The following is a 72,089-nucleotide window of genomic DNA, read 5'->3' on the forward strand; positions in this document are numbered from 1 at the left end:
CTGGCACACAGGGTTCTAGTCCCGGTTGGGGCGCCGGATTCTGTCCCGGTTGCCCCTCTTCCAGGCCAGCTCTCTGCTGTGGCCAGGGAGTGCAGTGGAGGATGGCCCAGGTGCTTGGGCCCTGTACCCCATGGGAGACCAGGAGAAGCACCTGGCTCCTGGCTCCTGCCATCGGATCAGTGCGGTGCGCCGGCCGCAGCGTGCCGGCCGCGGCGGCCATTGGAGGGTGAACCAACAGCAAAGGAAGACCTTTCTCTCTGTCTCTCTCTCTCTCACTGTCCACTCTGCCTGTCAAAAAATAATAAAAAAAAAAGAAAGAAATACATTGCAAAGATGTTAAATGAAGTATTGTTTATAATAGGAAAAGGTAGCTATCAATGAATTTGATTAAGGATTAGATTTCCCTAGAATTTTGTAGCAATTTATAAGAATGAGGTAGATTTGTATGTAGTGATATATAAAAGATGACAAAAATATAATATGGGTGAAAATCATGCTGAAAAACTGTATCAAGGTTGATAGTGTGGCATAGCAAGTAAAGCCACGGCCAGAAATGCCAACATCCCATATGGGCGCTGGTTTGTGTCCTAGCTGCTCCACTTCTGATCCAGTGCCCTGCTAATGACATGGGAAAAGCAGTGGAGGATGGCTCAAATCCTTGGGCTCCTGCACCCATGTGAGAGATCTAGAAGAAGCTTCTGGCTCCTGGCTTCAGCCTGGCCCAGCCCTGTTTCAGCCATTTGTAGAGTAAACTAGCGAATGGAAGATCTGTCTCTCCCTCCCTCTGCATAGCTCTCACTTTCAAATAAAGAAATAAATCTTTAAAAAAAAGAAAAAGAAAACCTGTAGCAATAATAAACCTATACTTTATGTGCCTTTGTATGCAAAACTGTGTAGAAGGAAATATAAGACATTGTTTAAAACCATTCACATGAAATGAGCAGATTAAGGAAGAGGAAAAATTTGCTTTTCATTCCATATCTTTGCAGATATCTGAAAGGTATTTTTATAATTCGTTTAAATCAAAAACAAATAAAAAGTTGAAGTTTTAAAATTTAAGCATTTTAATATTTATCAATACTCTTTTAAAGATCCAGAGAGGTAATTATAATGTAGTATTAAAAGGAAAACACAGATTATATAGACAGATCATGCTCTAAATTATTTTAATATTTATAAAATGGGAAAAGTAATTGGCCTAGTGGTTAAGACACAGGTTAGGAATCCACATCAGAGTAACGGATTTGATACCCGATTCCAGCTCCAGGCTCCATCCAGCTTTCTGTTACTGTATGCCCTGGAAGGCAGCAGTGATGTCTCAAATGATTGGGTTCCTGTACCCATATGGGTGATCTGGATAGAGTTCCCAGGTCCTGGCTTAAGGCTCTAGCCTAGCTCAGAGCTTTTGTGGGTATATCTGAACAATGCACTACCAAACAGGAAAGCTACCTCGCTCACTCACTCTCTTTCTCTCTGCCCCAAATTAAAAAATTTAATAAGGGGTCAGCTCCATGGCACAGTAGGTTAATCCTCCACCTGCAGCACCGGCATCCCATATGAGCACCAGTTCTAGTCCTGGCTGCCCCTCTTCCTATCCAGCTCTCTGCAATGGCCTGGGAAAGCAGTGGAAGATGGCTCAAGTTCTTGGGCCCCTGTACCCACAAGGGAGACTGGGAGGAAGCACCTGGCTTTGGATTGGCGCAGCTCCGGCCATTGCAGCCATCTGGGGAGTGAACCAAAGGAAGGAAGACATTTCTCTCTGTCTCTACCTCTGTCTGTAACTCTACCTCTCAAATTTTTAAAAATTTTAATGAAATTAAGTTTAAATCTAAATACACACATAAAAATGCTGGCAAGGGGGCCAGCACTGTGGCTCACCGGGTTAATGTCCTGGCCTGAAGCGCCAGCATCCCATATGGGCACCGGTTCGAAACCCAGCTGCTCCACTTCCCATCCAGCTCTCTGCTATGGCCTGGGAAAGCAGTGGAAGATGGCCCAAGTCTTTGGGCCCTTGCACCCACGTGGGAGACCCAGAAGAAGCTCCTGGCCCCTGGTTTCGGATTGGCGCAGCTCTGGCTGTTGTGGCCAATGGGGGAGTGAACCATCAGATGGAGGACTTCTCTCTCTCTCTCTGCCTCTCCTCTCTCTGTGTAACTCTGACTTTCAAATAAAAAAAAATGCTGACAGAAATAAAGCCAAAATGATAATGATAATTACCTCTAGTATTAATGTGATAACATTTCATTTTTTAATATTTTTGCAAATTTTCCAAAATTAGTATTCTATGTAACCAGAAAAATAATGTAGTATCAATTCAGAATTTGTTTAGCAAATATTTTATGTCCTGCTCTATATTAGAAATGGAGGGAAGATAAAATATGGGACTAATTCCTTCCCTCAACTTACCATTGTACAGATGACTCTGTACATATTGCTAAAACACTTGTATCAATAGAGATCTATACATATAGAAACTAGGAAAGAACAGTAAGGAGCCAAGTGCTATACTGAGTCTTATCCAACATCAAAATATATTGAAGAGACAACATAACAAATGAGACCACAGAAAGGGAAGAGACACTGGTCCCAATTCTTAGCTCCTCCCTAACCAAAAAAAAACAGCCCTGAAAAATAACAGGATAATATTTTTCCACGGACGGTCGGAACTATACACATGCTTGATTCTGGGCATCCAGAGATTTACTTTCTTAAAAAAAATGCAGTCTCCACACACTAATATTCAAAATCTTAAAGATGTACTTCCTTATTTCATATGCTCTATTCCTTTAGAAAAAAAAAGATCTAGGAATGTCAATACTTTACACCCTTCCAGTCTCCTTGTGCCCATAACAGACATTGCTAAATGATCTCAGGACACTTTCCTTGAGAGATAATCTCAGAATCCTTCTCAGCACAACACTGCAAGCAGCCACTATCCACTGAGTGAAGCTGAGATACAAGCAGAAAACTACTCGCCATCCCTTATTAATGTGATGCTGATAATAAACTCACATTTGAACAGGAGTCAAGAAGCTTACTAAGTTCTGTCACACTCATTCTCTCTTTGGAGCAGGCGTTATTATATTTTTCTTTACTCCAAAAAAGAAAATTTTAAGAGTTTCCACGAAGTGTTCACCGGCCACTCTTCGGAGGCAGGCCCAGGACTGTAACGTGGAACCCAGTCCTCGCTCCAGGCTCTTGCTCAGAAGACTCTTCCCTTACACATCAGTATGAACAGGCTGAGCCTTTCCTATCTTTAGTCAGGTTGGGTAGGGCAGTAGATGAGGATCCTAGGACGCACTGAGGAATAGAAAAGGGTGTCCCATAAAAGCTGCAGAGGAACACAGAAACCAAAGACTGCAGACATAAGGAGCAAGTGACCCTGGAAGAACCACTAGAAGCCCTCAGGTTCCCACCCACCACTGCCCTCTGACTGGAAATCCAGCAAGAATCCCATTAAGAGCAAGAAGGCCCCACTAGCTGACAGCCTGACAGGCGCTGACAAAGGCTGAGGGCTGCTCTGCCCTCTGTGTGCCTGTGCCCACACAGCTTCCCACCCGCCCTCTGCACTGGGAAGGACCAGAGCCAGCCCGGCGACCCTCCCAAGGTCTCCCCAACATGCAAACAACCTGCCAAGTCATTTTCTCTTTCACTCCTTCGAACCCTCAGACCACCCTCCTCCTGCCCCGACCTCAGGCTGCCCCAGGACGTGAACTTCCTCTTATCTAGCTCCTCCTGGAGTCATGTTAAGGTTAAATTCTACAAATGAGAGGAATCCCTGATAGACACCCTGAGTGTGTGATGTCCAATCTACACCCATCAACTCACCCTCCAACCTAATCCAATCCAGTATTCTAAGTGCAAGAGTCCTAAAAGCGTTTTAAAACGCCAGAATTAGATAGCATGTTAAATTTGAGGTTAACATACGGATTTTTGACTTTAAAAGGCTAGATTTTCACAACAAACATGCGTTGCTATGGAGATGGCATAAGCCTATGTAAACTTCAGGCATTCATATTCATAGAAACTCCCGAAGCAAGACCAAATGTTGGCCTTCACGTTCTTGTTCTTGCCAACTTTCAAATAGTGCGCAATTTATGCCAAAAATAAATGGGTGCGACTAATACAAGCTTAGAACATTTTTTTTCTTAATTTTACCTTGAGGGCAACATTTGTTGATATAGGAGTTGGGTGTGTAAAGTATACTTCCCCCCTCAACAAATCCATCTGCTTTATTTACACTTCCTGAAAGACCTGTGTGCACATTTTTTCCATAAATTGTACAACTGCTAGTAATCACGGATCATTTCAATCTGTGCGGCAGTTCTATTTTAACACTACGCGTCTTCCTTTTTCGTTTGTGTTCCATTAAACACATACTAGAAGCAAAGCAGTCGGAACTTAACTCTTCCATTCCCAAAAACAAACTGCAAGGCTGCAGGCCAGAGAACAAGCTTTTGCATAGGTGATGCCTCCAAGGTCTGTGAGCCCAGGGTAAATCCTATTACAAGCTCAGAGATGTCAAATTGGTTTCTACTACTGACCTTCTTTCTCTTGACCCCTGCTCCAATCCTCTGGGCCCCAATCTCCCAAATCCCTCATTTCTTCTGCGCCAAGGTCAACCCATGTGACGACTGTGCTCAGCCCTGCATCTACTCTACCCCATGCTGGATATTTGCTGCTAATTACTGTAGTCACACTTCTTAATTCAACAAGCGCCAGGCGGCTGCCAGCCGTCTCCCCAGTGGGATGGGTCACCAGCTATCTCATGCAGGTCACCAAGTCGGCATTTATTTCCTGATAGGAGATGGCGTTACAAGGTGGCTGTTCCAACATGAACGGTAATCAACAATAATTAAAAGTGATACACCCATTCTGACTCATATGATAGTGTGAAAAAAAATCCAAGAAAGGTGGTAGAGAGAGCAAAGTGAGAGCGAAGAAGCTCTTTAGCCACAGCAGATCTGTTCTTCAAATCTGAATTTCGGGGAGGGGAGGGGAAGGATGTGTGTTTTTATTTTCTTTTCACTCACACAGAAGGAGGACATGTACACGGCAACCACAGTGAAAGTGGTAAATTTGGATTTTCCACAAGGCCTTTTCCAAGGCTCAACCCTCTCCAGTGCCATCAGAGAGAGGGCAGATCAGAAATTAGACCACACATTGAGTCTCTGTCCAGAGGCCGTTATGACCAATTCATGTGTGATCCCAACGATGACCGACCTCTTTATCCACAAGCAGTTCAGCCTGCGCCACATAAACTCATTGCTTCCCTCCACGTCTCCAGCCCCATCTAGAATGCACTTTCCTAGATTGCTGGCGGCCTCAGCCACTGGCCAGCAAACCAATTAGGTCAACAGGAGTGCTTCACGTCCACGGTCCAAAGCTTTGCACAGCTTTACTTTAACCATGATTGGGGTTGTCCACGATCTACATCCTCAAACCATCACCACCAGCAGCCCCACAGTGCCACCCCTGCCTTAAGACAAGTTGCCCAGAATCAGACCTTGAGACTGCAGCTCACTTGCCAGCAACACACCAATGAAGTGCTCTCAGGAGAAACTGGCAGGGAGTGGGAGAAGCGGAGCAGGAGCAGGGCAAACATCAAGCACAAGTGGATGCCGGGCTATGTTTCGGCCTCGCCTAATTCCAAGGGGAGTTCCAGAGCATAAATTGGCCCACCTCCATGTAAAGGGGCTGGCCTTCCTTCCATGGTCATTTGCTATTAGCTCCCCAACATCCTTGGAAAATACTTTCCAAGACCCCTAACAGATGCTTAAAACCACAGACAGCACCAAATTCTATGTATACTATATTTTCCCATACATATATATCTATTGTAAGGTTTAATTTATGAATTAGACACAGTAAGAAATTAACAACAGTGATGAGTAATAAAATAGAACAATCAAAACAAAAGTTGGCCTGCGCCACGGCTAAATAGGCTAATCCTCCACCTGCGGCGCTGGCACACCAGGTTCTAGTCCCGGTCGGGGTGCTGGATTCTGTCCCGGTTGCCCCTCTTCCAGGCCAGCTCTCTGCTGTGGCCCGGGAGTGCAGTGGAGGATGGCCCAAGTGCTTGGGCCCTGCACCCCATGGGAGACCAGGAGAAGCACCTGGCTCCTGCCATCGGATCAGCGCAGTGCGCCGGCCACAGCGCACCAGCCACAGTGGCCATTGGAGGGTGAACCAACAGCAAAGGAAGACCTTTCTCTCTCTCTCTGTCCACTCTGCCTGTTAAAAAAAAAATTTAAAAAAAATTTATGGGAGTGTGGCCTCTCTCCCTTTCTCTCTAGGTCTCGGATGGGACTGTTCTCACCCTTCCTCTTCCATGACGATGGACATGAGATGAAGTGAGGCAATCTAGCACTAGGCTACCACATAGGAGCTGCTCACACACAAGCAGTGCAGTCTCATAAGAGGGGACCCGATAACCAAGATGGCTGCTAAGTAACTACCAGATAGGCAGTGTATACATGTGGCTATGCTAAATAAAGGGATGATCCATGTCCTGGGCTGCATAGAGTGGGATGGTCCCAGATTTCATCATGCTACTCAGAATAGTGTGCTATTTAAAATTTGGAAGTTGTTTCTGGAATTTTAAATATTTTTGGACTTTATTGGACCTCAGATAACTATAGAAGGTAAAACTGTGGCTGGGGGAGACAAGTGCACTGTAACCCACACAGTAGTAGTGGCCCCAGGGCACCCTCTGAAGAAGGCCATTGTTGTCAGCCTGGAAATGAAGTGAAGGGAAGCCATGTGCTGAGCACACAGAAATGGAAAAAGTACGTGGGGACAACGACAGCATCTATTAACCCTCAGGGAAGTGAACCCTGGTAGTATCATAACGTTTATTTCTTAGGACAAATTTTTTTTTTTGACAGGCAGAGTGGACAGTGAGAGACAGAGAGAGAGAGACAGAGAGAAACGTCTTCCTTTTGCAGTTGGTTCACCCTCCAATGGCCACCGCGACTGGCGCGCTGTGGCCGGCACATCGCACTGATCCGAAGCCAGGAGCCAGTTGTTTCTCCTGGTCTCCCATGAGGGTGCAGGGCCCAAGCACTTGGGCCATCCTCCACTGCACTCCCTGGCCACAGCAGAGAGCTGGCCTGGAAGAGGGGCAACCAGGACAGAATCCGGTGCCCCGACCGGGACTAGAACCCGGTGTGCCGGCACCGCAGGTGGAGGATTAGCCTATTGAGCCGCGGCGCCAGGACAATTCTTAACATGAAAATCTTAGAGAAGCAGGTATCCATCAGGAGAGGAGACACAATCACACCTCTGATTCTGCCTACTCATCAAAATGGAGCGTCCACCTATGTGATGTCACACCTACCTATGTGATGTCACACCTGGATCAGCGTGTACTTTATAGTGCCATGCCCTGAAGCACCTATGGAAAACCTTAAAGTGCTGTTTAAGTCATCTGTTCTTCTTTTGTTATGACCACCATCCAAGCATGATCCCCCAAAAGCCTCCGTGTGGCCAGATTTCAAGCGACTGGTCCCATGGCCACGTCATCCTCCTGCCTTCTAACTCATCTGCAAACCACATCTTTCTTCCTATGGCCATTTCAGAGAAGAGAGAGAAATGGGGGAAGGAAACCGCAAAGCAGTGCACCCCATGCATGCTTCAAAGCAGGAGCCAACAATGATCAATTTAGAGAGTCAGTGCTGAACAGCGCAGTCGGAAGGAGAAGGCGTGATGGTCTATTACTGATGCCTAATGCAGGTGCAGGGTGAGGAAGTCAAGGCAATTCCCTACAGAACAGATGTCAGTGGACCCTCGTCCGCCCTTGAGAACCCATCTTTCCTTCTAATGTCTGTCCTCCCCACTGCACATAAACTGTACTCACAAAAGGAAAAGTCACAGGTTTTTAAATGTTTACAGTGTTCAGCACAAAGTTTGAAGTTGAACATGTATAAAAGAAGTAGGGGTTTTTTGATCCTAAAAATGCTAACAATCTCAAGAAGAATATGAGACCACTTTTAAAAATTCATGGAAAGTAGAACTGAAAGGTAAGTTTATTTTGGTGTAAAAAATTCTTTTATTCTTTAACTGATTGCTTTGAGCACTACTTTTTAATTTTTATTTTATTTGTGAGAAAGCCAGAGACAGGTAGACAAAAAGAGTTCCCATTTGTTGTTTCAGTCCTCACATGTCCACAACAGAGAAGCCAGAAGCCATAAACTCACTTTAAGGCTCCCACATGGATGGCAGGGACCAGACTACTTCAACCATCACCTGTTGCCTGCTAGAGTGTGCACCAGCAAGAAGCTAGAAACATGAGTGGAGCCAGGATTCAAACCCAGGCACTCCATATGGGATGTGGGCATCCCAAGCAGTGTCTTAACCATTTAACCAAGCCAAATGCCCACCCCCATGGAAAAAATTTTTAAATCCATGCCTATTTTTTCATGATACACATTTTGTGCAAACATTTTTTGACATATCCATGTATATGACACGCACACAGTGTATTTCTCAAGACATACATGACAAACTGACAAGATAAAAATAAATTCCCAGGGCAGGCGTTTGGCACAGCAGTTAAGACAGCATTTGCAACCACACATCCTATAGCAGAATGCCTTATTTGACCCAGCTCTGTTGCTTCCATCCAGCTTCCTGGTTGTGCACACCCTGGGAAGGCAGCAGATGGTGGCTTAAGTCTTTGAGTTCCTGCCACCCATATGGGAGATCCAGATGGAATTCCCAGCTCCTGGCTTCAGCCTGGCCCAGGCCAGCTACTGAGAGCAATTGGGCATTGAACGATCAATGTAAGTATATACTTGTGACTTTCAAATAAAATGAAAATAAATTTTTAAATTTTTAAAAATAAATCCCCAAGTGTCAACACACATAAGCATGGAGCTTCATGTAAGCAGGTGTCAGCTCATGTGATGGGTATAAACAGGGTTCCAAGTGTTCATGAAAACAGTCCTGTAAGTATAGGAAGAGGCGGGATTTGAGCAAAGCCTGGGGGTGCATTGAGTTGGAAGGGAGGAAGAGCTTTTTATTCAGTGGAAAGAACAGGAGAAAGATGACCACACTCTGGGAATGCTCAGTGGAGGCCTTAAAGGTTCCAGGACACAGAAAATCCTATTCCTGTGCCCCACACAGGAATAAGGGTGGGCTCCCAGCCTCCCAAATCCCTCAAGCTGTGCCAGCAACGAGCCTCCATGCGGAGCTGCTCCCTAGGAATGGCAGAGCTCCGTGCGCCAGTGGCCAGTGAAAGCAGAGGGTGGGATTTCAACTCCCCAGTTCCCTGGTCTTCCTGTGCTGTCCAGGCCAGTCTTGGGAACCCTGGTCAATACCTGGCCTCAAGGTCATACCTAAGGTCATACATGTGAGCTTCTGCAAAGAGAAGGATGAAACCAGTCAGCAAGGACACAAGGGCGGCAGTGACCTCCCCCTTGCACCTCAAAAGAGTGGAGGAAATGGCACCTCCCTGAAGGACGCAAGTCACCCCAGAAACACCGCCAGCCCCTCTCGTCCCCTTTATGAGCTGTTTTCCAGCAACTGGCTCGGATTTAATGAATTGTGACCAGCAGGAAGAACACTGAGGAGTTGATGGAGTCAAATCCTCCCTCCAGCCTCCACACCCACCCATCCCAGGACTCCGCTGACGCTGCAGTGAGCGGACAAAGCAGCAGGACCAGAGGAGAGGCTCAGACCTGACCCGCGGCCTCCTGTCTCCTCCTGGCTTCCTGATTTCCCCCAGCATGCACTACTCCCTCCCCAACTTCTTGCAGAAGCAAGTCCTCCCCCCTTCACACAGCTAGGCCAATATACACGAAACCAACTCAGTTTCCAGAAGCTGAAATTCAGCTCCAAGCCAAGACTTGTTCTAAAATAATGGGGGGTGGGGGAAAGAGATGTGAAAACAAAGACAAGAATTAAGGCCACTGGCTCTCTGTCACTTGGCAGTGAACCTGCCACAACAAAGTTTCCAGTTTTTAAGGCTTCAGAGTGGAACTTTGGTAGGGGGACAGCCCCGAATTCATTCTGAGTTTAAGAACAACTTTTCATCCTATGCACACAGTGTACACAGGACGGGGTGGGGGGTGGGGTCCTGCTTTAAAGCAAGAACCCCATAAACCACAGCTCTTTCCAAATCTCCCCCAGTCTCCTCAGAGTTGGGATTCATTTCAGGAGTGTCTGACAGCTGCGGATTAACAACAATAACAATTTGCATTTGCGAGGAGCTTTTAACTTTTCAAAGTCCCCCTCCATCCATCATCCGTCTTTATCCTGCTGACAGCCTGGTGATGCAGGTGGAGCAGGGATTACCAGGGCCAACCCTTAGTGTAAGCAAAGCAGATTATGTACTCAGTGGCTTTGGGAGCCCAGGAAGGGCCAACTGCCTCAGAGAATCCCTCCCAACAAACTGCACCTGAACATTCCCTTAACACAAACAGCCTTTGCATTTCACAACACAGATAAGGCTTAGGAGGCAAATACCCTTTGGAAAACTATCCCAACAACCAGTGTTGTAGCATAGGCAAAGCCACCAGCAAACCTTTCTTGACAGCACGTTCTCATGGGGGAAAGAAACAGGACACCCAAATGGAATGTAAGGGTAAAAGAGGAAAACATAGTGTGGGTCACAGTTTAGCCCATGGTTACCCTTAATAATAATTCACACTGTTTTATAAGTAGGAAAACACGAAAGTGTCAAGTCACCCACTTACTCATTCATTCCTTGGCTCATTTTTTCAGTTACTCCTGTTGTGCCAGCCAAGCTCTGGTGGTACAAGATGAAGACAGACCCTGCCTTCCAGGAGCTCACTGTGGAATGGAGGAGGCATTGAGGGGCAGGTACCATTTTAGATCCCACCCTCTCTAGCTTCCCTGTTCCCCAGGTCCCTAGATCTCACTTTGGGCAGCAGCAATGGGTTCTAGACACAGCTCAGGGCAAAAAAATGTAATTGGTTTCAGAATGCATGTTTTATCAGACACATAGCAGAGATTTCTTGAAGATTTATTCATTCATTTGGAAGGCAGAGCGAGAGAAAGAGGGAGAGAGAGAGAGCGTGGACAAGCAAGCAAGCTATCTTCCATCCACTGGTTCACTTCCCAAATGCCTAGAACTACCAGAGCTGAGCCAGCTGAAGCCGGGAGCCAAGAACTCCAGCTGGGTCTCCCACATGGGTGGCAGACACCTAAGTACTTGGGCAGTCATCTATTGCTTTTCCAGAAGCATTAGTAGAAAGCTGAACCAGATGTGAGAGAGTCAGCATTCAAAACTCATGATATGGGATGACGGCACTCCAAGCAGTGCCCTACCCCACTGCACCACAATGGCTGTCTCAGCATTATGGGGTCAAGAGATTTGGGAATTCTAAAATTTCAGTTTTCATATCAAACGGCAACTTCTGAAGTCTATGCAAAGAGTATCAGAAATGACAGAATGGGGAAGAATGCACAACAATGAGAAGATTCCTTACTGTGGGAGAAGGGTGCCCACCCCACCAACTGTTCAAAGCAGGGGAGTCCTTGCTAATCTGATCAGATGAGAATACTGGGCCCTGATTAGCCTGGGGGACAGAAATGGTGCTATGCAAGGCTTATCATTCAGGTCATCTGCTACTCAGGTGCAAGACTGGCGTTTTAGAGACCTCTCTCCTGAAATGCAGAGAAAACTGTTTTGGGTCTTTTGATACATTTTTAAAGATTTATTAATTTATTTGAAAGGTAGAGTAGTGGGAGGGGGAAGAGAGAAATCTTCCATTTGCTGGTTCACTCCCCAAGTTTATGCAATTACTGGGACTAGGCCAGGCTGAAGCCAGGAGCATGGAACTCCATCTTGTTCCCCCAACAGGGGTGGCAGGGACCCAAGTACATAAACCATCCTCTGCTGCTTTCTAAAACCCCAAGCAGTTGGGTTCCTGCCACTCAGGCAGAGATGTGGATTGAGTTCCCAGATCCCAGCTTCAACCATAATGCTGCAGGTATTTGGGTAATGAACCAGTACACAGTAATGAGCCCACCTGCTCTTTTAAAAAAAGATTTATTTATTTGAAAGGCAGAGTTATAGACCAAGAGAGAGAGATCAATCTTTCATCCACTGGTCCACTCCCCATATGGCCACAAGGGCCAGAGCTAGGTAAATCAGAAGCCAGGAGTTTCTTCAGATTCTCCCACATGGGTGCAGGAGCCCAAGAACTTGGGCCATCTTACACTGCTTTCCCAAACCCATTAGCAGGGAGTTGGATCAGAAGCAGAGCAGCTGGGACTGGAACTGGTGCCTATATGGGATGTCATCACCGCAGGCAGCAGCTTTACCTGCTACACCACAGTGCTGGCCCCCTTTGTCTGCCTCTCCCTCTCCTCTCTTCTGTCTCTGCCTCTCAAATAATATTTTAAAAATAAATAAGCAAAGAGATCCAAGACGGCTGAACAGAGTACAAACACACCAACTTCAGTTGCCTTGTAGTATGAAAAGAATAAGGAATGGGAAAAAAAATAAAAAGAATAAAGGAAGGACCAATAAAGGAAGTTTCCAATGGTCTAATGGAAATTTTTGGCAGAGAAGTGGAAACAACAACTAAGACTCCATGGGACAAGAGGAGAGGAGACAGAAACACCACTGCAGCCAGGCATGCTGCTCAGTCAGCCAGGAAGCAAAGCCAGCTGCCAGCTGTGAGCTGCCATCTTACCAAGTCAAGGTAGCAAGAAATTGCCACGCACACCGCCACTCGCAGTTTTAGTTAAAAGATAATTCCACAATCACCCACTGATGTTGGCTTCAACCTGGGGTGTTACTGGGGTTAGAGCAACTACTGGGCTTGGAGAAAGGAAGCCACACTGCTTCCCTCCCCCACCAAGTACTGGAAGCTACAGCAAAAAGTTACCCAGTGGGTCTCTATTCTGCTTCTACCATAATCCATCAGAGTCAGGGCAACTTGTCTGAATTCATGCAACTGTGGGAATTTTGGGGCATTAGCCCCAAAAATAAACTCACACACTCTGCATGAGCCAGGGGGATTTCCCTTAGCTTCTAGGATCTAGCACCAGCAGCAACCCATAAAAATTACACCCCTATCCTGGGAGATCTGGTTAATGACCCCACTGTACCCTGCAACACTAGGACTGTAACAATTAGTTCTAAATTTCTCAATCCCACTGCAATCTCCCTGGTGGATCTCGGGAAGAAACTAATTGCATTCCCCATGTCTGAACTCATCCCCTGCACACGTTTGTAGTCACCCTGTGGGATGGGAGCAGGGTTAATCCACATGCCCTAGTGCCAGGACAAGGGCTGTTGGTGTTAGAACCAACACCAGCTGGACTCTCCTAGCAGGACCTGTAGAAGGGCCCATCCACATCACACAGTCCTGGAGCCACAGCAATTTGTGCCATAAGTCCCAACAACACCCATGCTTGCCAGTGGGACAAGCAGACAGCCACCTCTGTCTCCCTCAGCACCAAAACAAGGCTCTGGTGAGCACAAACTCCCTGTGGGCCAAAGATACACACCCTAGGAAACCCATACTCATCTCAAAGCCACACTTCCATCCCCATGAACTACAGCAGACTAGTTTACTGTGACACTTATAGACTTAACTGACACTGATTAAGACAAAAGAAAGCATTCAGAGACTATACTCCCGATCTCATTTGGAACCAAAGCTGAAGCAACAGATCAACTAACAATCTAAACCATAAACTCTTCTACAATAAGACCTACTCCATAAAGGTGAGACAAGTGCACCAGATGCACAAATGTCAACATAGAAACACAGAAGACATGAATAAGCAAGGTAGCATGACACTTCCAAAAGAACAAAATAATCCTCCAGAGGTAGATCTTGAACTGAAGGAAATCTATGAAATTACACAGAATTCAAAATAATGATTGTAAGGAAACTCAATGACATGCAAGAGAATACAGGTAGATTAAAGACAGGAGGAGATCAACTATTTACATGAATGAAAATATTACCAAGGAAATAGAAATCATTAAGAACAACAAAATAGAGGGGCCAGCACTGTGGCACAGGTTAAAACCCCAGTCTGCAACTCCAGCATCCCTTATGGGTGCTGGTTCGAGTCCCAGCTGTTCCACTTCCAATCCAGCTCTCTGCTGTGGCCTGAGAAAGAAGTAGAAGATGGCCCAAGTCCTTGGGCCCCTGAACCCACATGGGAGACCCAGAAGAAGCTCCTGATTACTGGCTTTGGACAGGCACAGCTCTGGCTGTTGCAGCCATTTGGGGAGTGAATTTGTGGATGGAAGACCCCTCTCTCTCTGCCTCTGACACTCTAACTCTACTTTTCAAATAAATAAATAAATCTTGAAAAAAGTGAGGACAGTGCAAACTCAAAGAGTTAGGGAGAAAACTACAGAGGAAACTCCATGCAAATTACAGGAACATTGTGGATCTACGTGAAGGACGTGGACTCGTGCAACTCAGCACCACAGCAGCTGACAGCCTCAGTACCAGCTTTGCAGAGTAAGGTGAAACCAGACTGCACAGCCCAAGTCACTGGCAATAAGGCTGCAGACAAGCCTGGCGAGAGTTTGGCTTGGATCCCAGTGGGGGAGACTATACCTGCCAACATAAAGGGAAAAAGCAAGGAGGGGGCCAAATTCTCTTTCCCTGCCACTCAGCACCAGCATCCTGTACTAGCTTAGAGAGGATAGGTACCATTTTGGACATAAGGAACAGCTGCAGCAGGTTGTATCTCCAAGCCCAGCAACCAGTTGAGGGGAGATCCCCGAGTCTGGCTTGGAGAAATGACAGGGGGCTGGGCACTCGTGACTGTGGGAGCTTTGTCTGCTGGGTCAGACTGTGAAAACACTGTGGCTGCATGGGAGGGGGAGAGTGTGGCTGGGTCTATGAGCAGTCACTGTAGGCAGCTCCACATGCTCAGAGCTCCCTAGCTGCCTGGTCAGAGTCACTACTATGGGATTCTTGCTCACAATGAGGACTGCACAGATCTGTTCTATGGTTCTTGGCACCCACTGGAGCTACAGATCAGGCATTGTTCTCCTTGGAGGAGAGAAGCTGAGCATGAGACTAAGCAAACAGAGTGCATCATACCCTCCCCTCTGATTAAAAAAATATACATATTTACCAAGCCTAACTTAGGTTCCTCCTTGGATAGTCCTCTCACCCTAGAGCCCTGAAAAGGGCTCCCAGGTCACAACCAGCACACACCTCTGAATATTAACTGAAAGAGCAGACACTTCCACTCCACTAAACCAGAGGCATAGTCAAAGAAAAAAGCTGTAATATGGGGGGGAAATCAAGTATCTCCATAAATGCCCAAAAATAAATGCACAAATTCAAGAAACAGTAAGGAAATAAACATGACATCCCAAAAGGAAAACAACACTTCAATACTATGATGTAAGGATGAAGAGATTGAAGAAATGCCAGAAACAGAATTCAAAAAGTTGATTGTAGGGTTACTTAGAAGTAATCAGAAGCAAATCCATGAACTAAAGAAATCTATACATGTCATGATGGAAAATTTTTCCCATGAAATTGAGATTTTAAAAAGAAATCAAAATGGGCCGGCGCCGTGGCTCAATAGGCTAATCCTCCACCTTGCGGCGCCGGTACACCGGGTTCTAGTCCCGGTCGGGGCGCCGGATTCTGTCCCAGTTGCCCCTCTTCCAGGCCAGCTCTCTGCTATGGCCAGGGAGTGCAGTGGAGGATGGCCCAGGTACTTGGGCCCTGCACCCCATGGGAGACCAGGAAAAGCACCTGGATCCTGGCTCCTGCCATCGGATCAGCGCGGTGCGCCGGCTGCAGCGGCGGCCATTGGAGGGTGAACCAACGGCAAAGGAAGACCTTTCTCTCTGTCTCTCTCTCTCACTGTCCACTCTGCCTGTCAAAAAAAAAAAATCAAAATGAAATATTAGAAATGAAGAATGTAATACATCAAATAAAAACGTAGTAGAAAACCTTAACAACAGACTTGGTGAGGCAGAAGAATGAATATCTAAGTAGAAGATAAATCTCAGGAAATTTTACAGTCAGACCCAAAAAAAAAAAAAAAAAACAAAGAAGAAATTAGAAAACTTAAACAATGTTGGAGTTTTATGGGATACTATGAAATGACCCAACATACAGATCCTAGGAGTTCCTGAAGGCATGGAAAGAGAATGGATTAGAAGGCTGTGGGGAGCAGCCTGGACTGGACTGAGTTACTGGAATTAAGACTTATTCTATGCATCTGCTCTCCCACAATATGGCGCTGGGAGAGAAGAAAACAGCTTCTACCCAGCTGCCTCCAGTTCAGCCAATAAACTGTAGGACTTGCTCCTGATTGGAGGAGAGCAGCGTACTCGGTGTGTGGGCAGCCGAGTTAGGATTGGCGGAGGAGGACTATAAAGGAGGAGAGAGATGGCATGCACTAGGAACATCTATGGGGAACATCTAAGGGGAACATCTAGCTGAAGGAACACCCGTGCAGCCCCCAAGAAAGCCGGCCGGCGGTGTGCCGCTCCCCTGCGGAAGTGGGGAATGTGGCCAGGGGGAACTGCCCTTCCACGGAGGTGGAAGGGATAGTAGCCAACCCGGGAAGAACCAGCAGCAAACCCGGGGAGGGCCGAGCAGACGAAAGAACAGCGCAGGGTCCTGTGTCGTTCCCCCACGAAGACGGGGAGCGACATAATGGTGCCGTGACTCGGATATGAAGCCTAGGCAGGGTTCAGTGTTGCTCCTCCACGAAGAGGGGGAGCGACATAATGGTGCCGTGACTCGGATTAGGAAACCTAGCTCGGATAGGAAACCTAGGACGGATAGCAAACTTAGGAGGGAAGAAACGGGAAGAACTGGGAAAATATCGGAGAGAGAGACTAGCAAACAGCCTAGGGAAATTACTGGAGAGAGAGACTAGCAAACAGCCTAGGGAAAAGCCAGACGAAAAAGGTGCCGGAAGAAGCTATTGAAAGCCTAGGCATAGACTCGGATACGGACTACGGGGGGAAGCTGGGAGAAATCTCTAAGGTCGAAAGCGAAAGTGAAAGCTAGAACAAACAGACTCGGATACGGACTGTGGGGAGAGGCCAGGAGAAATGAGGGAGGAGTATTGTTGGAGGAAAGCTTGGGGAAACATACCGGGTAGAGAAAAATGTTAGGGAAATTGAAGCCGCGGGGGGCAGGCCAAGGCGGAAACGAAAGCCACTTTGGGATTCTCAAGTTAGCCCGGGAATAGGGGGCGAAAAGTTGAAACCAGAAGCGGAAACGTAAGCCAGATTGGGATCCGTCTGATTAGCCCGGGGAGCAAAGGACGGGAAGCCAAATCGTGGGGTGGAGACGTGAGCTGGGTTGAATTCGCCAGGCTAGCCCGGGGAACTTGGATTGAATGCTAGTGGCGGAGACGTGAGCTACGCTGTGTGACTCGCGGAGGCTGCCGCACGCAGACAGAGCGTGCGGGGCTCAAGTAGATAGGGAACGCTGGGCTAAAGCGAAGCCGCGCAGATGAGAGAGGCGCGGGCTGAAGCGGCTCAGAGCCGGAAAGCCGCCGAGAAGCAGCCTCGGGGCGCCGGGAGGCCGCGGGGATAAGAGAAACAGAAGTTTAGAAGTAAAATGAGAGAAATAGGAATGCTGGAAGATAGAAGTAAAATGGGAGAAATAGGAATGCCCGGAGATAGAGAAATAGAGAAATAGAAAGGCCTCCCCTCAACATGGCAATGAGAAAGCTTGGATTCGGTCTGCCTGATTAAGGCGGTAAGCGCCAGCAGGCGGCTCGACCAGAGTGTGAGCCGCAGGTCACCGAACACAGGCACGCATCAGCGCCTAAAAACCTCCTCATAACATGGCAAAGAGAGGACCCGGATTCGGTTTGCCTGATTGATAGGACTTGCAAAGAACCTGTGGCAACTCTAGCAAGTAGAGCAGAGTGTGTGCCGCGGGACACCGAAGACAGGCGCGTATCAACGCCAAAAAATAAAAAGAAAGGGGGATCTGTGGGGAGCAGCCCGGACTGGACTGAGTTACTGGAATTAAGACTTATTCTATGCATCTGCTCTCCCACAATATGGCGCTGGGAGAGAAGAAAACAGCTTCTACCCAGCTGCCTCCAGTTCAGCCAATAAACTGTAGGACTTGCTCCTGATTGGAGGAGAGCAGCGTACTCGGCGTGTGGGCAGCCGAGTTAGGATTGGCGGAGGAGGACTATAAAGGAGGAGAGAGACGGCATGCACTAGGAACATCTATGGGGAACATCTAAGGGGAACATCTAGCTGAAGGAACACCCGTGCAGCCCCCGAGAAAGCCGGCCGGCGGTGTGCCGCTCCCCTGCGGAAGTGGGGAATGTGGCCAGGGGGAACTGCCCTTCCACGGAGGTGGAAGGGATAGTAGCCAACCCGGGAAGAACCAGCAGCAAACCCGGGGAGGGCCGAGCAGACGAAAGAACAGCGCAGGGTCCTGTGTCATTCCCCCACGAAGACGGGGAGCGACAGAAGGCCTTTATAGTGAAATAATTATAAAAAAAAAAAAACTTCCCCAATTTGGAGAAAGAAAGGGATGTCCAAGTACAGGAAGCACATAGAACTCCTAATAGACATGACCAGAAAAGATATTCACCACGACACATTGTAGTCAAACTCCGCACAGTAAAGCAAAGAAGATTCTAAAATGTGCAGGAGAGAAATGCCTGGTAACTTTCAGAGGATCTCCAATTAGACTCACAGCTGACTTCTCTTCAGAAACCTTACAGGCTAGGAGATAATGGTGAGATATACTCCAAGTCTTAAAGAAAAAAAACCTGTCAACCCAGAATATGATACCTGCAAAGCTCTCATTTATGCGTGAAGGTAAAATAAAGACCTTCCCTAACAAACAGAAATTGAAACAATTTGTCACTTGTCCAGTCTTACAAAAGATGCTTAAGGATGTGCTACACACAGAAACAGAAACATGGTCATCATTATAAAACAAGGTGAAGGCAGAAAATCTCCCAGTAAAAGTACAAAGGAAATCCAAAGTAAACAATAGGGGAGGGGATTAAGGTGGAAGAGCAGGGAGGGAGCTTACTGCTCTAGTCTAGAAGATAGTTTTTAAAAAGCAGAGAGTGCAGTCTCAGGGAAGAGTTCGGGATAAAATAGCAGAAAAAATTTTATGCAAACTAGAGGGACACAGTGGACCTACATGGAGGGCATGGACACTGACAACTCAGGACCCCAACAGCTGAGAGCCTATGCACCAGCTTTGGAGAGTGAGGTGAGATGAGACCGCCGCAGCCCAAGTCATGGCAATAAAGCTGCAGGAAGAGCCTAGAGGGAATCTGGCTTGGAGCCCCATGGGGGATAGTGTAACTGCCAAACTAAAGACAAAAAAAGAAAAGAAGGGGCACATTTCTCTCTCCCTCAACCACCCTGCAATGGCATCCTGTAACAAGCCGATGGAGCAGGCACCATTTTGGACATTCGTAACAGCTGTGCCAGTTCATGTCCATACCCAGCAACCAACTGAGTGGAGATTCCTGAGACTTGTGGGGAAAACTGACAGGGGGCTGGGTGCTCATGACTGTGAAGGCTTGTGTGCCAGAACTGTGAAAAAAAAAAATGAGACTACATGGGAGGACTCAGGGGGTGGCTGTGACTTTGGGCAGTCACTGTGGGAGCTCCACACACTCAGAGCACCCTGGTTACCTGGTGAGGGACATTGCTGGGGAATCTGAGCTCACACTGAGGACTGCATGGATCCTTTGTGTGGTCCTTAGGGCAGAGTGGACAAATACTACACCCACTGGGGATAGGGCTCAGGTACTGGTCTCTTTTGAGGAGAGAAGCTCAGCTGAGCAGAATAAACTTCTCTGCTGATGAGAGAGAGAGACAGAGAGACAGAGACAGAGAGACAGACAGAGAGAGATATTTACCATGCCAAACCTGGATGTGTCACCTTAGACATGCCCTTCATCCTGCTGAACTGAACAGAGCTCCCTGGCCACACCAACACACACCTCTAGGTATTCACTGAAAGCAGAAACTCCAATAATCTACAGAGTGACAGTACAAAGATAAAAGTCACCACAGCAAAAAAAGAAAAAAGAAAGAAAGAAAGAAAGAAAGAAAGAAAGAAAGAAAGAAAGAAAGAAACCAATGAGTATTTCTACAAATGCCAAATAATAAACCCACCAATTCAAGAATAAGAAAGACAACATGATGCCCCAAAAAGAACACAACATTTCAATATGAGATTGTGATTATAAGATTTAAGAAATGCCAGAAATGGAATTCAAAAAATTGACCATAAGATTACATAGATGTAATCAAAAGCAAATGCACAAACTAATGAAGTCCATACATGAAAGAAAATTTCGACCACAAAATTGAGATCTTAAATAAAAATGAAATCTTGGATATGAATAATTCAGTAAAATAAAAAATGCAGCAGAAAGCCTTAACACAGAACCAGTGAAGCAGAAGGAAGAATATCCAACTTACTAAACAAATTGCAAGAAATTATACAGTCAGAAAAAAAAAATTAAAAACTAAAAATCACTGTTGGTAATCTACAAAATACTATCATACAATACAATATATGGGTTCTAAGAGTTCCCAAAAGTGTTAAAAGAGAGAAAGGGCTGGCGCTGTGGCTCAAAAGCTAATCCTCCACCTGCGGCGCCGGTACACCAGTTCTAGTCCCAGTCGGGGCGCTGGATTCTGTCCCGGTTGCCCCTCTTCCAGCCCAGCTCTCTGCTGTGGCCCAGGAGTGCAGTGGAGGATGGCCCAAGTCCTTGGGCCCTGCACCCCATGGGAGACCAGGAGAAGCACCTGGCTCCTGGCTTCATATCTGCGCGGTGCGCCGGCTGCAGCGTGCCGGCTGCAGCACGCCAGCCGCAGCAGCCATTGGAGGGTAAACCAACGGTAAAGGAAGACCTTTCTCTCTGTCTCTCTCTCTCTCTCACTATCCACTCTGCCTGTCAAAAAATAAATAAAAGAGAGAGAGAGAGAGAGAGAGAGAGGATTAGAGGGCCTTTTTAGTGAAATAATTATAGAAAACTACTCCAATTTGGAGAAAGACAGGGGCATCCAAGTGCATGAAGCACATAGAATTCCTAATAGACATGACCAAAAAAGATCTTCACCACAACACATTGTAATCAAACTCACCACAGTGAAACATAAAGATTCTAAAATATATATGACAGAAATGACAGATTACTTTCAGGGGATCTCCAATTAGACTCACAGCAGACTTCTCATCAGAAACCCTGCAGGCTAGGAGAGAATGGCAAGATACATCCCAAGTCCTAAGAGAAAAAAAGACCAGCCGGCGCCGCAGCTCACTAGGCTAATCCTCCGCCTTGAGGCGCCGGCACACCAGGTTCTAGTCCCAGTCGGGGCGCCGGATTCTGTCCTGGTTGCCCCTCTTCCAGGCCAGCTCTCTGCTGTGGCCAGGGAGTGCAGTGGAGGATGGCCCAGGTGCTTGGGCCCTGCACCCCATGGGAGACCAGGAGAAGTACCTGGCTCCTGCCATCGGATCAGAGCAGCGCACCGGCCGCAGCGCGCCGGCCGTGGCGACCACTGGAGGGTGAACCAATGGCAAAAGGAAGACCTTTCTCTCTCTCTCTCTCACTGTCCACTCTGCCTGTCAAAATTAAAAAAAAAAAAATCAACCCAGGAAACTGGACCCTGCAAAGCTCTGATTCATGAATGAAGGTGAAATAAAGACCTTCCATATAAAAAAATTCAATCAATGTCACAACACATGCAACCCTGCAGAGGATGCATAAGGATGTGCTGCATGCAGAAACACAGAAACCTGGTGTTTCTGGTTCACTATGAAAGAAGGTAAAGGAAGAAAATCTCCAAGTAAAAGTACAAAGGAAACCCAAAGTAAATAATAGGAATACTTCTGGGAAAATGGCAGGGGAAAGTCGTTACTTATCAATAGTTACTGTGAATGTAAATCGCTTCAACTCTGCAGTTAAAAGACACAGACTGGGCTGGCACCACGGCTCACTAGGCTAATCCTCCACCTGCAGCACCGGCACCCCAGGTTCTAGTCCCGGTCAGGGTGCCAGATTCTGTCCCGGTCGCTCCTCTTCCAGTCCAGCTCTCTGCTGTGGCCCAGGAAGGCAGTGGAGGATAGCCCAGGTGCTTGGGCCCTGCACCCGCATGGGAGACCAGGAGGAAGCACCTGGCTCCTGGCTTCGGATTGGTGCAGCGCACCTTCCGTAGAGGCCCTCTGGGGGGTGAACCAATGGAAGGAAGACCTTTCTCTCTGTCTCTCTCTGTCTCACTGTCTAACTCTGCCTAGCAAAAAAAAAAAAAAAAAAAGACACAGACTGACTGATTGAATTAGAAAACAAAACCCATCTATTTGCTGCCTACCAGATGGTTAAATGTTTACATCTCAGCAAAAGATGCATGCAGACTGAAAGTGAAAGGATGGAAAAAGATATTCCATGCTAACAGAAACCAAAAAAGAGCTGGTGTAACTATCATAATATCAGACAAAATAGACTTTAACACAAAAGCTATTAAAAGAGACAAAAAAGGGCACTATGTAATCACTAAGGGATCAATTCAACAGAAGATGTAACTATTATAAATGTAAATGCACCTAACTAGGGGATACCTGCCTATTTAAAAAAAATGTTAAGGCATCTAAAGGGAGACACAGACTCAAATACAATAGTAATGGGAAATTCAATACCCCACTTTCAGCAACGGACAGATCAACCAGAAATAAAATCAAGAAGGAAACAGCAGAGTTATCAACAGTATAGACCAAATGGACCTAACAGATATCTACAGAACTTTTCATCCTACTGTTGCAGAATACATATTCTTCTAACAGGTGAACGGAACTTTCTCTATAATTGACATATGCTAGGCCATAAAGCAAGTCTCAGCAATTCAAATAAATCTAAATCATACCATGTATATTCACAGAACACAATGGAATGAAGCTGGAAATCAGCAACTCAGGAACCTCTAGAATATATGCAAACACATGGAGACTTAAAAACATGCTCCTCAATGAACAGTGGGTCAAAGAAGAAATCCAAAGAGAAATAAAAAAAATTTCTGGAAACAAATGAAAATGACAATGCAACATATCAAAACCTATGGGATACACCAACAGCAGTGTCAAGAGGAAAGTTTATAGCAATCAGTGCCTACATCAAGAAATTGGAAAGGCACCAAATAAACGAACTATCAATGCATCTCAAAGATCTAGAAAAACAAGAGCAAACCAAACCCAAAACTAGGAGAAAAGAAATTAATATTAGAGAAGTCAATAAAATTTAAACAAAAAAATACAAAAGATCAGCAAAAATGAAGAGCTGATTTATTGAAAAAAACAAAATTGATACAACATTGGCCCAACTAACCAAAAAAGAGGAGAAAGAAGACCCAAATCAATAAAATTAGAGATGAAAAAGGAAATGTAACAACAGACACCACAGAAACAAAAAGAATCAACAGAAATTACTACAAAGGGCTGTATGAGAACAAACTGAGATACTTAAAAAGAACACATACAACCAAAAAACTGAGTCATGAAGACACAGAAAACCTAAACATACCCATAACCAAGATGGAAATTGAATCAGTAAATAAGCACCCTCCCAACAAAGCAAAGCCCAGGACTAGATGGCTTCACTGCTGAATTCTATCAGATATTTATAGAACTACCTCCACATGATCTTCTCAAGTTATTCAAAACAATTCAAAGGGAGGGAATCCTCCCGAATTCTTTCTATGAAGCCAGCAACACCTGAATTCCTACACCTGAAAAGATGCAACAGAGAAAGAACTACAGACTAATTTCCCTGATGAACACGGATGCAAAAATCCTCAACAAAATTCTGGCCAATCGAATCCAACAACACATCAGAAAGATCATTCACCCAGACCAAGTGGGATTTATCCCTGGTATGCAAGGATGGTTCACCATTTGCAAGATCAATGTGATACATCACATTAACAAACTGAAGAACAAAAACCATATTATTATCTCAATAGATGCAGAGAAAGCATTTGATAAAATACAACATCTTTTCAGGATAAAATACTAAGCAAACTGGGTATCGAAGGAACATTCCTCAACACAATCAAGGCAATTTATGACAAACACATGGCCAGGATCCTATGGAATGGGGAAAAGTTGGAAGCATCCCCACTGAGATCCGGAACCAGATAAGGATGCTCACTCTCACCATTGCTATTCAATATGGTCCTGGCAGTTTTTTTTTTTTTTTTTTTTGGACAGGCAGAGTGGACAGTGAGAGAGAGAGAGAGAAAGGTCTTCCTTTTGCCATTGGTTCACCCCCCAATGGCTGCTGCAGCCGGCGTGCTGCAACCAGCACACTGTGCTTATCAGAAGCCAGGAGCCAGGTGCTTCCTCCTGGTCTCCCATGCAGGTGCAGGGCCCAAGGACTTGGGCCATCCTCCACTGCACTCCCTGGCCACAGCAGAGAGCTAAACTGGAAGAGGGGCAACCGGAACAGAATCCAGTGCCCCGACCGGGACTAGAACCCGGTGTGCCGGTGCCACAAGGTGGAGGATTAGCCTAGTGAGCCACGGCGCCGGCTAGTCCTAGAAGTTTTAGCCAGAGCCATTAGAAAAGAACAAAAGAAATCAAATGGATACAAATTAGGAGAAAATCAAACTATCCCTATCTGCAGATGACATGATTCTATAAATAAAGGATCCAAAAGACTCCAACAAGAGACTACTGGAACTCATAGAAGAGTTTGGTAAAGTAGCAGGATATAAAATCAATATACAAAAATCAAAAGCCTTTGTAATTCAGACATTTCCAAGGCTGAGAGTGAACTTCTAAGGCCAATTCCATTCACAAGAGCTTAAAAAAATCAAATACCTTGGAATAAATTTAACCAAGGATGCCAAAGATCTCCACGATGAAAATTTTAAAACATTAAAGAAATAGAATGTACAAAAAAAGAAAAATCTTCCATGTTCATGGATTGGAAGAATCTATCAAAATGTCCATTCTTCCAAAACCAATTTACAGATTCAATGTGATACCAATTAAAACACCAAAGACATTCTTCTCAGCTATAGAAAAATGATGCTGAAATTCATATGGAAACACAGGAGACCTCGAATAGCTAAAGCAATCTTAAACAACAAAAACAAAGCTGTAGTCATCACAATACCAGATTTCAAGACATACTACAAGGCAGTTATAATTAAAGCAGCCTGGTACTGGTATAAAAACAGATGGATAGACCAATGGAACAGAACAGAAATGCCAGAAATCAATCCAAGCATCTATAACCAGCTTATATTCAACCAAGAAACTAAAACCAATCCCTGGAGCAAGGACAGTCTCTTCAACAAATGGTGCTGGGAAAACTGAATTTCCACATGCAGAAGTATTAAGCAAGACCCCTACCTTACACATTACACAAAAATCCCTTCTAAATGGTTTAAAGACTTAAATCTATAACCCAGCATCATCAAATTATTACAGAACTTTGGGAAAACCCTGCAAGACCTTGGCAGAGGCAGAGTTCTTGGAAAAGACACCAGAGGCACAGGCAATCAAAGCCAAAAATCAACAAATGAGATTACATCAAATTAAGAAGTGTCTGTACTACAAAAGAAACACTCAGAAAAGTGAAGAGTCATAGGGCCAGCACTGTGGCATAGCAGGTAAAGCTTCAGTGCTGGCATCCTATATGGGTGCCAGTTAGGGTCCAGGCTGCTCCACTTCCAATCCAGCTCTCTGCTGTGGCCTGGGAAAGCAGAGAAGATGGTCCAAGGGCCACTGCATCCACATGGGAGACCCGGAAGAAGCTCCTGGCTTCAGACTGGCGCAGCTCTGGTCGTTGTGGCCATCTGGGGAGTGAACCATCAGATGAAAAACTTCTTTCTCTCTTTGCCTCTGTCTCTCTGTAACTCTGCTTTTCAAATAAATAAATAAAAATTTGGGGAAAAAAAGAGAGGCAACCAACAGAATGTGAGAAATTATTTGCAAACTATGCAACTGATAAAGGATTAGTAACCAGATATATAAAGAGATCAAGAAACTCCACAACAACATGACAACCAACCCAGTTAAGAAAAGCACAGGGCCAGCGCCTTGGCTCACTTGGCTAATCCTCCACCTGCAGAGCCAGCATCCCATAAGGGTGCCAGGTTCTAGTCCTGGTTGCTCCTCTTCCAGTCCACCTCTCTGCTGTGGCCCAGGAGAACAGTGGAGGATGGCCCAAGTGCTTGGGCCCCTGCACCAGCATGGGAGACCAGGAGGAAGCACCTGGCTCCTGGCTTCGGATAGGCACAGCACCTGCCATAGCGGCCATTTGGGGAGTGAACCAGCGGAAAGAAGACCTTTCTGTCTGTCTGTCTATAACTCTACCTGTCAAATAGAAAGAAAAAAAGAAAAGGGCAAGGGACTTAAAACAGGCATTTTTCAAAAGAGGAAATCCAAATGGCCAATAGACACATGAAAAATGCTCAGGATCACTAATCATCAGGGAAATGCAAACCAAAACCACAATGAGGTTTCACCTCACCCCAGTCAGAATGGCTTTCATACAGAAACAAATAATCAACAAATTCTGGTGAGGATGCAGAGGGAAAATGTGCCCTGATCCACTGTTGGTGGGAATGTAAACTGGTAAAACCGCTATGCAAATCAGTTTACAGATACCTCAGAAATCTGAATAAAGACCTACAAAATGACCTAGCCATCCCACTCCAGAATTTACTGAAGGAAAATGAAATCAGCATATGAAAGAGTGATCTGTACCCACATGTTTACTGTAGCTCAATTCACAATAGCTAAGATATGGAATCAACTCAGATGTCAGGCAACTGAAGACTAGATAAAGAAATTATGAGATTTGTACACCATGGAACACTACACAGTGGTAAAAAAAAAATGAAATCCTGTCGTTTGCATCAAAATGGATGCAAGTGGAAAACATTATACTAGTGAAATAAGCCAGTCCCAGGAAGAGAAATACCATATGTTATCCCTGATCTGTGGCAACTAATACAGTATCTAAAAAGGTAACCTACAGAAGTGAAATTGACACTTTGAGCTGTGATTATTTTTAACAGCCCTTGTCTCTATTGCTCAGGAACAATTTTTTGTTGCTGTGGTTTCATACTATCTTTTGGAATCTTTACTCAGTGTAGGGTTAATCTTATGTATGTACAGTTAATTGAAAATAGATATTGGTAAAAACTACAAATGGGAATAGGGAAGGGAAGAGGAAAAAGGGTGAGTGCAGGTGGGAGGGAGGGCAAGATGGGAAGAATCACTGTGTAAACATGAAATGCGTGAAGTTTGTATGCCTTAAATAAAAAGTCTCTAAGTTAAAAAAAAAAATGCTAAAACTCATGAGGATACACAAGAGACCCCAAACAGCTAAAGCAATCTTATACAATAAGAGCAAAGCCAGAGGCATCACAATACAAATTTCAAGACACTTAATAATAATCAAAACAGTCTGGTACTGGTACAAAAACATATGGATAGACCAATGGAACAGAATAGAAACACCAGAAATCAATCCACACATCTACAACCAACATATCTTTGACAAAGGAGCTAAAGGTCAATCTGTAGGGCAAGGACCGTCTCTTCAACAAACAGTGCTGGGGAAACTGGATCTTCACATGCAGAAATATGAAGCAAGATCTCTATACCTTATACCTTACACAAAAACCCTCTCAAAATGGATCAAAGAATTGAATCTACCAGCTAATACCATTAAATAACTAGAGAACATTAGGGAAACCCTGAAAGATTTGGCATAGGCAAAGACTTCTTGGCAAAAATCCCAGAAGCACAGGCATTCAAAGCCAAATTTGACAATGGAATTACATCAAACTGAGAAGCCTCTGCAGTGCAAAACAAACACTAAGCAAAGTGAAGAAGCAGCTGACAGAATGGGAGAAAATATTTGCAAACTATAGAACTGACAAAGGGTTAATATCTAGAATCTATAAAGCATTCAAGAAATTCAGTAACAACAAAACAATCCAGTTAAGGAATGGGCAAAGGACTTGAACAGTCGTTTTTCTTTTTTTTTTAACTTTTTTTAGTAAATATAAATTTCCAAAGTACAGCTTATGGATTACAATGGCTTTTCCCCCACCAAAACTTCCCTCCAACCACCAACCCTCCCAACTCCCGCTCCCTCTCCCATTCCATTCACATCAAGATTCATTTTCAATTATCTTTATATACAGAAGATCAATACAGTATATATTAAGTAAAGATTTCAACAGTTTCCACCCACACAGAAACACAAAGTGTAAAATACTGTTTCAGTACTAGTTATAGCATTAATTCACATTGAACAACACATTAAGGACAAAGATCCCACATGAGGAGTAAGTGCACAGTGACTCCTGTTGTTGATTTAACAATTTCACACTCTTATTTATGGCATGAGTAATCTCCTTAGGCTCTTGTCATGAGTTGCCAAGACTATGGAAGCCTTTTGAGTTTGCAGACATTGATCTTATTTAGATAAGGTCATAGTCAAAGTGGAAGTTCTTTCCTCCCTTCAGAGAAAGGTACCTCCTTCTTTGGTGACCCGTTCTTTCTACTGGGATCTCACTCGCAGAGATCTTTCATTTAGGTCCTCTTTTTTTCCCAGAGTGTCTTGGCTTTCCATGCCTAAAATACTCTCATGGGCTCTTCAGCCAGATCCGAATGCCTTAAGAGCCGATTCTGAGGCCAGAGTGCTGTTTAGGATATCTGCCATTCTATGAGTCTGCTGTGTATCCCGCTTCCCATATTGGATTGTTGTCTCCCCTTTTTATTAAATCAGTTAGTATTAGCAGACACTAGTCTTGTTTGTGTGATCCCTTTGACTATTAGACCTATCAGTGTGATCAATTGTGACCTGAAATTGATCACTTGGACTAGTGAGATGGCATTGGTACATGGCACCTTGATGGGATTGAATTGGAATCCCCTGGCACATTTCTAACTCTACCATTTGAGGCCAGTCAGCTTGATCATGTCCCAAATTGTACATCTCCTCCCTCTCTTATTCCCACTCTTATATTTAACAGAGATCACTTTTCAGTTAAATTTCAACACCTAAGAATAACTGTGTATTTTTTTTTTTTTTGACAGGCAGAGTGGACAGTGAGAGAGACAGAGAGAAAGGTCTTCCTTTGCCGTTGGTTCACCCTCCAATGGCCGCCGCGACTGGCGCGCTGCGGCCGGCGTACCACGCTGATCCCAAGACAAGAGCCAGGTGCTTCTCCTGGTCTCCCATGGGGTGCAGGGCCCAAGCACTTGGGCCATCCTCCACTGCACTCCCGGGCCACAGTAGAGAGCCGGCCTGGAAGAGGGGCAACCAGGACAGAATCTGGCGCCCCAACAGGCACTAGAACCTGGTGTGCCAGTGCCACTAGGCAGAGGATTAGCCTAGTGAGCCGCGGCGCCGGCCCCAATTGTGTGTTAATTACAGAGTTCAACCAATAGTATTAAGTAGAACAAAAAAAATACTAAAAGGGATAAAGTATTAAGTTGTTCATCAACAGGACAAGGGCCGATCAAGTCAACGTTTCTCACAATGTCCATTTCACTTCACCAGGTTTCCTTTTTTGGTGCTCGGTTAGTTGTCACCAATCAGGGAGAATATATGATATTTGTTCCTCTGGGACTGGCTTATTTCACTCAGTATGATGTGTTCCAGATTCCTCCATTTTGTTGCAAATGACCGGATTTCATTGCTTTTGACTGCTGTATAGTATTCTATAGAGTACATGTCCCATAATTTCTTTATCCAGTTTACTGTTGATGGGCATTTGGGTTGATTCCAGGTCTTAGCTATTGTGAATTGAGCTGCAATAAACATTAAGGTGCAGACAGCTTTTTTGTTTGCCAATTTAATTTCCTTTGGGTAAATTCCAAGGAGTGGGATGGCTGGGTTGAATGGTAGGGTTATATTCAGGTTTCTGAGGAATCTCCAGACTGACTTCCATAGTGGCTTTACCAGTTTGCATTCCCACCAACAGTGGGTTAGTGTCCCTTTTTCCCCACATCGTCATCAGCATCTGTTGTTGGTAGATTTCTGTATGTGAGCCATTCTAACCGGGGTGAGGTGAAACCTCATTGTGGTTTTGATTTGCATTTCCCTGACTGCTAGTGATCCTAAACATTTTATCATGTGTCTGTTGGCCATTTGGATTTCCTCTTATGAAAAATGTCTATTGAGATTGTTGGCCCATCTCTTGAGTAGATTGTTTTGTTGTTTTGGAGTTTCTTGATCTCTTTGTAGATTCTGGTTATTAACCCTTTATCTGTTGCATAGTTTGCAAATATTTTCTCCCATTCTGTCGGTTGCTTCTTCACTTTCCTGACTGTTTTCTTTGCAGTATAGAAACTTCTCAATTTGATGTAATCCCAGATGTTAATTTTGGCTTTGACTGCCTGTGCTTCCAGGATCTTTTCCAAGAAGTCTTTGCCGGTACCTATATCTTGCAGGGTTTCTCCAATGTTCTCTAATAATTTGATGGTGTCAGGTCATAGATTTAGGTCTTTAATCCACATTGAGTGGATTTTTGTCTAAGGTGAAAGGTAGGGGTCTTGTTTCATGCTTCTGCATGTGGAAATCCAGTTTTCCCAGCACCATTTATTGAACAGACTGTCGTTACTCCAGGGATTGGTTTTGGATCCTTGATCAAATATGAGTTGGCTGTAGATGTTTGGATTGATTTCTGGTGTTTCTATTCTGTTCCATTGGTCTATCCATCTGTTTCTGTACCAGTACCATGCTGTTTTGATTATAACCGCCCTGTAGTATGTCCTGAAATCTGATATTGTGATGCCTCCGGCTTTGTTTCTGTTGTATAAGATTGCTTAAGCTATTCGAAGTCTCTGAACAGGCATTTTTCAAGAAAAGAAATTCAAATGGCCAACAGACTCTTCAAAAATTCTCAGGATCACTAGCCATCAGAGAAATGAAAATCAGAACTACAATGAGGTTTCACTCCACTTTAGTTAGAATGTCTCTCATTCAGAAATGTTGGTTGGAATGTAAACTGGTATAGCCACTGTGGAGATATTGAGTATGGAGCTACCTCAGAAATCTAAATACAGATGTACCATATGACCTAGCCATCCCACTCCCAGGAATTTACCCATACCAAAAGAACTTGGCATATGGAAGAGTTACCTGTACCCCCATGTTCACTGCAGCATGATTCTTAATAGTTAAGATAGAAATCAACCCAGATGTCCATCAACTGTTGACTGGAAAAAGAAATTATGGTGTGTGTGTGTGTGTGTGTATGTATATATTACTACGGAGTACTAAGCTGTAAAAAAAAATGAAATCCTGTTATTTGCAACAAAATGGACAGAACTATAAATCATACTTAGTGAAAGAAGCCAGTCCCAGAAAGACAGATACCATATGTTTTCCCTCATCCAAGGTAACAAATAGAGTACCAAAAATGTAATGTATTAGAGTGAAATGGACATTTTGAGATTCAATGATTGCTTACAGCCCTTGTCTCTTCTGTTAAGGAACAGTGTTTTCTTCCTTCATACTATCTGTTGAACTCTTAGTGTAGGGTTAACTTTATAATCATTAAGTAAACTGAAAGCAGACATTTATAAAAATTAAGAGTGGGAATGGGAGAGGGAGCAGGAAGAAGTGTTGGAGCACGGGCAAGAGGGAGGGAAGTGTGGGACATATCACTGTGTTCCTAAATATGTATATATAAAATACATGAAACTTATATAACTTAAATTTAAAAAGAATTTTAAAAAACCATGATACAAACTCTGAATCTCCAGAATAATTAAGCTGGGACTAGATAAACAATATGGCTCAGTGATCTGAAGAGACTGTGGAATCCCTATAAATAAATTCATGTTTTTCACATTTATGCAGTTACCCACACTGGGCTGTGATAGACCCTGGCCGGTGTGGTACACACAAGGTACACAACCCAGGTCCCAAAGCTGGGCAGGACCTCTGGCCAGACCTTCCAGGTCTTCCTCAGTGGAGAGCTGCCTTGAGCAGCAGCCCACATATGATGTATGATCTCTTGAATATAAAAGGCCTGGCCATGTCAACCCCATGCAGGATCCAGACAAGCAATACTTGATTCAGAACTCTCCAGCAATTGGTCAAGGCTTCATCAGGCTTGCATTGCCGCTCCACTTCTTCCTCTGCCCAAAGCTACTTCTTCCACCTTCCGGAAACTGAACCCCAATAACAAGATGTGCATCAAACTTAGTCTTGGCATGTGCTTCTGGGCAGCACTCACTTCAGCAGTTGGCTATTAGTAGATAGCCAGGCACATACATACAGGTATATGTTTGAAATTTTGATCAGAGATCCACTTCTTCACAAATTGACCCAGGAACAGATTCTGATTAACCTGTTGGCAGTCAATTTGGGCCCATTTCCCTTATTAGTTAATTTAGAGAGGGACTGTGACCCAGTCCTAACCATTGAGATGTGACAGGAAATCTACAGATGAGTTTCCAGAAAATGTTTTTTCAATAAAAACCAATTCATAGGGAGAATTTTCTTCCTTTGGACACAGTCATATTTGTTTTGATGTCTGAACTCTTGACTCAGAAAGAAGGCATTAAGTTCATGGAGAACAGCAAAATAGCCAGAATAGAAGACCCTGATGATATTTTTTCTAAAGATTTATTTTTATTTATTTGAAAGTCAGAGTTACACACAGAGAGAAGGAGAGGCAGAGAGAGGTCTTCCATCCACTGGTTCACTCCCCAGATAGCCACAATGGCCGGAGCTGCGCCAATCCGAAGCCAGGAGCTTCTTCCTGGTCTTCCACACGGGTGCAGGGGCCCAAGGACTTGGGCCATCTTCTATTGCTTTCCCAGGCCATAAGAGAGAGCTGGATTAGAAGTGGAGCAGCTGGGACACAAATCAATGCCCATATGGGATGCCAGCGCTGCAGATAGCAGCTTTACCTGCTACACCACAGTGCCAGCCCTTAGTGATGTTTTGAGTTACAGATTTTAGAGGCAATCCTAAAGTTTGCTTTCGCTACCTCTTCACATTAGACATGATGACAATCATCTCTATCATTTAAACCATTCTGAACTGGGCCTTCTATATCTTGTAGTTAAAAGTGTCCTACTCCATTACAGACAAATCAAGCATAGCCTAATGAGAGTTTCTTGTAGGATCTCTTTAAAAACCATAAATACCATGCCAACTTTTATATGTGAAGCAATTAAAATGTCATCGAGAGAAATGTAAGCATGCCTTTGAAGTCCCATTTCATTTGCAATATCTTGGAAGAAGTTGCCAAGCAGAAACAAATCTCATCCTAATTCCCACTAATTATTGTTGACTATCAAAATATTTCAAGTTCAAGGTAACAGCCTTGGAATTAAAGTTTCGTAATACAATCCACTCAATATGGCTGCCCCACCCTTGGTATTCAAGTTGTGCCCTGGAAGTCCACAGGACTTTGTGATAGCTCTTCTCTCCAGGGAACCATATCCATGTACAAAGTCAAAACTCATCGAATCATTCCTTATTACGTTGAAATGGCCTCTTCCACAAACCACAAAGAGCTCACCTGAGAGACTCCGTTTCTGTTATGTTTTCTAAAGATGTAACTTGTTACTGACAAGCCATTAAACTTCTCATGGGCTAACAGAGAAAAAAAACTCTAAATGGAAGGAAATGCAAATTTCTGCAAACAAGGCCATGTGTGCGGGTCAGGAGGGCAGTGCACTGTGAGCTGGCTGGGCCAGCAGGGCTCTAGCTCCCCAGCTGGACGTGGGCAATCTGTCTTCTGTCTCCACCAGCTTGTGGTTTCCAGGATTTGGGCCCAGAAACCGTTCCCTATGCCAACTCCCTTTGGCAGGAAAGACACCTTCTGGCACCATCACTGCTATTCCCAGTGCTTTACCCCTGCCAACCTCCTCATGTTTTATCTATTTTTATTTGAATTGGTGATCAAGGGATTAACCCAGCTTATACAAATTCCATCTTCCAAAAGCCATTATGGTGTAGTTGCCGTTGTGATATTTCACTCTCCAAATGAATCGAATTGGATTTTAATGACAGTAGACTCCATTAAGCAACACCTGATTGGGTTATTTCCTGGAAATTTCATCTTCATTGTTTTTCACCATCCCTGGTATCCAAAAAACACAGCATGAGAGCTATCAAAGCTGCTGCCAAGCTATATTGGATTATCCTTGAAATCATGGTCACATTTTCTTCTGTTTCAAGCAAGTCAAATGCCTCCATTTTATTCATTCATTCCCAACAGAGTGTCAACTTCCATTGAAAAAGGAAAAAAAAAAAACTTTGTTTTTTCTAAGTAACATAGTAGTTGTAAGGGACTATAGTTCTTCATAGGAAATCTTACATGGGGTATATAATTCACATAATTATAATTAATTGTAGATAAGGAGAAAAGTCAATTTATTTTATATTAATTTAAAGAAGCCAACTTAACTCCATGTAAGTTAAGTGAACAGCAAAAAAGTGTCTGTGGAATCAGTCTGAAGATGTTCAACACTTCTTCTGGCACCAGACTTTAAGCAGTTCATAATCAACTCTACAAAGAGGCATCCAGAGTCTAACCATAGAAGTCCCTGGGGGTCAGGCTGTTTGTCTTGTCCCCACTGTAAATCTAGGGCTGCATGATGCCTGCCATATAATAGGTGATCAATACATATATATTGGGGGGCAGGCATTTGGTAATTGTTAGATGCCACCTGGAACACCTATATTCCCCATCAGAGTGCCTGGGTTTGAGTCCAAGCACCACTTCCAATTTCAGTTTCCTGCTAATATGCACCTTGAGAGGTGGCAGATGTTAGCTCAAGTTCTTGGGTCCCTGCCACCCACTTGAGAGATTCTGATAAGAGTTCCTGGCTCCTGGCTTCATCTGGCTCAGTCCTGACTGTTGTAGGAATTTGGTAAGTGAACCAGCAATTGAGAGATCTTTCTATGTCTGATCTTTCTCTCTTCTCTCACTCCTTTCAAATAAGTAAAAAAATAAAAATTGGGGAGAATGTGGTGGCACAAAGCTTAATCCACTGCTGGGGACTTCCACAGCACAATGCATATCTGAGTGCTCGGTTCAAGTCCCAGCAGTTCCATTTCTGAACCAGGTTCTAGATAGTACACATCCTGGGATGTACCAAGTGATGGTTCAAGTACTTGGGTTCCTGTCTCCCACAGGGGAGGCCTGGATGGAGTTTCTTGGCTCCCAGCTTTGTCCTGGCTCACCCCTGAGTGGCTCAGGCATTAGAGTAAACCAACAGATGGTACAGCCTGTTTCTCTCTGCTTTTCAAATAAATCAGTTCTTTACTTCTTGAAATGAACTACTTACTTCTTGAATGAACAAATAGATGAATGTCTGAGAATCACTAAGTGGTATGTTATACATAAATTACTTAACAGTGTTTCCAACCAATCTCCTATCATTTTGCCTTCATAATTTGTGCCCACCAGAAGAGGGGAACGCGGGCCAGCACTGTGGCATAGAAGGCTAAGCCTCTGGCTGTGGCACTGGCATCTAGTACAGCGCCAATTTATGTTCCAGCAGCTCCTCTTCTGATCTACCTCTCTGCTGTGGCCTGGGAAAGCAATGGAAGATGGTCCAAGTGCTTGCACCCCTGCATCTGCACGACAGACCTGGAAGAAGCTCCTGGCTCTGGATCAGCCCAGCTCCAGCCATTGCACCCATTTGGGGAGTGAACCAGCAGATGGAAGACCCTTCTGTCTCTCCTTCTCTTTGTCTGTAACTGTATCTCTCAAACAAATAAATAATAAAAAAGAGGGGAACATGGTAAAACCATGCTGCATAAATAAGTATGTGGGGAGGCCGGCGCCGCGGCTCACTAGGCTAATCCTCCGCCTAGCGGCGCCGGCACACCGGGTTCTAGTCCCGGTCGGGGCGCCGGATTCTGTCCCGGTTGCCCCTCTTCCAGGCCAGCCCTCTGCTGTGGCCAGGGAGTGCAGTGGAGGATGGCCCAGGTGCTTGGGCCCTGCACCCCATGGGAGACCAGGAAAAGCACCTGGCTCCTGGCTCCTGCCATCGGATCAGCGCGGTGCGCCGGCCGCAGCGCGCCGACCGCGGCGGCCATTGGAGGGTGAACCAACGGCAAAGGAAGACCTTTCTCTCTGTCTCTCTCTCTCACTGTCCACTCTGCCTGTCAAAAAAAAAAAAAAAAAAAAAAAAAGTATGTGGGGAGGGCGGCTATAAGAAAGGTACAAAAGACATAGCAACTTGGCTTTTCATCTCATTCAAATCTAAATACTGATTTAGTTTCCCTTTCTCCAAATAAGTCTTTATAAAATGAAACCCAACCAATTAGTTTCAACTAAATGTTTTTATTCTTTCTTAAGAAACAGTCAAATAATGAGTGAACCAGAAGATAGCAAAGATTTGTAAAACCACCATTATTCCCAGTAGCAACATGTGGACTATGTCCCTGTGTAACAGATCTGAACTAACCCAGTGCTAATTTGCACTTATTTTTAAAGATTTGCTTGTATTCATTTGAAAGGCAGAGTGACAGAGCAAGGGAGGGGAGGAGGGGGGAGTATGGGAGGGATAAAGAGAGAGATCTTCCATACACTGGTTCATTCCCCAAATGTCCAGGGCTGGGCTAGGCCAAAGCCAAGAGTCAGAAACTCCACCCTGGTCTTCCATATGGATGGCAGTGGCCCAAGTACTTGGGTCATCTTCCACCACTTACCCAGATGCATTATCAGGGAGCTCAATCAGAAGTCAAGCAGCCAAGACTTGAACTGGTGCTTACCTGAGATGTCAGCATTGCACTGCAGGCTTAACCCACTGCACCACAACACCAACTATACTAATCTGTACTTCTAATAAAGAAAAATATTTATTGAGCACATACTGTATACAACATACTTTAAGTGATATAGGTCACAAAAATTTAGGATACAGACTTACATTACTCAAGGAGCTTATAATTTATCTGGGTAAGTAAGAAACTGGTAAATAACCTAAGATACCACCATAATTGATTCAACAAGCAATGCACAGAAACAGACAAGGTAGTGGGCAAAAAATGAGAACTACGTTTTAGAGATTGCATAATGAATCTCTCTTACTAAGGACAGCAAAGCAAAATGCAGACTATTTAAAAGAGAATTCTAAGTAACAAATTACATATTTTAATGGGTAGGTATCATACAAAATGCTAAACTGAGAGTACTCAGGACTGGTACTGTGGTGTAGTGGGCCAAGCTTCTACCTGTGGCACCAGCATTCCATATGGGTGCCAGTTCACATCCCAGCTCTCCTCTTTCTAAAGAACAGAGACTTCTAGCCCTATGCTATTAAGTAATAAGAAGCTATGGCTAGCTTTTCTTACATTAAGTAACTGTTCCTGTGTTACTTTTCTAACTTAAGCATTTTTTAAATATTTAGACACAGAATCTAATTTAGTTTTCTAATGGTCTCCTGAAGTCTATCCGGTATTCTTTCTCACCGTTCTTCACTTTAATGGGGCATATTAGGCTGAATTTTGACAAACGTTCAAAATGGAATATCTGAATAACCTTCTTATGCTTTGATAAGTGTTAATTCACATACTGAAGACAAAGCACAACGGGTTGGAAAACAAATGAATTCTGACACATCAAAAGCATTTTCTCTCCTCTGATATTTTATCTGTTGTAGTCTGGATTTTGAAATACTGGAGAATGTTATCATGAATTCCAAATATAATTATGTGTTTCTAGAAAAGAGCCATCATTATTTGATAGCATGAATGACTCTGGTATGATATCCAATGCCATTTCCCCCACTTTGTTCTCGTAACTTATCCTAATTGAACACTTGGAGAAGACTCAGGCCCTGGCCACATAGGCAAAATAGCATTAAGGTTATGAAAGAACATCCTACTAAGAGATTACTTCCAGGAGATAATTAAATCAAAAGCCAGACTTAAAGGAGGGGGACAAGCAGTAATCTCATTCTTCTCCCGTAACGAAAACGACATCACCCCACAACACAAGGGGTTTGTCTTTCATAGCATACAGAACAGAAAAAGGATCAGGCTCACATCCTAATCTTATTGATTTTGCTCCAAATGAGAAACTGGCCCAGCAAACTCTGCCTATGGCATCATATCAGGTTAATACCAATTCACTCTTTAATAGCAAGATTAATTCATACACCCTGGGAAAAATATGACATACATATAATATTCTTAGGCACCGATTTTTATTGAAGCCAGTACTCTACTTGGCCACTTACTAGCCTCCTAAACAGAGTTTGAGGAATGTCTGTAGTTACTCACTTCTACTCCAGCCTCTGCTGGGAGCAAGGACACTGATAGGTGCCCCAGGAAGTTCCCACGTGCCTGCAGCTGTGACCAGCATATGAATGCTCCTCTCCTTGAGCTGAAGAATCAGATATGACTCAAAAGAGGGTTCCTCTATACCTGTTTCCTCCTTGGAGAATGGCCAATGGCAGACATACCAGCAAAGGCCAATCCAAGAGGGAGCAGAATGGCTCCTGAGATTGTAACAATCTTCATTCCTATCTCTTCATCACAAGCCATGAGGATTCCTGGACTGAAGAAAAATGCTAATGGGCCGGCGCCGCAGCTCACTAGGCTAATCCTCCGCCTAGCGGCGCCGGCACACCGGGTTCTAGTCCCGGTCGGGGCACCGGATTCTGTCCCGGTTGCCCCCCTTCCAGGCCAGCCCTCTGCTGTGGCCAGGGAGTGCAGTGGAGGATGGCCCAGGTGCTTGGACCCTGCACCACATGGGAGACCAGGAAAAGCACCTGGCTCCTGGCTCCTGCCACCGGATCGGCGCGGTGCGCCGGCCGCAGCGCGCCGGCCGCGGCGGCCATTGGAGGGTGAACCAACGGCAAAGGAAGACCTTTCTCTCTGTCTCTCTCTCTCACTGTCCACTCTGCCTGTAAAAAAAAAAAAAAAAAAAATGCTAATGGAGAGCCACTCACTTTCCAATTCACATGGTCACCCCCACAGTGGGTTATACTCAGAGCACCCCCTTCCAACCTGGATTCTACAGCAGCGTAATAAGAAGTACACATCTTCTAGGAATATTGGGATCCACACACAGAGGTAAGCAAATCAGGAGTTTTGTATTGTAAAAAGGATCTTGTACAAGCCATGACAATGCTACAATGGTTGATAAAACTCTGAAAGATACAATTTCTGGGGCTAGCGCTGTGGCATAGGCGGTAAAGCTGCCACCTTGCAATGCCAGCACCCATATGGGCACCGGTTCAAGTCCCAGCTGCTCCACCTCTCTGATATAGCCTGAGAAAGCAGTAGAAGGTGGCCCAAGTTCTTGTGCCCCCGCATGGGATACCCATAGGAAGCTGTTGGCTCCTGGCTTCAGATCAACATAGCTCTGGCCATTGCAGCCATCTGGGGGGTGAACCAGCAGATGGAAGACTTTCTCTCTCTCCTTCTCTCGCCTCTCTGTAACTCTGCCTTTCAAATAAATAAATAAATCTTAAAGAAAAAGATGCAATTTCTATCATATTGTATCAGAAAGTCAGACTCAGACTACTCCCACATGCCCACCTTGGAAACTAGAGTGGTTTCAGAAAAGATCTCTAGTGCCCTGTTTAGCAAAAGGTCTTTGAGTCCCTTTAAACCCAGATTTTTTTTGCAGGGAAGGGTGTTCTTGTTAGAGAGTTAAACATTGAAATCAAGACCACACATTGATAACGGCTGTCTTAGAAAATCCTATGGGGGCCGGCACCGCAGCTCACTAGGCTAATCCTCCGCCTTGCGGCGCCGGCACACTGGGTTCTAGTCCCGGTTGGGGCACCGGATTCTGTCCCAGTTGCCCCTCTTCCAGGCCAGCTCTCTGCTGTGGCCAGGGAGTGCAGTGGAGGATGGCCCAGGTGCTTGGGCCCTGCACCCCATGGGAGACCAGGAGAAGTACCTGGCTCCTGCCATCGGATCGGCGCGGTGCACTGGTAGCAGCGCACCGGCCGTGGCGGCCATTGGAGGGTGAATCAACAGCAAAGGAAGAACTTTCTCTCTGTCTCTCTCTCTCACTGTCCACTCTGCCTGTCAAAATAAAATAAAATAAAATAAGAAAATCCTATGGGAAGATAATCTAGGGGCCTATTCCAGATTCTGTCACAGAGAATTGGGCATAGCACAAAGTGCACTACCCAAAAGGAGGCAAACAAAGCATTCTCAATAGAGGGAAGATGTAGAGAGAGGAGCAGAGAGGGCAACACTGGAAGAGCCCAACTATCTAAAGTAAATCAAAATAGTCATCACCTTGGAAGAGAAAGCCCCTTTCAACTTGGATTAAAAAGAAAAAAACAGACTAAGCAGACATTGGATCAAAAAACTATTGTAGCCTAGCAGCTAAGATATCTGCATTTCTTATTCAGAAGGCAGAATTACAGAGAGTAGAGGCAGAGAGGCAGAGTCTTCCATCCACTGGTTCACTCCCTAAATGGCCATAACAACCAGAGCTGGACTAATCCAAAGCCAGGAGCTCCTTCCAGATCTCTCACCTGGGTACAGGGGCCCAAGGACTTGGGCCATTTCTACTGCCTTTCCAGGACATAGCAGAGAGCTGGATCAGAAGTGGAGCCACCGGGTCTCAAACTAGCGCCCATGTGAGATGCCATCACTGCAAACAGCAGTTTTACCCACTAAGCCACAGCCCCGGCCTCACCTCAAATAATTTTTAAAACTAAAATATGAGGGTCAGCAAGTGGTATAGTAGGCTAAGTCTCCTCTAGTGATGCCAGCATCCCATATGGGCACCAGTTCTAGTCTCAGCTGCTCTTCTTCTGATCCAGGTCTCCGCTATGGCCTAAAAAAGCAGTAAAAGATGGCCCAAGTGCTTGGGCCCCTGTAGCCGCATGCAAGACCTGGAAGAAGTTCCTGGTTCCTGGCTTTGGAATGGCCCATCTCTGGCTGTTGCAGCCATTTGAAGAGCAAACCAGAAGATCGAAGAGCTTTCTCTTTGTCTTGCCCTCTCTCTGTCTATAACCATTCAAAACTATAACTATAACCATTCAAATAAAATCTTTAAACATGAATAAATAAAAAAACAGTGACTTACACTACCACTCAAGAGAGAATAAATTGCATTATAACTCATCTTCCCCCCCACCCCATTAAAATTTAAAATTCTCTTAGAACAAAAAAAAATTTTAAAAAGCAACTGCCTGAGGGGTCTGAAAAGTAAGCAATAGCAGGCAGTTCAAAGTCAAACCTTGAATAACATTCAGTAGTACATCAGCGAGTTTCCTGGGTTTTTTCTTCTTACATCCAACTTTGGCCAAAAGGATGGCCCAGATGCTTGCGCTCCTGCACCCACATGGGAGACCCAAAAGAAGCTCCTGGCTTCATATCGGTGCAGTTTGGCTGTTGCGGCCATTTGGGGAGTGAAATAGTGGTTGGAAGACCTCTCTCTCTCTCTCTCTCTCTCTGTGCCTCTGTCTCTCTGTAACTCTGCTTTTCAAATAAATAAATATTTTTTAAAATTTTACTGAATGAGTTCAACAGCATAAAGGAGAAGACATAGGAAAGAGTGAACTTTATAATTTAATAGAAATTATTCAGTCTGAAGAATAGAAAACAAGGTTGAAAAAAAATGAACCAAGTCTCAGGAATATCGTTAAGTCTCAGTTAATATCGTAAGTCTAACATTCACTACATTCTGGTCACCAAAATAGGAAAAAAAAGGATTGATTGAGAAAAAACAACTTGAGTAAATAATGGCTGAATTTTTGGGGGGTTTGGTGAAAGCTATGTTTACAATTCAAGAAGCTCAGATGAACACCGAATAGAATTAACCCAAAGCATCCTGATCAAACTGCTAAAAATATATAATAACATCAATGTCTCTTAAAAAAAACTATTTATTTACTTATTTATTGGAAAGTCAGAGTTACAAAGAGAGAAGGAGCGGCAGAGAGAGAGAGAGAGAGAGAGAGATCTTCCATCCACTGATTCACTCCCCAGTTGGCTGCAACAGCCAGAGCTGCGCCAATCCGAAGGCAGGAGCCAGGAGCAGGAGCTTCTTCCAGGTCTCCCACAAGGGTGAAGGGGCCCAAAGACCTGGGCCACCCTCCACTGCTTTCCCAGGTCACAGCAGAGAGCTGGATAGGAAGTGGAGCAGCCAGGTCTTGAACCAGCACCCATAGGGATGCCAGCACTACAGGCAGCGGCTTCACCAGCTACGCCACAGCACCGGCCCCAACATCAATGTCTTGAAAGCAGCCAGAGAAAATGGATTACATTTAAGGAATAAATAACTGCAGATTTTTCCCCAGAAACAATGGAAGCCAAACACAAAGAAACAACATGTTGGAAGTACTCAAAGAATGGTCAACACAGAATTCCATAGTCAGCAGAAATATTTTTCTAGAATAGAGGAAATAAACTTACTATAGTTTGATGAGCTCCTCCAAAACACTTAGAGTTGAATGCCAGTGCAATAGTATGAAAAGGTGGGACAACTCCAAGATGATGGAACAGAGAGTGAGCAGCCCAAGATGGCACAAGGGCTTGGGCTCCAACACCCAAGTAGGAGATCCGGAAGAAGTTCCTGACTCCTGGCTTCAGTCCAGCACAGCCCCTGCCATCGCCACTCCTGGGGAGTGAACTAGCAGATGAAAGATCTGTCTTGTCCTTTCTTCGTAACTCTGCCTTTCAAATAAGTAAATCTTTTTAAGAAAAAAAAATCTGACAATGCCAAGCACTGACAAGGATACAGAGCAACTGGAACTCTCGTATATTGCTAGCAGGCTGCAAAATGGCACAGCCACTCTGGAAAACAGTTTGGCATTTACTTATAAAATGAAACTTACACTTACTATATGACTGGACAATCTCATTGCTACTTATGTATTCTAGAGAAACTAAGGCTGATTGTCACACAAAACTCTTTATGTGAATAGATACAGCTTTATTCATAAATACCAAAAACTATAAACCACCGAAATATCCTTTATATTCAAACTGTGGCACATCCATCCATAGAATACTACTCAACAATCAAAAGAAAGAAACTACTGATGAATCACATATGCATTATGCTAATGGGCAACAAACCTATGATCACATTTAGATCTACACATCCTGAAAGAGGAAAAACTGCAGGATCAAAGACCAGAGCAGTGGTTGCCAGGCTGAAGGGTGGGAAAGGAATGGACTTCAAAGACACATGAGGGAACTGGCAGATGATCGGGTTATGGAACCATAACTTGATGGCAATGGTAATTATAGAACTCTATATGTTTGTCAAAACTGTAATGATACCAAAAAGAATTTTATCATACATAAATTTTAGAATAAATTTTGTTTTAAAAATAGTGTGGTCAGAACTTATCACAGTCTAAAGCAGTGGTTTTAGTCTGGAAAACCCAGACCAATTAAACCACAATCTCTGGGGCCTCTGCAGTGGGTTAACGCCCTGGCCTGCAGCACCAGCATTCCATATGGGTGCCGGTTCGAGATCTGGCTGCTCCACTTCCGATCCAGCTCTCTGCTGTGGCTTGGGATAGCAGTAGACGATGGCCCAAGTCCTTGGGCCCCTTCACCCTTGTGGGAGACCTGGAAGAATCTCCTAGCTCCTGGCTTCGAATCAGATCAGCTCCGGCGGTTGCGGCCAACTGGGGAGTGAACCATCTGATGGAAGACCTCTCTCTCTGCCTCTCCTCTGTGTAACTCTGACTTTCAAATAAATAATTAAATCTTAAAAAAACACACACACACACACACACACACACAATCTCTGAAGGTAGGGCTTGGGTGTCAGTTCTTTTAAGACCTATTTATTTTTATTTGAAGAGCAGAGTTACAGAGAGGGAGGGAGATGGAGAGAGAGAAAGGGGGCAGAGGGTGAGGGGAGAAGATGGAGATGAGGAACGGCCCACAAAAGCCGGGGCTGTGCCAGGCCAAAGCCAGGATCCAGGGACTCCAGAAGAGTCTCCCACATGGGTGCAGGGGCCCAAGCACTTTGGACCATCTTCCATTGCCTTCTCAGGTGCATTAGCAGGGAGCTGGATTAAAGTGGAGTAGCCAGGACTCAAACCAGCACTCATATGGGATACCAGCATCAAAGACAGGAGCTTAAGCTGCTGTGCCACAACACCAGCCCTTGCAGTTTCAGTAGCTGTAAAGATTCCTCAAATTTACATAGTACATAGGGAGAACACCGTACTCTTGAGCCAGGAAGATCAGCATCTGGGGACATGTTAGAAATGCAAATTCTTGGACCCCAGCTCAGCCCTACTGAACTGAAAACTGAGGGTGAAACCCTGCAATTTGTTTCAACAAGCCTTCCAGGTGGCTCTGATTTTGTTTAAGATCTACATTTATGTGGCCGGCACCGTGGCTCACTTGGTTAATCCTCCACCTGCAGCACCAGCATCCCATATGGGCACCGGGTTCTAGTCCCGGTTGCTCCTCTTCCAGTCCAGCTCTCTGCTGTGGCCCGGGAGGGCAGTAGAGGATGGCCCAGGTGCTTGGGCCCTGCACCCGTATGGGAGACCAGGAGAAGGCACCTGGCTCCTGGCTCCTGGCTTCGGATTGGCGTAGCCCTGGCCATAGCAGCCATTTAGGAGGTGAACCAACGGAAGGAAGACCTTTCTCTATGTCTATTTAACTCTATATGTCAAATAAAAAAATCTACATTTATGTTATAAGGATTCACCAACAAGGTAACCTGGTTCCCAGACTCACCCTCCACATTGGAGCCCTTGTCCTCCCACCTCGAGAGCCATCAGCACCCCCACTATAAGCTCAACAGTAGACTCAAGAAACACAAGTGGACATTCACTAGCACTCCCACTGCAGCTGCGATTCTGCACCTCGGCTCCTGGCCTTGTCTTACTTTCTCCTGAACCCTACATCAATAATGTGACTCCTCTCTACAACGAAGTCCTTGCCTTTCTTTTCCCCACCCAAGGGCTAGAACCCTGTTTTTAAACCCAGTCCAAAAAAAAATAATAAAAAAAGTAATAAACCCAGTCCAGTAGCTAATGGTAGACCTTCCCCATTTGGGAAAAAGCCTGGTATATGAAAACCAGTCACCAAAGGCAGATGGGGCCAAGAGACAAACGAAAAAGGTCAAATCCAAGACAGATTTCTTATACAGTAAAATTTATTGGGAAGACTTGTGGATAGCAATGTGGTCCTTGGACAGCCATGAGACATGTGGATCTCCACACCATAAATCAAAAAAGGAATTTTATGGATAAAGACATCCTGTAGCTAATCAGACTGCACCTGGACTTTTTTCAAGAAATATTAATATTCCTGATGTCAGGTGAGAGACATTGCAGGCTCAGAAGAGAGCTTCAGGTAAAAGTGGCATGTCAGCTTAACACTTCATTTATCCCATCATCTGAAGGGTTTCAGATGACCATGGGACTACCTAAAGGACAGGATGAGGAGTACATCCAAAATGCCTGAGTCATGTCCAGCTGAATCCCCAAGTGCTTGGACCGACAGCTCCGTTCTGCTGCCACATTCTACCCTCCTAAGACCCCCAAGTCATCCTAAGTTCTAGAGCCTCTCCTACCAGTTTGGCTGGATTTCCCTCTAGCAATGAGGCCACTCCCTTACTCCCATGCAAACCTGCTTTGATCCTGCCTGATGACACATTTCAGAAATAGATACATTCAAGGTCAAACGTTCTCAAATCAAATTAGTGGCCAGAGTGACTGTCTTCTAACCCCACACGTCCTCCACCTCTGTAAAGATTCAGCGGGACTTGCCTGCTGCCATCTCGGTCATAACCTCCATCTTGCCTTTTAGGTCACCCTGCCACTCACCCTAAATCCTAAGAGATAAACAGAGTCCTTAAAATAATAATTCCATGGCTGGCATTGATGTCTGAATGTCTCTTATAATGCCTGGAATGTCGGTATTTCCTGAGAAAGCCCAGGTGCATACCGGCTAACTTTCGTCTATAAAACCCTTTTCCCCTGTCTCAGGGCAAGGGGCTCCTCTGTCTTATAGCTGCTGAAGACACACTTCTATCAATGAGTCCCTGCTTAAAATTATATCCTGGCTAATCCTGGATTTGTCTGTCTTGAGTCTCACAGCAATTTCTACCTCTGACATTCAGTTCTCATACACCAAGCTTTCCCAAAACAACCCTTCCTGTTCTTTTGTTTCAATGAGCCATCAGGAACTTCAGATATTACAATAAATTCAAAAAATGCAAATTGACATAATTCACCTTTTGTGAATGTTTGTCTATCAAAGAATGGAAGAATCACATCTTGACCATTCCTCTTCCTAACATAAATTATATTGAATTCCTAAGCCCAAGAGGAAAGAAAGAGAAGAAAAGAGGAATGAGTTGTAGACTAGAACTATCCGATCAATCCACACAGGGATCAGGTCAGTTATATGCAAAACGAACAACATTCTTCACTATGGCCACTTAAGAACAGCTTGGTAAACATGTCCTGGCCCACTGACCATCAAAACTGATTTAACACATTCCAGTGGTTCCAGAGAGGAGAGAAATTTGTTGTGGAGGGATGCATAACTGTACATGGATATTCCATTCTCGTTGCCACTAACTAGCCTGGTCCATGCGCCTTAACACAAGCTACCTAAGAAATGCTACAGCAGCCCCTTGTTGGTGCCCCATGCACTCCCATTCTAACTGCCCCTCCCTATCCCAAGATGGCCCCTCTACCAGGCAGCTGGGATTGAGATACTCTTCCATCAGGCATCCTCTGATGAGGTTCCCTGCTCAAGGCACGCCACACAACACCGCAGCTCAGTTCACCCAATACTTACCTCTTCCAGCAAGACTGACTCCAGCCACCCTGGTGCTCTCCTCCACACGTCAGACCTGCAGCCCAGTCCAAGGTTCTCTATCCCTCACAAATATTTTCCCCAATAGATCTCATGCATGTCAAATCTCATCTTGGTGTCTGCTTCTCAGATTATCTGAACTAACACAAATAGAAAGTGCAAAAGAAAACAAAGTTTCTGGACAAGTTTGTAAATTCACCCCAAACTGCGAAGACTTTAGAAACAATTTGCCAAAGGAAATTCTCACACAAAACATTCCAAGATTTTCAATTTAACCTAATCTAGCTAATTCTATCTAGCTAGCTCATAGTATTCCACCAAACTAGTGAAATTATCTGAAGATCATACTCCTACTGCATGACCAAATCAAGATCTCAGGATGAGCGCTCATGGACCACATTTTAGTGAGCTTGAAAAAAATCCTAAGTGTTCTATAAATGGTACATCACCATTTAATACGAGCTATTATAAACCCTTATCATCACCCTCACATCTCCCTGAAGATCTCCGCAGTACTGAACATGGAAGACAGAATAATGGTCCACAAGGACGCCCACATCCTAATTGCCAAAACTAATGATTATGTACCTTTACACCACAAAGGGTTCATTTGCACATCTGCAAATGTGATTAAGATCTTGAGTTGGAGAAGTTATCCTGGATTATTGTGGTGCATACAGTGTGGTCACAAGGGTCCTTACGAAGGGGAAGCCAGAGTGGCAGAGTCAGAGAAGATGTGAGAACAGAAGCAGACATCAGAGAGAGTTGTGAAGATGGAAAGGGGCTACAAGCCAAGAAATGCAGGTGACTTCTAGAAGCTGGGAAAGGCTAGGAAACAGACTCCCCCTAGAGCCTACAGAACAAACATAGTCCTACTGACATTTTGATTTTACAATTTTTATCTCTAGAATTCTAGGAGAATAAATCTATGTTGTTGGGGCCGGCGCTGTGTTCTAGTCCCTGCTGTTCCACATCTGATCCAGCTGTCTACTATGGCCTGGACAAGCAGTCCTTGGGCTCCTGCACCCACATGGAAGACCCAGAAGTAGTTCCTGGCTCCTTCAGCTCCAGCCATTGCAGCCATCTGGGGAGTGAACCATCAGATGGAAGACCTCTCTGCCTTTCAAATAAATCTTTAAAAATATATATATGTTTTTAGCCACTAAGGTTTTTTTTAAATTTTTATTTATTTATTTTTATTTTTTGACAGGCAGAGTGGACAGTGAGAGAGAGAGAGAGACAGAGAGAAAGGTCTTCCTTTGCCGTTGGTTCACCCTCCAACGGATGCCGCTGCCAGCGCGCTGCGGCCGGCGCACCGCGCTGATCCAATGGCAGGAGCCAGGTGCTTCTCCTGGTCTCCCATGGGGTGCAGGGCCCAAGCACTTGGGCCATCCTCCACTGCACTCCCTGGCCACAGCAGAGAGCTGGCCTGGAAGAGGGGCAACCAGGACAGAATCTGGCGCCCTGACCGGGACTAGAACCCGGTGTGCCGGCGCCACAAGGTGGAGGATTAGCCTAGTGAGCCGCGGAGCCGGCAGCAGCCACTAAGTTTGTAGTCACTAGTTACAGCAGCAATAGGAATCAAACACACTGAATACCATAGATGCCTGTCATTCATCCCAAAAGACACACACACATACACACCATGATAGAGTGTGTACCTCATCAGCTCCGCAAACCCCAAGTCTTATTTTAGCCTATACCCAAACATCAAGCCTATTACAAGTGTCTACCCATCCACCCATCGCCCTCCCCTCCAGGGTTTCCCAAGATACTCTTTTTTTTTTTTTTTTTTTTTTTTGACAGGCAGAGTGGACAGTGAGAGAGAGAGACAGAGAGAAAGGTCTTCCTTTGCCGTTGGTTCACCCTCCAATGGCCGCCGCGGCCGGCGCGCTGCGGCCGGCGCACCGCGCCGATCCGGTGGCAGGAGCCAGGAGCCAGGTGCTTTTCCTGGTCTCCCATGGGGTGCAGGGCCCAAGCACCTGGGCCATCCTCCACTGCACTCCCGGGCCACAGCAGAGGGCTGGCCTGGAAGAGGGGCAACCGGGACAGAATCCGGCGCCCCGACCGGGACTAGAACCCGGTGTGCCGGCGCCGCTAGGCGGAGGATTAGCCTAGTGAGCCGCGGCGCCGGCTCCAAGATACTCTTTAAGATCCCCTCCCAGTCCTCAATTTCAGTAGAGCTGTGCTTTTCACCAAGTAATTAAAACCAAAAGCCCAGGACAAGCATTTGGCCTAGCATTTAAGACACCCACATCCTGTATCAAAGTATTTGGGTTCACGTTCCAGCTCAGTTCCCAATTCCAGCTTCCTGCTAATGCACACCTCAGTAGGCAGCAGGTGATAGTTCAAGTAAGGAGGCCCCTGGCACCCATGTAATGTAGGGGACCTGGGCTGAGTTCCAGGCTCCCAGGTTTGGCCTAGCCCAGCCCCAGGAGTTTTGGGAGTTTGGGAAATAAACCAGCAGATGTAGGCACTCTCCCACTCTTGTCATTGCTCACTCTACCTCTTAAATATTTTGAAAAAAAAGAAAACCAAAATCCTAGATTTTCCTAAGACACACCTGGGAATGGCTATCCCACAGAAGGAGACTTTATGTAAGACAGGGATGGAGAACATCTGGCCCACAGGCCATAAAAGGCCACAGAATTACTTGGTCTGGTCCTGCCAAGGTAACTGCAGGCAGCTTTCAAAATTCAATAGACTTTCAGCGGCTAATTTTTAAGTTAAGTCTGCAAATGATGTTATAAATATTCAAATGGCCCCCTGGCAGAAAAAGGCTCCCCTGGAAAAGGAAAACTACAGAACTGTCAAGACCTGGAAGGAAAACCCGGTAAATAAATCAGTGAATGAGGCAGACCTCCTCCAAGGAAGTTTGATATAAAAGTAGAGCACCTGCCTACTTTCCCTCTCATTCTCTTTCTCTCCCCTATAGCCTGCCTTTCAAATAAATAAATCTAAAAAAAAAAAAAATAGAAAAGGGGTCAGCATAGTGCACAGCAGGCTAAGCTGCCACCTGCAACACCAGCATCCCAAATCAGAGCGCCATTTCGAATCCCGGCCACTCCATTTCTGACCCGGCTAGCTGCCGACGCATCCGGGAAGGCAACGGAGAATGGGCCTCCTGCACCCATGTGGGAGACCCAGATGGAACTCCAGGCTCTTGGTTTCTGCTGGGACCACCCCTAGTTGCGGCCATCTGAGGAATGAACCAGTGGATAAATAATTTCTCCACCTCCCCCCACCCACCCACTCCAATCACAAAGCCTTTCAAATAAATCTTTAAAACAAAACAAAAAAGGGGCCAGCACTGTGGCGTAGTGGGTAAAGCCACCATCTGCAGTGCTGGCATCCTATATGGGTGCTAGTTCTAGTCCCAGCTGCTCCACTTCTGATACAGCTCTCTGCTGTGACCTGGGAAAGCAGTGGAAGATGGCCCAAGTCCTTGGGCCCCTGCACCCACATGGGAGACCTGGAAGAAGCTCCTGGCTGCTGGCTTCGGATGGGTACAGCTCCAGCCATTGCAGCCAACTGGGGAGTGAACCAGTGGATTGAAGACTCTCTCTCTCTCTCTATCTCTCTCTCTCTCTCTCTCTCTCTCTGCCTCTCCTCCTGTGTGGCTCTTTCAAATAAATGAATCTTTAAAAAAAAAAAAAAAAAGGCAGAGTACCCACAGACTATTTGGAAACCCCTTGAAAGAAAAAACTCCCCCAGGCCTCTCTTCAGGAACCACACAGGTCTTTGGGAAACTTCTGGACTGCATGTACACCAGGAATAGGCCTGGGAGCTTCTCTTGGACTCAGAACACAGGCAGTGAGACAGGATATTCCGGACGCAACAACCATCTCTGGACCATGTAGACATAACAGGGACAGAGGACAGCTGACAGCAGCCCAAGGACATTTCACAGGTCCCAGCTCGAAGGCCACAGCGACAAGGTGGAAACCAATTTACAGGGTCATCGGAGTGAACAGCAACAGTTCTGTGAAATCATCGACCTCAGCAAAGTGTCTACTGCCCTCTTTCCACTGTCTGCTTCCTATTGATCTTGCGTCGTTAGGGCTGATAATTGTCAGGAAAAGGAGAAAATAACCTCCTGACCACCCGGTCGGTTCCCAGCCTAGGAACTGACCACAGCACTCCTCCCCGGGCAGGACTGTGGCGTCTATTGCTTTACGTAGCTTCCCAGATGGATGTGTAACCTGCCTGGAGCCGGGCAGCAGGACGGAGGAGAGCGGAAATGCAGGTGCTGTCCCTGTGGCTTCCAGATGCCATTGGCCAACTCTGAGGCTCCGCTTTTAGCAGAGGGCAGACTCCTGGGGTGCGGCCGAGGGAAGGGGGGCAGGAAGGAAGGGTCTCACCTCCCTTTGTGAGCAGCAGCCCCTCTGTTGGGGGCCTTGTGTTCTCAGGCCCAGATAAAAGGCAGTAGGAGCCGCACCACCTAGGTGTGAAGGCCCCTTGCAGAGAGAGCCCTCTGCCCATGGCTGAGACAGTGGGAGGAATACAGCAAGTGACAGCTCCGCTTAGGGACAGACAGGAACACACGTCAGGGGTGTCATCATTAAAAAGCGAGCAGCTCCGCTACACAGTGCGGAAGGACAAGCCCGCCACAGCTGCATCAGGCTCCAAGCAGAACCCAGGCCACCATGGGACCTAAGGCCCTGAACCCAGCACAGGACCCAGGCACCGAGTGGCTCTCCCTGCCCTTGTCAGCAAGGCTGGTGGCAGAGAGAAGCACGTACCCTGGCCAAGGCCAGCCAGAGGTTCAGACAGCATGGGAGACACAATGGGGAGCCCCAGAACTTGGTCACAAGGCTCACCCCTGAAAACAAGCAGGCAAAATCTCATAAATCAGCACAAAACAATGAGAGAACCCGCCGGAGCTCTGCCTCCCAAATCCAACCGAGTAACTCAAGGTGTAACCCACAGGGACAATTTTTTTTTAATCCTCACAAATTACTTCATTATTATTGTGGTTTTAAAAAAAAAGGATATGCCATCTTAATCCTTTTTAAGTGTGCAATACATTCCTGTTAATCATGTACACATTGTTGTGTAATGGATCTCTAGAATGTTCTCATCTTGCAAAATGGAAACTCTCCACCCCCTGAACAACATCTCTCCTTTCTTACAGCCCCAGGCCCTGGCTACCACCACTCAGGAGTCTGAGCACCCAGGCACCCAGTGTGAGTAGAACAGTACAGTGTCTTTGTGATTGGTTTATTTCACTTAGCATAACATCCTCCAGTTGCATCCACACTGCAGCCTGGGGCAGGATTTCTTTCTTTGAGGCTGACTCATATTCAGCTGTATATGTGTAGACTGTTTGTCACGCTATTTCCCTGCTGAGTGGTGGAAAGGAATGGACTCACAAGCACACAAAAGCGTTGATTCAGCTCCTACCCACAGAGACCTTGCCTCTGGCTGGCTCAAATGTCTGAGTGATGGGTCACTCATTTGTCACTGACTGATTTATGTATCAGACACATATCGAGGCTTACTTCATCCCAGAGCTCTGGGAGCCCAATAAGGAGCAAACACACTGATGTACCCCAAAACGCCCAGCCCACGGCCACGTCAAGAAAGGCATTGCAGGTGGAGAGACTGAGGGGAAGACAGTGCCCCGGGCTTAGGAGAATGGGGAGGGTTTTTTAGATGTGGACATTGGAAGAGGAGCGCCTGCAGGTGCGCAAGTCAGGAGAGCCCAGCAAACAAGCCTGCTGTGATGTAGCCCGAAGCACACAGAGCCCCGACAAAGCACCTTGCCCATAAAAAGAACCCGAACCCAACCAGACCCTTAGGCCAGATTTTCTCATCAGAGCAGACGTTTGGGGCCAGAGAATTCTTGGTTGCAGGGCTGGGGGCTCTCTTGTGCACTGTGGGATGTGTAGCGGCATCCATGGCCTCCATCCACCCGACGTCAGGATGGCCCACCCCATGGCGACTACCAAAACTGTGTCCCCGTGCGGCCAAATCTCCTTTCGGGGGCAGAGTCATGCCCTGCTGAGAACCGCTATGGTACTGGAAGAAACAGAGAATTAGGACTTCGGGAGTGGCATGACAGGACGCTGAGTCTTGGTGTCTCTTTCGTCAATGGCTCTCTCCTCTGAGTCAGCATCATTCTGATTCCAGCTTTGCAAGATATCAAAGTGGCTGCTGGACCCCAGCACTCACAGCCACAGTCACTGGCCAGAAATAGAGGGTCTCCCTTCTCCCAAGCAACAAGGGCCTGACCTCACTCTAAGCAGGCTAACCTAAATCCTATCCCTTTCCTATCCCAGGACATCGTTGTCAGGGGAAATCTCTGCTCACATTCACTGTTCATCCCTGAGTCACCTCATTCGTTCATTCTAAAAATACTGAATGCCTATTGCATTAGCTACTGTACATCCTTACAGTAAATTCTCTTGCCTATTTAAGCTGATTTTAGGGGGACTCTGTTAAGTGCTAGCCACAAGAACATGTTAATTCAGATACAGAGCACAGGGGCCGGCGCTGTGGTATGGCGGGTAAAGCCACCACCTACAGTCCCGGCATCTCATATGGGTGCCAGTTCGAGTCCCGGCTGCTCCACTTCCAATCCAGCTCTCTGCTATGGCCTGGGAAAGCCGTAGAAGATGGCCCAAGTCCTTGGGCCCCTGCACCCTGCACTGGAAGAAGCTCCTGGCTTCAAATCGGTGCAGCTTCGGCCGTTGCGGCCAACTGGGGAGTGAACCAGAAGATGGAAGACCTCTCTCTCTCTCTCTCTCTCTCTCTCTGCCTCTCCTTCTCTCTCTGTATAACTCCGACTTTCAAATAAGTAAATAAATCTTAAAAAATAAAAAAGAGTGCAGCTGGAATGATTTCACAGGGGCCCCCATCAATCAGGGCAGCCCTGAAGTCAGTTCAATAGCAGCGGCACATCCAATCAACAGCATGCCGGATACAGTGGCCTCCCCCACCCCCTCAAACTGTGCTTACCGATGCACGCCCTGGGAAGCAGTAGGTTACAATTCAAGTATTTGGGTCCCTGCCACCCAAACAGGAGACCCGGAGTCGGTTCTTGACTCCTGGCTTCAGCCAGGCCCAGCCTCAGCTGCTGCATGCATTTGGGGAGTAAACCAGCAGATCAGAGATTTTTCTCTGTCTCTCTACCTTTCAAGCACATTAAATAGTTTTAAAACAGAATAGATTTTACTTACAAAGGTGTCAGCCCCTCCCTCAGATGAAAATGCTAGCACTTCTTCTGCCTCCTCATAGGTCAGAGACAATGCCAAGGCCACTGGATATCCCAAACACAGTGGCAACTCCAACCCAAGAATGCCCAGTTGGTATCATATTTGGGACATGCAAGTACTTTAAGAGTATTGTTTTGTTTTGAAATCCAAGCTCAAGTGGGCATTCAACTTTGATCTGACAGCCCCATCACAGGGCTGACTGTCTCACAACACAGCAGTCACACGAGCCCAGGGAAAGCCCAAGGAGAAAGCTATGATGCCAGGGCTGGCCATGCGACACAGCGCGTTTAGTCGCAGCCGTGACATCAGTACCCCATAGGAATGCCAGTGTCAGTCCCAGCTGCTCCAGGGCCGATCCACTCTCCTCTCATGTACCTGGAAAAGCAGAAGAAGATGGCCCAAGTGCATGGGGCCCTGCACCCATGTGGGAGACCCTGATGAAGTTCCTGTGCCCTGGCTTTGACATCAAGGCCACTTATGGAGTGAACCAGCCAATAGAATACCGATATGTCTTTCCCTCTCTCTGCTCCTCCCTCTTTCAAACACATCAGTCAATCTTGGAAAAGAAAAAGCGAGCAACCACTTCTTACATTCCCGCGTCTCTATTTCCCAACTGCATTAGAGGCCAGTCACCGAGGGCGGCCGCGTTCAAACAGAGGGGAACGTAAGCCATCTCTTACAGGACGAAACAGGAAGACATTATCCCACAGCTCCTTTCTCTCCCAAGAGAGCAGCCGGTCTGGTCCCCGGGATGACACGCCCACGTTCTGTGCCCTTCACACCTGCTGTGGCTCCACCAATCGCAGCCGGAGGCTCGTCTTCGGCCCCTCGGTCCTCAGGCCGAGTCCGCACTGCACTGCGCCGCGCCCGCCGCTCCAAGCACCCTTCAAATCTCCCGCGGGGCCTCAGGCTCCGGGTTACACAGGGCACGGCCCACGCCTCCCCGCGAAGGAACTTGGAGCCGGAGCCTCCGAAGCGACCTCTTCACCAGGTCCTGCTCTTTCTCTCTTCCGCTCTTCTCTGGCCGAGTTGTAGCGATGTGTCAGGAGCAGGTCCCCAGAGACCCCCTCTGAACATCTGCGAACGCAGAACTGTCACTCACTCTCGGCCAGAAGCCTCTCGCTCTCACACCTCTCACTGTGGTACGACACAGCCTGAGCGCAGGACGCCATGCACACGCCATGGGGCACTATTGGCTCTTTGATTTAAGAAAACAGTAACTGGGTCAATGCCGTGCAGCTCCCGAGTCAGCAACCTGTATTGCTGCAAGTTCAAGTCCCAGCTGCTCCACTTCCAATCCTGCTAATGGCCTGAGAAAAGCAAGGGAGGATGGCCCAAGTCCCTGGGCCCCTGCCACCTCCGTGGGAGACCTGGAAGGAGCTCCTGGTTCCTGGCTTCCGCCAGGCTCAGCCCTAACTGTTGTGGCTATCTGGGGAGTGAACCAGGGGGTGGAAGATCTCTATCTCTCCTCTTCCTGCAGCTCTGCCTTTTTTTTTTTTTAATTGAGGTTGTTTTTTTTGTTTTTTTTTGTTTTTTTTTTTTCAAGATTTATTTGGCAGTCAGTCACAGAGATTTTTCATCCGCTAGTTTATTCTCCAAATGGCTACAACATCCAGGGCTGGGCCAGACCCAAGTCAGGAGCCAGGAGCTTCTTCCAGGTCTCCCAGGTGGGTGGCAGGGGCCCAAGGACTTGGGCCACCTTCTGCCACTTTCCCAGGAACATTGGCAGGGAGCTGGATTGGAAGCAGAGCAGCTGAGGCTCAAACCGATGCCCATGAGATGCCAGCACTGCAGGTGGCAGCTTAACCCACTGCACCACAGCACCAGCCTGATAACACTGTCTTTCAAATAAATGAGTCTTAAAAAAAGAAAGAAAATAGTAATGTGAGACAGTCAGCACCAGCCACAGAAAAACTAATCCCAGGAAAATTAAGCCATTAATTTTTACTTTTAATTCTTAACAAGGAAAATTGTAAATGGCAATTGGGCTAATTTCCAAAGTATTAAAATGCATATCTTTGTAAGCCTAGAGGTAGTGAAAGAGGGAAAGAAGGGAAGCACCCAGGTTAAGATTTTAACTAAAGCACTAGACTTCAGCATCTGCTGCTGTACTGGATCCCGGCAAATTCTTGTCTATGATTACAGGCAGAAAAGACCTAAAGAAATCAGCCAGCATATTACGTGACAGACCAGGCAGTGTCTCCCTGTAAGGCTCCCTAAGTCCCTTGGGACTGAGCAGGTCGTATTCTGAACTCCTCATTGAGGCCACGGCTGCCCCCCCCCCCCAGGGAAACCCAGTGCTGATTAACACGACCCGTGAGCAGCCTGCATCTTCTGTTCACTTATTTCACAAAGGCCATATGGGCTCAGGCCGAGCTCCCACTCTTCCGGAGATTCTGACACGATTTCTTTGGGGTGAAGCTTGGGCATATTTATTTTTTCCTCTCAAGCAACATACTGCACATTGAGCCACTGAAAAGTGTATTTAAAAGAAATAACCACTGGGTGTCGCTGTCGCCAAAGGTTTGAAGAAAAACCATCCTCAAGTCATCGATGGCTAAATTCCCATGAAGAAAAATAGACTGGATTTTGGCAGACTTTTAATCCTAGGAAAAACTAAGAATAATAAATTTTTTATTTAATCACCAGTTTTACTCTTTGGCCTGAACGAAGCTAGTCACACGGAAACCCAAGTGTACTGGTTTGCAAGGGCTTCCGTAAGAAGACACTGTAAACTGTGTGGCTTAAAGCAACAGAAATTGTTCTCTCCCAATTCTGGACACTAGAAGCCCAAGATCAAGGTGTCGGCAGGGTTGCTTCTCCCAGGCCCTCGCTCCTCAGCTTGCAGTTGGCTGCCTTCAGGACATGTCCTTCTCACATGGTCCATCCACAGTCCTCATCTCTTATAAGGACACAGTGGTGTTGGGTTAGAGCTACCTTAATAACCCCATTTTAGCTTAATTATCTCTTCACAAGCCCTATCTCCCAATTCAGTCACCTTCTGAGGCACTGGAGGTTAAAGTTTCACCATACAAATCAGGGTGAGGAGACACAATGCAGGAAATAACACCAAAAAATCAAAACTGAAACCAATCCAGCTGATGAACGGCAAAGGAACATGCAAAGCTCCACTACCAAAGTATTACTTAGAATACAACCATCCAGGAGAGCAGACGTTCAGTCTCGTGGTTAAGACACCTATATTCCACGGTAGAATACCTTGGTTCAAACCCTTGTTCCAGCTCCTGACTCAGCTTCCTGCCCATGTAGACCCTGGGAGGCAGCCGTGATGGCTCCAGTAATTATGTTCCTGCCACCCTTGTGGGAGACCTGCATTAAGCTCCTGCCACTCACCTGGTTTCAGTCCTACCCTGCCCAGCCCCAGGGGCCACTGAGGACATTTAGGGAGTGAACTAGCAGATGGGAGCACTCTCCCTCCCTCGTTCCCTAATAAATGAATAAAATAAGATTTTTTAAAAAATAAGATTATTTTTAAAAGAACAAAAGTATATGTCCATCAAGACTTTCCCAGGGCCAGTGTTGTGGTGTAGCCTGCAGCCTGCAGTGCCAGCATCCCATATGGGCACCAGTTTGAGTCCCAGCTGCTCTACTTCCAATCCAGCTCTCTGCTATGGCCTGTGTCTTTGGGCCCCTGCACCTGCATGGGAGACCTGGAAGAAGCTCCTGGCTCCTGGCTCTGGATTGGCTCAGCTCCAGCTATTGCAGCCATCTGGGGGATGAACTAGATGGAAGTCAGTCTCTCTCTCTCTCTCTCTCTCTCTCTCTCTCCCCCTCTCCCCCTCTCCCTCTCCCCTGCTCCCAACCTCTCAGCTATAAACTTTTAAAAAGATGGCCCCAAATAAATTCGTGTCATAATTTCTATCTACCCACAAATTTTTGAAGTCCCCTTACACATATGTGTCCTCCAAAAGGAAACTACAAAGATTCGTCCTTGGCTTCTTTTCATATAACAAAATAGCTTAAGCACTTTTCTATGCAAACAGTAACATAGTGAAGACTTGAAAGAAGAGACTGAACACCATTCTGTGTGTTTAGACAGAAGTTATTCAGGCACATAATGAAAATTTTAAAACATGGCAGCAGTTATAAATGTAAAGAACATTTTCCACTCTGCATTCCCACTCCCAACTCCCAAATTATTTTTCTTCTTAGGATTTATTTTAGTCTTGGGGCTGGCACTGTGGAGTAGCCTGTTAAGCTGCCGTCTGCAGTGCCGGCATCCCATATGGGCACCAGCTCAAGTCCTGGCTGCTCCACTTTCAAGCCAGCTGCCCGCTAACGTGCTTGGGAAAGCAGTGAAAGATGAACCAAGTCCTTGGGCCCCTGCACCCACACAGGAAACCCAGAAGAAGCTCCTGGCTTTGGATTGGCCCAGCCCTGGCCATTATAGCTATTTGGGGAGTGAACCAGCAGATGGAAGACATCTCTCTACCTTTTAAATAAATAAATCTTTCTTTAAAAATGTATCTGGGGCACCAGCATTGTGGTTCAGTGAGTTAAGCAACCGCCTGCAGTGCCAGCATCCCATATGGGTGCCAGTTCCAGTCCCAGCTGCTCCACTTCTGACCCAGCTCCCTGTTGGTATGCCTGGGAAAGCAGCAGAAGATGGCCCAAGCCCTTGGGCCCCTGCCCCACATTTTGGAGAACCCAAAGAAACTCCTGGCAGTGGTCTGGCCCAACCCCAGCCATTATGGCCATCTGGGGAGTGAACCAGCAGATGGAAGATCTCGGTCACTTTTTCAAATAAATAAGTAAATAAAGCTTTTTTAAAACTTGCTATTTAATTAATTACTTGAAACGCAGAGTGACAGAAAGAGAGGAAGAAGCAGAGACAAGAGAGAAATCTTCCCTCCCCTCGTCCATCCCCAAATGCCCTCAACAGCCAAGGCTGGGCCAAGCAGCAATTAGGAGCCAGAAACCCCATGCAGGTCTCCCACACGAGTAGCACAGACTCAAGCACTTAGGTCCTCCCCTGCCACCTCCGAGGAGGGCGTCAGCAGGGAGCCGGATGGCAAGCGCAGAGCCGCTGGGCTGCAGACCACGCGCTCTACCTGATACGGACGCGAGCGTCCCAACGCTGGGCCACAGCGCTGCCCCCAGGGTCCTGATTCTAAGACAAAGTACGTTAAGTCAGGACTGTTCAGAGCCCCACAGGATGTTGAGCCCACGTTCTGTCACCACCAGGCAGTGTGGGAGCCCACAACGTCAGAGCGGCGGTCAGTACAGATCTACCATGGAAAGCAAAACCGTGCCCGCAGCTGCTGCGTGGGCATCTGCAGAATGGCCCAGCAAAGCCACCCCCCGCCCCCACCCAGGGTCTCTTGCACTGACAGACCCCTTTCCTCCGAAGCAGGCTCACCACCTGTGCAGCAGGCCCTGACCAGCCCCAGGGTGATCGGCCTCCAAAGCCAGCCGTTGATTTGCATTTTTGTTGAAGGGACCCATCTGGGACCTCAGCAGGAGTCCACAGCTCTGAGAACAGAATCCGGGGGAGGAGCCTGCACCCCAGCTGCTTTCCCACGGGGCTGATGTGCATTCCCCTTTACAAGGCCTGGGCCAGGACCCCAACAAACTCAGGATCCTCGGCAAGTCGCAGCCAAAGCAACCTCAGTGGAAGACAGCAGGGATGGAGCCACAGGCTGGGACCAGCCCTGAACGCACACACCCCCCGCCCCCGGCGGTGCCACAGTCGCCTGGCCCCAGTGGCCCAGCCCTTCTGTGGGGGAGAGAGGGCCTCACGCCCCAAAAACTAACCAAAATCTCTTGGGAGGGCCCCGTGGAGAAACTTCCCAGAGCTTTGCCATGAAGGAATGTGGCTACCACGCTGCGCCCCACCCCGGAAGATCCTGTGACAAGCAACCTCCCTCTGTTCAGAAACACCAGGGAGGCAGCAAGCTAACTTGAACTTCAAGCCACCACACGCTAGAATGAGTGTCTGGAGAAACTAAATACCTTTTATAAAATCTAAAAAAAAGCCAAGCAGTATCTCCTCTCAGGCACACACACACACACACACACACACACTGATGAGTGTTTCCATGGCAAATGAAATGAACCCTGTGACAAACTCCTCTGGGAGTTTTTCTTCCGCACTCCAGCACAAGCCGAGCAGGTCTCATGGAAGCGGGGACATTCCAGAGTGGGTTTTAACCTTGGTGACCTTTGTCACCACTTCCCTGTCCCTCTAACAGAGCTCTGCACCCCCATGGCCCCGTACATAGGAATGCAGGCTGTGGCCCAGACTCTGGGCAGTCCCCGGGACCTGTAGGAAAGGATTGTGTGGAAGGAGCCGGGGTACTGCCAGCCAGAGAGAGGCCTGCAAGGTTGTTCTGTGGGAATCAATACGGACCCAGGCTCAAGACAGCCAGGCCAGCGCCCTGGGCTGCGGAAGCAGCTCCCTCAGGGCACAGGAGAAGCGGGGGTGGGGGTGGGGGGGGACCCAGAGGCAGGGCTGCGGCAGATGTGGCCGGCCAGCCCAGGGGACAGCTCACAGGTCGGGGGGTTCTCTGTCTGAGCATCCCCCTTTCTTACTCAGGGCCTCTGGGAAAAAGTAAATGGAGCCATCAGAGGACGACAGGAGAGATGGTGAGGACAAGGTACAAGGGGATTTGAACTGCTCTGGAACTATTTGGTAGTGAACCAAAGGAGGGAAGATTTCTCTGTGTTCACTGTGCCTTTCAAGTAAATAAATCTGTTTTTAAAAGTAGTAAGATGGGGGGCTGGCGCTGTGGCATAGCATGCAAAGCCACCGCCTGCAGTGCCGGTCTCCCATATGGGCACCAGTTCAAGTTCCTGCCACTCCACTTCCGATCCAGCTCTCTGCTATGGCCTGGGAAAGCAGTAGAAGATGGCCCTGCACCCTGCACCTTGGGCCCCTGCACCCACGTGGGAGACCTGGATTAAGCTCCTGGCTCCTGGCTTCGGATCAGTCCAGCTCTGGCTGTTGCGGCCACCTGGGGAGTAAACCAGCAGATGGAAGACCTCTCTCTCTCTCTGCTTCTCCTTCTCTGTGTAACTCTTTCAAATAAATCTTTTTAAAAAAGACAAATCAAAGAAATTTAAAAAAAAAAAAAAAAGACAAATCAAACAAAGAATTATAGGGAAGTTGTGCAGCAAAACCAAAGCTCAGCCACCATTGAATTAGGTTCTGCCATGCCCAGGGGGAATGCAGGCCCACCACCCCCAGGTCCAGATCAGAGGAGCCATTGTGGGAGTTTCAACCAAGAATTTCAGGCCTGTGTGTGAAGCCGGGCTCTCCAGAGAGAGAAACTAACAAGAGGTGGGTAGGAGGCTGGGTGGTGGATAGATGGGTAAGAGGGGCCTTATTAGGGAACAGGCCCCCATGGTTACGGAAGCCGAGAAGCTTCTGCAAGCACAACTCAGTCCAAGCCCAAAGCCTCAGAACTGGAGAAGCCGACCGTGCTATTTTCATCCTGAGGCCAAGGCTCTGAGAACCAGATGGGAGGACATGGGGTCGGAGCCAGGGTCTGGCGTCCCAGTGCTGGGAAGCCTGGAGCCCTGACGTCCAAGACCACGAGCAACAAGAGAATGCATCCCAGCTCCCTGCTTCTGTTCTGCTCCACCCAGGCCCCCGCTGACTGGACAGTGCCTGCCCACCTGCAGGGCAGATCTCCACGGGTCCACTAGGGCTCACAAGCCAGTCCCCTCTGCGAACACTCTCCCAGCACACCCCAGAACAATGCTCTACCAGTTCTCGAGTTCATACCTGACATTAACCCTCATGGCCTCAAAATGGACAGTAGCCCTGAAAGCCAAATCTTGCTTAGAAATAAAAAGGGTTTGGGGGCCAGCGCTGTGGCGTAGCAGGTAAAGCCACCGCCTGCAGTGCCAGCATCCCATGTGGGCACCAGTTCGAGTCCGTGGCTGTTCCACTTCCGATCCAGCTCACTGCTATGGCCTGGGAAAGCAGAAGATGGCCCAAATCCTTGGGCCCCTGCACCTGCGTGCAAGACCCAGAAGAAGCTCCTGGCTCCTGGCTTCGAATTGGCGTAGCTCTAGTCATTGTGGCCAACTGGGGAATGAACCATTGGATGGAAGACCTCTCTCTGCCTCTGCCTCTCCTTTCTCTGTGTAACTCTTTCAAATAAATAAATCTTAAAAGGGGGGGTGGTTAAATTCCAACGTTTCCCTTTCCCATGAGGTAAAACACGAGATTTTAACTTAAAACCCTGGGTAAAGAAGATGGAAGATTTATTAGATGATTTTTTTGAGACTAAAGGAAAAAATAAAAGTGTAAACAGCAGGCAGAAAATAAGGAGGACACAGGGTCGATGCTGTGGGGTAGCAGGTAAAGCCGCTGCCTGCGACACCAGCATCCCACACAGGCATCAGCTCATCCGATGGCTGCTCCACTTCCGACCCAGCCCCCTGCTCTATACTTGGGAAAAGAGGCAGAAGATGGCCTGAGTGCTTGGGCCCCACCAGCTGTGTGGGAGACCTGGATGAGCTCCTGACCCCTGGCTTCAGCCTGGCCCAGCTCTGGCTGTTGCAGACGTCTGGGGAGTGAACAAGCAGACGGACAATCTGTCTCTCCCTATTTCTAACTCTGACTTTCAAATAAGTAAGTAAATGTTTAAAAAGAAAATAGCGAAGACAAAGAATGGCGCCTGGATCTTGCCGACACAGAACAGCAACCCTCAGCGTTCTGCACCTGAGGGGATTCTTTGTCATGTAAGGACATGGCCAGTGTGTCCCAGACAGGTGTCCTGGGGCAGAGAGGCCACCAACCAGGATGGCACCCACCACAGCACAGGAGCAGAGGACCACCCCGACTGCCCACTAACCTGACTCCCCACACTGCAGGGTTGTATTTCTACCCTGGCCAAGCTGCTTGTGGCCCAGCTCAGGTGCTAGGGGGCCACAGGTCCTGCTCTCCGAGAAGGGAGGGCTTAAGCAGGTCCGTGGAGCTAGGACGGCCCCTGTCTCAAAGCTGTGCTCCCTCTAAAGAGTCTTCAAGTTCCCAAATCCACAAGGAGAGGGAGAGCGCCAAGAGCGCTAAAAAGCAAAGGCCGCAACTGACTTTCCGCACCGGCTGCTACGCTTGGAGCACCATCTGGTTCCCCAGCTCATGTAGACGTGTACACCCCAGAGTCCTACATGGATGGTACTAAGAGGGGGAGGCTTAATGGGATTATGATGTTCGAGAGGTGGGCCTAGGGTTACTGAGGGGGGGGTGTCCTGGGAAGGCAGCTCTCTCAGGAGGGTTGGAGATCAAAGCAGAGTCGGGCCTGGCCACTCTCCGTCCTGGCCCGTCAGCCCCACCAGAGGCCAAGCCCAGAACCTCCTCCTTCAAGTAGCTTCTCGCAGGCATTTGTTATGGTACAAAAGGCTGGATAACACAGTGGCTTTAATTCCATTTCTCCACTTTCCAAGTGATATAACTGTATCAGGTTGCTTCTCAGGGCGGAGTTTGATAAATACAACATATCACAGCTCCCGATCCCAAACCCCTGCTCAGCGCACCATACAATTTATGGTCTTACATGTCTTCCAGGATCGGAAGTCCAACTCCCCATTGCTTGTCGTATACTCTAGAAACTGAACCTAACAAAGCACCAAGTGTTCCCTCTTCCCCATAATGAAGCCCTGAGATAGTGAAAAATGACAATGGCAGCCTCCCCGAGCTCCTGTTTTGTAACTCAAATGTCCACAGTTCCTTAACCCATTGCTTATATGCCTCATCCCCGCTCAGTCCAGGTCATCTTTGAAAATGTAGTGAGGCCGCCGCCACAGCTCACTAGGCTAATCCTCCACCTGCGGTGCTGGCACAGCAGGTTCTAGTCCCGGTCGGAGTGCCGGATTCTGTCCTGGTTGCCCCTCTTCCAGACCAGCTCTCTGCTGTGGCACGGGAGTGCAGTGGAGGATGACCCAAGTTCTTGGGCCCTGCACCCGCATGGGAGACCAGGAGAAGCACTTGGCTCCTGGCTTCAGATCAGCGCTGTGCGCCAGCCGCAGCGGCCATTGGAGGGTGAACCAACTGCAAAGGAAAACCCTTCTCTCTCTCTCTCTCACTGTCCACTCTGCCTGTCAAAAAAAAAAAAGTAGCAAAGAACTCAACCCAATGCTCAGTGGATATCGTGGTTCTACTCCTCTCATCTGCCAAATGTTATTGTTCTCTATATACAACCTAAAATTCTGCTAACAGTTTACAGAGTTTCACCATGGTGTTGTTGCTGTTTCAATCCTTTTTACCAACCTCAGTGGCTAGTGTGTACATGGAAGATAGCAGATAAAGGGCTTTAAAAAAAAAAAGAAGATATGTATTTATTTGAAAGTCAGAGTTACACAGAGAGAGAAGGAGAGGCAGAGAGGGAGAGGTCTTCCGTCCACTGGTTCACTCCCCAATTGGCCACAACGGCCAGAGCTGTGCTAATCCAAAGCCAGGAGCCAGGAGCCAGGAGCTTCTTCTGGGTCTTCCCATGTGGGTACAGGGGGCCAAGGACTTGGGCCATCTTCTACTGCTTTCCCAGGCCATAGCAGAGAGCCGGATGGGAAGTGGAACAGCCAGGACTCAAACCAGTGCCCGTAGGTGATGCAGGCACTGCAGACTGGGACTTTAACCCACTACACCACAGTTCCAGCCCTATAAAAGACTCTGAAATAAATGTAGAGAATAAATGATTGGCACAGTTGATCTTTCTGTAGACTCACTTTTTAAATATTTGCATGTTTTGGAAATAGATTGTGGTGATGGTTGCAAAACAAATGTAATCAATGCCACTAAGTTGTACACTTAAAAATGGTAAATTTTATGATATGTTTATGTTACCACAAGTAAAAACATCCAAAATATGTGGCACAAATGGTTCTCTTAAGACATACATCCAACCCTTCCTGATTTAGCTAAGTATTAGCAGAACCGCATATAGGACCTGACATTTATCTCAATAAAATTCTGTGGGGAGCAACTGAGACTAGACTAAGTTACTGGAATTAAGACTTATTCTATGCATCTGCTCTCCCCAATATGTCGCTGAGAGAGAGACCAAACAACCTCTACGCAGCTGCCTCATCAGTTTGACTGATAAGCTGCAGAAGCTGATCCTGCTCCTGATTGGAGGAGAGCAGCGTGCTCGGCGTGTGGGCAGCAGAGTTGGGATTGGTGGAAGAGGACTATAAAGGAGGAGAGAGACAACATGCACCAGGAACATCTATCTGAAGGAACACCTGAGGAACATCTGAGCAGCCCCCGAGAGAGCCGGCCTGCAGTATGCCGCTCCTCCGCGGAAGCGGGAAAAGCGGGAAAAGCAGCGGGGAGTGCCACCCCCTCCATGGAGGTGGAGGGGTCGGAAGCTAACCCGGGATGGCGTTATTCCTCCGCGAGTGAGGGCCGGCAGCAAACCCAGGAAGAGCCGGGCAGAAAGAACAGCGCAGGGTCCAGTGTCGTTCCTCCACGAGAGGGGGAGCAACAAATTCCTTCTTGTTACACTCAGCCTCAGACTTTCATTTTTTCTGATTTCTGTCATCCAGCATATGTCCATGCCTTCCTTCCTGATTTTACCATTCACAACTGGATGACAGTGTCTCCTATGTTCATTTTATCGGCAAAAATGTCAACCATGTTGCTGGCCCTCAAGTTGTTATACAGTTGGTTAGCTGCAGAGTCTGGACTAGAGTGGGGGTCAGCCAGCGCCACCCCATGCCTTGCACCATTGCACACTATCTCTGAGCTGCCTGCTCCCAAGCCAAGAGCCAGGCACACATTACAGGTCTGGCTTTTCCATGGAAGGCAGCATGGCACAGAACCCTGCCATTGTTGTATTGATGATATTCTAGTGAACACAATAAACACATGGACAGAATTAGTGAAGGCTTGCACCCAAAGGGGACAGAGCGAAATAGTGTATATGATACGGTGCTCCTCAAACTTGAGAGTGCATTAGCAACAGCTGGTGAGCCTTTTCAAACTCAGACCACTGAGCCCTACACCCAGAGGCTTCTGGTTTGGTAGGTGGCTTACTCTGTTTTGTGCTGCCAAAACAAAAATACCTAAGACTGGGTAACTTACATTAGCATAAACTTACTTTCTCAGCTCTGCTGGGAAGTGCAAGTTGAGCGTGCTGGCAGTAGGCTGTCTGCGTCCAGCACGGCCCTTGTTCCCACACCTTCTGGAGAAGGGACACACGATGGGGATGAAGTGCAAGCTCCTCGAAGGCCCCACCCCGAACGCCTCCACTGTGGCCCTCAGGCTTCAGCATCTGAATTGTAGAGGAGGCTTTCAACCATTACATCAGGTCTAGGGCAGACCAAGAATTCACACTTCCAGCAACAAAAATCTCCCCCTCACGCACACCCCACGAGAATTTGCTGATTCAGGGACCACGTTTTGAAAACAATGGGGCATTGGTTCTGGGACCCCTCGTAGAGATCCACATCCTTGGGTGCTCAAGACCCTGGCACGAAACAGCGCAGCACTCTCTGCACACATCCGCCACATACGTCCAATCGTCTCTAGATCACCTGCGCCGCCTGACACAACGGAGACGCTATGCAAATGGTTGTCACACTGTAGCATTTAGGGAATGACCAAGAAAAGGCTGCATGTGCTCAGCACAAAATTTCTTCCACGTATTTCCAATCCACAGTTGGCTGAACCCATGAGCACAGAACCCACAGATACACGGGGCCAACTCTCCTGGTAGGAAGGGATTCTTATCAACCTGCAGGAGCGTGCCTGGTTCCAGACTCCCAAAACCCCTCCCCAGGTGGCTTCACAGCACAGCACAGCACAGGCCAGCCCCAGGGCCTCCAAGAGAATCCACCTTGCCCGCAGATTTGGAAATCATGCCCAGCCTCTGGGTGGGTGACACAGTATCTGCTCGGGGTCCAGGTGGCAGAGAGAGAGTGTGGAGAGAAGCGCGAGCCTCTGAAGGCCTTCGCCACCTGGTGCTGCTCTGACAGCTGAAACCACCTGCCTGAGAACAGTGGAGGAAACGGACCCTGCAGCTCTTCCGTGCAGAGCTGCCCTGGCTCCCACTGGAGGAGGAGAGAGAAACTGGCTCCCTGCCTTTCCCCTCCTCTGTCTGCAAAGCGGGGGGGGGCGGTGCAGAGGATGTGCGTGGGGAGGAAAATTCACACTGAACATTTAAGACACACGAAACACTGTCTCCTGCAGCCTCACGGCCATGCAGTGAGGTCAGTGCGGCCATGGTCACCCCCAGCAGTCGTGCTCCTCGTCCGAGGGTGCCGGTTACAGGCTGGACGCTGCCCCCTCCGAGAGTTCACACTGAAGTCCTAACCCCTAGTACCTTAGCGTTCTCACTTCAAGACAGGGTCTGAGAGCGGTGACCAAGCTCAAATGAGATCCTTGGGCGGAGCCCTAATCCGACAGGACCCAGCATCCTCGTGAAGGGGGACACTTGGAGACAGATGTGCAGACAGGGAAGACGACACGAGAGGACGCAGGAAGAAGGTGGCCAGCTGCAAGCCAGAGGGAGGAGGCCTGGATGAGGTCCTTCTCCAGCACAGTCCTCAGGAGGAGCCAGCCCAAGACACACCCGGATATCAGCTTCTGGCTCCAGGGCCACAAGGTCACACATTTGCCTTGTGTAACCCAGCCAGCTACAGTGCTTGGTGATGGCAGCCTCAGAAAATTATTCTAACACCCAGCTTGCACCCACCCTAATGTGGCCAACTCTGCCAGCAGATCCTTCCATGGATGAGCCTGCCCCCTTGCCAAGGGTCGTCTTCCACACTGCGCCATTCAGGCCCTACCAAGACATAACTGGACCAGTTCTTGTACCAACACTAAAGCCATCAAAGTCAGACACTGAGCCTAGCACCTCTTCCATGTTCTCCTACTCATCCTCTCCACCCCTGCTCCTGCCTTCTCTTTGCTGCAGGGCACCTACTCCAGCTGTTTGCTTGGGCTAGTGACAGCCACCTGCTTCCCCCAGGTTCATCTCCACCTAGAACATTCTGGAGGCCTCGTTCCCATGGAAACGTCCTCCTCTGCTTCTCAGCCTTTCTGTGCATGCACCATCCAGCTCCTGCTTTGCTCCCAGGAGCTGCTTCCAGATCACTGGTCTTCCACCCCCCACACCACCAACCTTTTCTTCCTGACACTCCCAGTGCCTCCTTAGCTTAGGCCACACACTGCCTACACGGAGAACTTTGGCATCCACCATCATCTCCAGAGATTAACACCCACGTGAAGAACCCTCCCAACCCCCCGGCTCAAAGGTCCTCCACCGCCAGACTTTCACCTCCACTCCATCACCCACACGCAAGCTCACCCAGACCTGTTCTTCACCTTGAACTGCTCCACCCCTGACCTCAAGAGCCATGGCCTCACACTCTTCGACCTCACCTGCCTCCTCCCTTCCACCAGCCCTGTTCTCTGCCCTTCTGTCCAATGCCAGCACAAGACCTGCCTGCGATGCCACCTGCCTGGCCCAGGCTCTTCCCTCCCCCACCTAGGATCCCACGGGAGTCACCTCTGTCTTCACTGTTTTCCCTACCTGCCCCTACTCAGCCGAATGTCTCACCTCTAGAGAGAATTCCACTGATACGGAATACCTTTCTGAAATACTCGACGAGCAATTGACCCTAAGTGTTCTCTTTGGAGAAAGACTGGGGAATCTAAAAAGTCACAGTACTTTTAACTCTATACATTTCCTATAGCATTTGATTTTTTTAACCGAGTACATGTGATGTTTTCATTAGAAACAGCAAATACAGTAAAAGACAACAGCTTCACCACTTGCTCTCCTCGTGACGATGGCTTCCCTTGCCCCCGGTCCTCTGGTCTCAGCCACTGAGACCTGGCTGCCTCCTGCACTGTCTCATTGCTGGCCAAAGCCACGCTCATCATTTCCCCAAACGCATGGTTAAGTCCCCCCTTCGCTCCTGTGGCCTCTGGCACCTGGCACCACCACATACCCCTCCTAGGCCGTGCCATGTCACACCAGCTCTCGCCTTTCCCGCCCCTGGTGATGTCTGTTTCCTGGGGCTCCCACCCTCCTTCCCCTCAAGCCCCAACGAGGTTTCATCTGCTCCTGTGGCTTTAGAAGAACACGTCGAGAACCCTCACAAGTGCAGGCTCCAAGCCCAAGCTCTCTCATCCAGCCAAATGCTTGTAGGTCAAGTCCTCAGTCAACGGGGCGTCTTCCTGCGCATGCCCCAAGCCTACCCGTGGTGCTTGAAAGATCGTCCTGTCCATGCATCTCAGCTTCCCCCAGCTTCTTACTCCCACACCCCTCAACTACCACATTGCACTGAGCTGGGGAGCAGAACATTCTCTCCCTGCCCCCGCCCCTCCCTTTGCCACACCTCTTCCATCCCTGCCTTAGCTCAAGCTGAACCCTTTGTCTCCTGGACTAAGGCAATAGCCGACTGTGCTCCCTGGCCCCAGGCCTGTTCCTCTCAGCCCAGTCTTCCCCACCCCCTGCCAGGGTGCTTTATCTGAAAATGCGAGATCGGGCTTGAGGGGCAGGTGTAATGGCACAGGGAGTTAAATTGCCACTTGGGACACCTGCTCCCATATCAGAGTGCCCCAGATGGCGTCCCGCTACTCCACTTCTGATCCAGCTTCCTGCTGATGCATCCTGGGAGGCAGCAGATGATGGCCCAAGTACTTGCCACCACCCACATAGGAGACACAAATAGGGCTTCCAGCTCCTTGGTTTTGGCCAGGCCCAGCCATGGCTGTTGCAGGCATTTGGGGAGTAGACCAGCACAAGGAAGATCATCCCGTCACTCTGTTTCAAGCCAACGAAAAGAACTTTTTAAAAATGGGCTTAAGATTCCTCAGTGCCTACCAAATGCACCCTCAAAGGCTGGGCACCCCTACAGTTCAGAAGCCCTAAGACAAGCCAGCCCTGAATACACTGCCCTTGTGCCCTGTGGCTGGCCATCTAAGAGGTGAGGTTCCAAGTTCACTGCAAGCCTTGAGCTGACAAAGCAGCCACTGCCTTCTCATACCTCCCTGTACAAGCTACCTGGTAACACCCACACAGCCCTGGAACAAGAACAGATAAGGCCCACTTGTACTGGGTGTCTCATGTTCTAATATGTAAACCGACCTAACAAACTGCTCCCTAAGACAATCTCTTTAATTGAGGTATAATTCCCCTACAGTAAAATCCACTGCTGGGGAATGTGCAGTTCAGTGGTTTTCTTAGTCTGTTCTCAGAATTGTGCAGCCATCTAATTTTTCGCCATCCCACAGAGGAACCTTGCACCTAACAACAGTCACCAGCCGCCCAGCCCCCAACCTACCACCAGCCCCTCACAGTCACTTTCTTTCTGTACGGATATGCCTGTTCTGGACACTTTATATGAATGATTAAGCAACAGAGAGGTCTTTTGTCTCCAGCTTCTTAGACTTGTGATAGTACTTCCAAAAGTCTGTGGAAAATATTAAAAAATAAAATCCATGCATTTTTGCAAGATGCACTTTCCATTAACTTTCTGAAGACCTTTTGTAGGATGTGGTTTCAAGATTCATCTGTATCATAGCGTGGATGAGTCTGCCTTCCTTCTTATAATTGCATGCTGTTCCACCTCATGGATCTAGCATAGCTTACTTATGGTCATCAGTCAGTGTCTGCTCCCATTGTTTCTACCTTTTGGCTACTATGACTAATGCAGTTATGAACTTGCGTGTGCAAGGATTCACATGGGTTTCGCGTCTCTTGGGTGCACTGGTAGGAATGGAGTTCCTGGGTCAGGTGCTAGCGCTAGGTTTAAGTTCCCCCAAGAGCGGTGCCTTTTTCCTCCCCACCAGCCACATTCAAGAGTTCCAGGTTCTTCACATCCATGCCAACACTTGTTATCGCGTGTCTTAGTACAGCCATCCTGACAGGCTGAAATGCTTTTTCCCTCCTGTCTTGTCATGTCCCTCAGAGTGACAGGGATGACCGACTTTGCACTTACAATGCTGGGACTTCTTGGAGATCCACCTGGGAAGGTGACGGGTGGGAAAAGCCAGTCCTTCACCTGCAGCCCACGACTACCCCCTGCTCTATTCAAGCCTGGATTTGTCCTGCACAGCCACCTTCAGGCCTGGAGGGTTGCATGCACACAGCACAGCGTGACCCCCAGGGAGGAGGCCGCAGAAACGGGCCTGGGGTGGCGCAGGCCGTGCGCTCTGGGCCAACAGTCCCCAGAGCCTCGTCTGGAAGGCACAGGCCCTGATTGAGCACACCCACCTGCCCCACTGACCTCTCTCGGTGTGTGGGAGTGGGGAGCTCAAGCAGCACCCTGACACCCTCCAAGGTGTGGCACACAGTTCAAAGGCCCTCTTGCCCACCTCTTACCACTGGGCTCTTCATGTTCACATTCTAAGTTTTTAGAATGCTCCATCTCCTGGGCCAGCAGCGCTGGGCATAGTGGGTTCGGTCACCACCTGCAGCAGCAGCAGCTCACATGGGTGTCATCTGAGACCCAACTCCTCCACTCCCAACCCAGCTCCCTGCTGATGTGCCTGAGAGAGAAGATGGCCCAAGTGTCTGGGTCCCTGCACCCACATGGGAGAGCTGGAAGAAGCTTCGGGCTCCTGGCTTTGGCCTGGCCCAGCCCCAGCCATTTGGGGAGTGACCCAGCAGATGGAAGCTCTCTCCCTCCAACTCTGCCTTTCAAGTAAAAAAAAAAAAGAAAAAAGAAAAAAAAAATTCTTAAAAAATAGAATGCTCTATCTTCCTGGGAAAGCTCTACTTCTTAGATTTTTATTTATTAGAAAGTCAGAGAGACAAAGACAGGCAGGGAGAGAAATCCCACTCATTGTATCACTCCCCAAATGCCTGCAACAGCTGGGGCTGGGCCAAGCTGAACCCAGGAGCCCAGAACTCAACCCAGGTCTCCCATTTAGATTACAAAAATGCAAGTACTTGAGCCGACAAGAAGACATAGCCAGAAGTTACAGCCGAAGGACACCTTCTCCCCAACAGCCCTGCCAGTGTCCCAGGCAGGGAGTGAGGCCCTGGGGACATGAGAGGGAACCAGTCAGAGGCAGGGCCTCTGGGCAGCAGCAGCCAGGAAGCCAGAAAAGCAGAGTGGACAGAGCGACCATCAGGACAGGGAAGGGTGTTTGGGGCGGAGAATTTGTTTTCTTAAATTATCTGCACGTTCCAAGTACCCAGTGTATAATCCCACTCCCAACCCCCACCCACACTC

The 72,089-nt window shown here is 47.2% G+C and overlaps 1 long non-coding RNA gene across 1 annotated transcript; it reads left to right on the forward strand.

The window, feature by feature from the left end:
• Positions 1-7,399: 7,399 nt before the first annotated feature.
• On the forward strand, positions 7,400-60,557 carry LOC138848708 (uncharacterized). Its single transcript, XR_011386805.1, has 4 exons — positions 7,400-8,021; positions 10,726-10,824; positions 51,851-51,902; positions 60,490-60,557. It is a non-coding gene; the product is annotated as an uncharacterized lncRNA (long non-coding RNA).
• The last annotated feature ends 11,532 nt before the right edge of the window (positions 60,558-72,089 follow it).

Source organism: Oryctolagus cuniculus, chromosome 2, assembly GCF_964237555.1.
Source record: "Oryctolagus cuniculus chromosome 2, mOryCun1.1, whole genome shotgun sequence".
Classification (NCBI taxonomy): domain Eukaryota; kingdom Metazoa; phylum Chordata; class Mammalia; order Lagomorpha; family Leporidae; genus Oryctolagus; species Oryctolagus cuniculus.